The sequence below is a fragment of the Rana temporaria genome, chromosome 1, assembly GCF_905171775.1.
Source record: "Rana temporaria chromosome 1, aRanTem1.1, whole genome shotgun sequence".
Classification (NCBI taxonomy): Eukaryota; Metazoa; Chordata; class Amphibia; order Anura; family Ranidae; genus Rana; species Rana temporaria.
The window spans coordinates 216,014,794-216,086,882 of record NC_053489.1 but is presented as its reverse complement, the minus strand read 5'-3'; the positions used below and the strand labels follow the sequence as shown (position 1 = coordinate 216,086,882).

Below are 72,089 nucleotides of genomic sequence, written 5' to 3'. Positions count from 1 at the left end.
ACCAAATCTCAAAAAGAGGCTCGAGACATCACTGCCATTAAAGAGGATGAAGTGTATCCCAAAAATAGTAGCATGTCATCAGCATATAAAGCAATCTTGTTCTCGCCTAAGGGTCTTCAAAACCTAATAATATTTGATGATTGACGGACAGCAGCAGCCAAGGGTTCAAGGGTCAAAGCAAAAAGTAGAGGCGATAAAGGGCATCACTGTCTTGTTCCTTGTTAAAGTGAGAAAGTTGCCGATACATGTCCATTTACCTGTACCCGTGCCACTGGGGCAGCGTAAAGAAGTTGTATCCATCTTATAAACTGGGATCCAAAGCCAAATTTCTCTAGCCAATGCCATAGGAAATCCCATTCTATGCTATCAAAAGCTTTGCCCGTAAATACAGAGATTGAACTGTTTACCCCATCCTCCAGGTTGTTTATGAATTAATAATCAGTATTGGTCTCAGCACAGAACTCTGAGGGACCCCCGCTGACCAATCCGAGTTTTCCCCATTTATCAACACCCTCTGAACTCGCCTTGTAGCCAGTTTTGAATCCATGTACTCGCCCTATGGTCCATACCGACGGACCTTACTTTGCACAGTAAATGTTTATGGGGAACTGTGCCAAATGCGATTGCAAAATCCAGATACACCACGTCTATGGGCCTTCCTTTATCTAGATGGCAGCTGACCTCCTCATAGAAGTTTAATAGATTGGTTTGGTCCCAGTTTGGTAACATTTATTAATGTTAAGTTTCCCAAGTCTATTTCTGTCCTCTGTTAGCCATGAGGGTGCTTCCTGTGATGTGTCATGAGGTTGTCCTCATGACACATCACAGGAAGCACCCTACAGTTTTGGGTTACTGGAGCCCCCCCGATTCCCTCATGAAGACTGAGGAGAAGAATAAATTCAATACCTTCGTCCATCTCCCCATCCTTTGTAACCAGATGTCTTTTTTTCATTCTTTACGTGGCCAATATCGTCTGTCATCCCTTCTTTATTGTCAGAGGCGTCTCTAGGGGGGGGCCAGAGGGGGCCCTGACCCCCCCAACATTATGCTGTGCCCCACCATGTGCCCCCCCAAAAAAAAATTTTTTTTTTTTTTTTTTTTTGTTTTTTTTTTTTTTTTTTTTCGGGCCGCCGCTGGAGTAACAGTCTCTCCTGAGAGGGAGAGCGTCCCCAGTCAGCTCTGCGGGGAATTCCTCCCCCCTCCCTCTGCTCGCTGACACTGCATAATGCGAGCGTTCACACAACCACAGCCGCCCGATCTGCTCCTTCCCCTGCATCCTCATTGGCACGGAGAAGAGCGAGTTGCAGAAAGGACTCCATGAGCACTGTGGGGGAGGGGGGCCCAAGCCTTCATCTCAGTTACTGAAAAAACAGACTGATTTCTCCCATCCTTAGGACAGGAGAACCAGCCTGTAAATTCCGAGAGTGGTGACTGCAAGCTGAGCCAAGTGTCAGAGCAGGGAGGAATAAAGCTCCTCCTCCTTCTCCTTTCAGTCCCGCCCACACTATCTCGGTGTACTGGACCGTGGGTATGTGTGTGCACTGCAGACTGCAGTACACTGTAATCACTGAACTGCATTATCTCTATCCCTTCTCTCCCCCATCTGTCTCCCTCCCCCTCTCCTGTTCTTTCAAGACATTCACAATTTACTTTCTGTAACGGTCACCACCGTTTACGATATTCCAATCCATCGCCCCACGACAGGTTATCCGACTGTCCGACAGACATCAGACACGACCCATTTCATTTCCCAGAATAAACGAGACAAAACAAGCTCTGGTACTGGCTCCAAAATGAATGAATGAATCCTTTAATGGTAACTTAGCTTTGTTATATACAGTACAAGCATGTTACAGTTAATCACAGGGACAAAGACACACTCCACCCACACATCACACAATGGGGGGCTTCATACACATTCTTTTAGATAATAACATTCCGATGAGTTAATTACTACTTATTACCCAGACGGTCTGGCTCCGCATTTAGAGGGGTTAATTACTACAGCTTGACAAGTCACATTCCACATCTTAACAGTGTCATTAGCATACACAATGAACAGGTCTTAGGAGAAGACCTAATTAGCACAATGGACACAAAACAGTATTAGCATCACACAAAGGAAAGTCTAGGAGCAGACTCAATTAACACCTCAAAAGCATGTGTCCCCCCATTGAATGAAAACACTCTATTGACCTGTCGGAGTCAGACTTTAACAACTTGTAATATTTCAAGATATCCTGCAATACATGAATTATCAGTAATGTCCCATCTCATGTAATTTATAATTATCATTTCTCATTCACCCTATGCCCAAAAGGACATAGTGACGCTGGCACAGGAGTAAACCCCATCCTTCAAAAGTCTCTGGGTGTCACGGGCCATTCTGTTACACTTTCACTTTCAGTTAGGCAGGTAATATACAATGCAATTTTTTTTCCTACATCCACAGATTGCAGGAAAGAAACTTGCATGATTCCCCCATCAACACAAACATTGCTGACGGAAATATCCCTCCTGCCCAGCAATTGTATTCTATACAGCAACCACTGGTGATAATCATAAGAGAATCTGCTCATTAATGGTTCAAATCTCAGCCAGTTCCTGCTGAACCAGCTGAGATTTAAACTGTCTATGGCTGGTCTTAGCTCTTAGGCAGCCCATACAGTGATCACTTTTTTTCATTCAACTATTAGGTTGAATAAAAAAAAAAAAGAAATGATCCAATTCCCCCATCTACACATTATAGGTGGATGGGGGAATCGTCCCAGTGTGGACCAGTGCTGGAACAACCAGAGTTACTGTCCTGTCCCGGCTATTCACAGCGCTGGTCTCTGTCTCCATAGCAGCGGCGGCAGGACATTGGAACCCAGAGCTGGTTACTTTATGGGGCTGATGTACAGGAGGGCCAGCACAATTTGTTGTTAGAGATGGGCTGGGCATGTTCAAAATTCCACATGCCAGAGCCTGCCAGGAAGCCCACACTGCACAGCGCTAATCACTGGCAGTGAGACATTTCCCGGTCCGCAGCTGCACAGATCAGGAAAGGTCTCACTGCCTGTGATTAGCGCTGTGGAGTGTCGGCTTCCTGGCGGGATCGGGCATGTGGGATTTCAAACACACCCGAGCCCATCTCTATTGGTTGTAGACAGTTGAGCTCCCTGCAGGTTGCTTAGCAGCAGTGGCGCTTCTCTGACATGCTGATCGGGATGCAATCCAGGTGATCCTCCCAGTCAAATCCTAGTGTTAAATATCAGAGATTTTATTGATCAAAGCCCACACTTTACAGGCATAGAGCCCACACGGCTGCGGAACATACGTTTGATTATATATATATATATGTGGTTGTACTCTTGATGCTAATAAATACTGTGTTTATTAGATCTGACTGGGAGCATCACCTGGATCACATGCCGATCAGCATGTCAACAGAGAAGGTTATACAGCATTACTGCTGCTAGGTGACCAGCTGGGGGCTCAGCTCTCTATAACCAATAGTGCCAGCCTTCCCCTGCATGCACCCATAATGTCACCAGCACTAGGTCCTAATAGACTGCCGCCCCTGCCAAGGAGACAGACGCCAGACCAGCGCTGTAAATAGCAGGGACAGGACAGCTGGGGAACCCCACAGTGGCAGAACACCAGGCCCCGGTGGCAAGACAACCTTTGCAACCCTGAAAGTTCTCCCACTGCTTTGGACCCTTATATTTTCTTGGTGTGCTGGTGACATATATCTCTTGTTTTCTGCCACCCTGGGGGGCCCCAGTATAGTAGGAAGGGAGCTCACTGCAGAACATGTGAAAGGGCCCGTTGTGGGATCGTAGTAAAGGGCCCCAGGAGATTTTATATATATATATACTGTATATATATAAAATTGCATTTTATAGTTGGCCCCCCTACTTTTTTCCCTGTCCCCCCATGTGCCCCCCCTAAATATGAAAGCTGGAGACGCCACTGTTTATTGTGTATATACTTAAAGCAGGGCTCAAAATTTCAAGTCCTGCACTACTAGCCAGGCCTTAAGGGTTACTCGCCACCAGTTGACCCAACCAATCCATACACTGCACCACCCCTAATTCTGCCCCTAAACACGCCCTCAAATTATCTCATGAAATGACACTTACATTTTTTATGGCGAATTAAGTTACAAACCTTATCAGTGCAGCCACACCTGTGCCCACCATTGCAGCCTCTGTCCACTGTGCCCACCATTGCAGCCTCTGCCCACTGTGCCCACCATTGCAGCCTCTGCCCACCATTGCAGCCTCTGTCCACTGTGCCCACCATTGCAGCCTGTGCCCACTATTGCAGCCTCTGCCCACCATTGCAGCCTCTGCCCACTGTGCCCACCATTGCAGCCTCTGCCCACCATAGCAGCCTCTGCCCACCATTGCAGCCTCTGTCCACTGTGCCCACCATTGCAGCCTGTGCCCACTATTGCAGCCTCTGCCCACCATTGCAGCCTCTGCCCACTGTGCCCACCATAGCAGCCTCTGCTCACTGTGCCCACCATTGCAGCCTCTGCCCACCATTGCAGCCTTTACGCACTTTGCCCACCATTTCAGCTTTTACTCACTGTGCCCACGATTATAGCCTCTGCTCACCTGTGCAGAGGATAGCCCCAGGGGAAGAGGAGCTGGGAATGGGGGGGGGAGCGCGGGTACCGCCGGCATGCAGGGATTGATTGGGAGTCGTTCTCCCATCGATCAAGAGGGAAGAGGAAAGCCGCGGGATTACATAGCTGATAACCCGCTGTTACAGCTTACTTTACATTGCAGCTCCCTCCGCTCCGCGCGTGGTTACACAGCCCTGCCTCCTGACTCCGTGCCTGTATCAGATTGACAGAATGCCAGTCCAATGCTGGGACGTGTTCTGTCTATATGATACAGGCACAGGGTCAGGAGGTGGGGCTGTGTGTAGCCGCGAGTGGAGCGGAGGGAGCTGCAATGTAAAGTAAACTGTAACAGCGGGTTATCAGCTATGTAATCCCACGGCTTTTCTCTTCCCCGGGGTGATTGATGGGAGAACGGCTCCCGATCAATCAATGCATGCCGGCGGTACCCGCGCTCCCCCCCCCACTCCCAGCTCCTCGCCAGAAACGATTTTGCACTCGCAAAATGCGAGGGGAAATTTTGAGGCCTGCTTAAAGAATTTCTTGGGATTTTTTTTTGCTCTCTTCCACTATGTGTCTTTTGTGTTTAGCTGCCCTAATTGCACCCTTACATTTCTTGTTGCATTCTTTATAAAGTCTGAATGCTGATGATGAACCCTCAACCTTGTATTTTTTAAAGGCCTTCCCCTTTATTTATTTCCCAATGGCATGCACTGGCTAATGCCCTTATTTAATATGCTCTTAAAGGGGTTGTAAAGGTAAAAAAAAATTCCTAAATAGCTTCCTTTACCTTAGTGCAGTCCTCCTTCACTTACCTTATTCTTCCATTTTGCTTTTAACCACTTAAGGACCCCTTCACGCCGATATATGTCGGCAGAATGGCACGGCTGGGCACATCCATGTACCTGTACGTGGCCCTTTAAGTCCAGCGTGCACGCGACGCGAGCCGGTCCAAAGCTCCGCGGCCGTGGGACCAGCGGACCCGATCGTCGCTGGAGTCCCGCGATCGGTCCCCGGAGCTGAAGAACGGGGAGAGCTGTGTGAACACAACTTTCCCGTTCTTCACTGTGGCGCCGTCATTGATCGTGTGTTCCCTTTTATAGGGAAACACAATCAATGATGTCACACCTACAGCCACACCCCCCCTACAGTTAGAAACACAGATGAGGTCACACTTAACCCCTTCAGCGCCCCCTTGTGGTTAACTCCCAAACTGCAATTGTCATTTTGACAGTAAACAATGCATTTTTTGCTGTGAAAATGACAATGGTCCCAAAAATGTGTCAAAATTGTCCGCCATAATGTCGCAGTCATGAAAAAAATTGCTGATCGCCGCCATTAGTAGTAAAAAATAAAAATAAAAAAAATAATAAAAATGCAATAAAACTATCCCCTATTTTGTAAACGCTATAAATTTTGCGCAAACCAATCGATAAACGCTTATTGCGATTTTTTTTTACCAAAAATAGGTAGGAGAATACGTATCGGCCTAAACTGAGGAATTTTTTTTTTTATATATATATATTTTTGGTGGATATTTATTATAGCAAAAAGTTAAAAATATTGCATTTTGTTCAAAATTGTCGCTCTATTTTTGTTTATAGCGCAAAAAATAAAAACCGCAGAGGTGATCAAATACCACCAAAAGAAAGCTCTATTTGTGGGGAAAAAAGGATGCCAATTTTGTTTGGGAGCCACTTTGCACGACCGCTGCCTGATCCACTGAGAAATGGTGGCCGACAAGACCGCCAGGCCCTTTTGTGGACCAGATACTGACACAAAAATTGAGTCAGATCTCCGAAACTGAGCCGTAGCAGATAGGTACACCCGCAAAACACATACCACATCTAAAGTATGTAGCGCAACCTCTCTAGGATGCGCCGGCTGAGGGCTCAAGGACGGAAGGACAATGTCCTTGTTAAGGTGAAAGGCCGAAACCACCTTTGGAAGAAAGGAAGGTCCGCAACACAGCCTTATCCTAATGGAGGACCAAGTATGGCGACCTGCAAGACAAGGCCGCCAATTCAGAAACACGTCTGACAGATGTAATGGCCACTAAAAAGGCCACCTTCTGAGATAGTGTCAAGAGAGGAATCTCTCTGATGTTTTCAAAGGGAGATTCCTGAAGAACCGAGAGCACCAGATTCAAATCCCATTGAGGAAGAGGTGGTTTAATAGGGGGAAGTACATGACGAACCCCCTACACAAAAGGTACCCACCAAGGAATGGGCCGCCAAAGGCCGTTCAAAGAACACAGCCAAGGCTGAAATCTGTCCCTTAATGCTGGAAACCGAATACGTCCGTGGACGCCACCCCATCTCTTCGCACATAGAGATGTAGGCCTTCCAGGTGCGATGGTAGATCTTCCTGGAAGAAGACTTCCGGAGATGACCGAGTCGGAAAGACCTCGCTCCCTTAGTACCCGGCTTTTAACAGCCATGCTGTTAAAGCCAGTGACTGTAAAGCAGGATGAAGTATGGGACCTTGAGACAGAAGGTCCTCCCACAATGGCATCCGCCACCAGGCACACAAGATCGGCGTACCAAGGATGCCAGGGCCAATCCGAAACAATTAGAATCAAAAAACCTGGATCCTGATTGGGCGACCTTGCAACCACCTCGACCACGAGGAGAGGCATAGCCTGATCGCCCGAAGTTCCAGGACATTAATTGGCAGACGGGATTCCTCTAGCGTCCAGCAACCCTGGGCTGACTAGACCCCCCAGACGCCCCCCAACCCGTGAGGCTGGCATCCGTCGTAATCACCGTCCACTGGAAGGGAAGAAACGACTTCCCGGACCGAAGAGCCGGGGATCTCGGCCACCAATTCAGAGAGACTTTGACTAGGCGGCTTACCTGAATCTGGCGATCCAGAGATAACAGAGATTTGTTCCATTTTGACAGGATCTCCTTCTGCAATACTCGAGTGTGGAACTGGGCATACGGTACTGCCTCGAAGGAGGCTACCATCAGACCCAGGACTTGCATGCAAAAACGACGGCCCCATTTGTGGGATGCCAACAGCTTCACCGCAGACTGCAATTTTTCCAGGGGAAGAAAAACTCTCGCCTCTGCGGAGTCCAGAATCAACCCCAGGTATTCCAAACGATGAGTCGGTACCAGGACCGACTTCTGGATGTTTAACACCCACCGGAATTCTCGGAGGGTCTGGCTGGCTATAGACAAATCCACCTCTAATTCTGAGCCAGAAGCTGCTCTCAGAAGAAGATCGTCCAAGTAGCCCACAATGGCAATGCCTCGCTGTCTCAGCAAAGCTAGAATCGGTGCGAGCACCTTGGTGAAAACTCTTGGTGCTGACGCTAGGCCAAAGGGAAGAGCCACAAACTGATAGTGGTCTTCTCCGATTGCAAAGCGCAGAAACCTCTGGTGTCCTGCGCAAATTGGGACATGCAAGTATGCGTCCTTGGACAAGGACGCCAGAAAGTCCCCCAGATGGACCGAGCGAATGGATTCCATGCGGAACTTCCGTACTCTCACAAAGGCATTTAGGGCTTTGAGGTCCAAGATTGGACGGACCCGTCCTTCTTCGGGACCACAAACATATTTGAATAAAATCCCCTGAAACATCTAGTCCTGTGGAACGGGTAAAATTACCCCGCAACCTAGCAAGTCTTGCACTGCCAGCAATAGGGCAGACCGACGAGCCGGAAGGAGATTTAAGGGAAATAATCTGTTCGGTGGACAGGAAAGAAACTCTATCTTGTACCCCGAAGAGACCACCTCGCAGACCCACTGGTCGGAGAGCAGGGAGGTCCACCGAGCTGTGAACCTGCAAAGCTGTCCCCCCACCCATGAGTCGGGCGGGGGCAAAACTTCATGCGGTGGCGGGTTTGGATGTCGGTTTGTTCGGCTTACGCACCCAGGGACATTTCTGTCCCCCAGCTGAGCCTTTGTCAGCCTTGAAGGGTCTACCCGTGGGCCCTGACTGACGAAAATACCGCTTCTGCGCGGGGAAAAGAAAGACCCGGCTTACGGCATGGCTCCTTCCCCTTGGTAGACTGAGGGAGGAGAGTGCTCTTACTTCCAGTGACACCTTTAATAATGTCATTCAGCGAGGTACCAAAAAGTCTCCCACCCTTGAAGGGTAAATCTGCCAGGGCTTTTTTGGATGCTTGGTCAGCAGACCAACATTTCAGCCAAATCAGGCAGTGCAACACCACCGCCGAAACAGAGGCTCTGGATATCAAAGGGGCTGCATCCAGGGTAGCATCACAGACATATACAAGGCCCTGGACCAACTGGTCGGCCAGTCTAATAAATTCAAGAGGGAGCTGGTGCTCCTCCACAGTCTGGTGCAAACCCTTTGCCCATTCAGCGAGTGTCTGAGACACCAAGGTTGCAGCCAAAACAGGCCGCAATGCAGACCCCAGCATGGTAAACATGGAGCGGTTCAGCGCCTCGGACCTCCTATTAGTATGGTCCTTGAAAGCAGTGGTCCCTTCTATAGGGAGAGTGGTTACCTTATTTAACCGGGGGGGGGGGGGGGGCAACTACCGGAGGAGAAGCCCATTTTTTTAAAAGGCTGTCCTCAAAAGGGTAACGGACCGCCAAGCGCTGAGGAACCACAAAGGACTTCTGTGGCTTTTCCCATTCCTTATCAATGAACTTGTCAAAAAAGGACACATAAGGAAAAACTTTTACAAAGCGGTCCGACTTGTGGGACCCAAAAAACACTGAGCCCTCAGTGGATGCCTCAGCTGCACCATCCAACTTAAGGGAGTCTCTCACAGCACTGATAAGCGCACTAACAAGTTCCCTGTCCTGCACTGACCCAGGCGAGATGTCTTCCTCACAAGGAAGGTCCTGGTCCACATCCTCTGACAACCCAGAACCAGTGTCCTGCGTAGCAGCCGGACCCGGGTCTGAGTCAGAGCATTCCCCAGGAGATGGCGGGGGGAAGGGGCGCTTTGTACCCCCCTTACGCCCGAATGCCGCTTCCACCCTGCAAATGTTTCCAGGACTGCCGACAAAGTGTCCATGTGAACCGCAGGTGCAGGAGCACCAGCTACCACCTCTGGCTGGTTTGGGGAAGGAGGACCAGATACTGACTCCATACCAGACAGCTCTCGGTCCTATTCAAGACCTGAAAGTCCACACTCCTTGCTGCGCTGAGCAGAGGGTTAGCCAGGGGACTCACCAACCCAGCAAGAGACTGCTCAGCGCCGCTGCCCGCCCTCTGTACACAGCGTGTGTTGTTAGGCAAAAGCTGTGAGGAACAGATCTGTGAGGAGAATTGTGCTGCGTGCCGTTCAGAAGCCAGCACTAGAGGCCAAAACCCCACACAAAATGGCCTCCAGACGCCTCAGAGATAAAATGGCCGACCGCAATAACAAGCTGCACCATAGCGCGACCACGACAATATGGCCGCGAAATGGGAAATCCCATTGTAAATAGCAGACTGCAAAAAAATTTCACCGGCGCTGCCAAAATGGCAGCGGAACGCCACGATGTGGATGATAAGGCCAAATGGGGCTTCCCTGAGACAACCCACACCCCCACAGATAAAAACGGGCCCAGACACCCCACAGTGGGAAACAGAGCCCCCCCCACAGGTCCACCCCGGTAGCAGCGGTAGAGCAGCAGAGGGAAATGTGACAGAGAGCAGGGAAAGGGAGGATAGGAGAACCCCCTAATCCAAGGAATGCCCAGCCTTTCCGACCGCCAAGGCAGGAAGGACTGTACTTACCCGTCCATGCGAGGACCCGCTGGTGCATTCCTGACAGGCATACAACTACGTTGGAGTAGCTGTCAGCCCGGTCCACTGTGAGTGAGACAACACAACAGCCCAGTCATGTGTGGAACCTGGAGCAACAAGCCCACCGGCCACCCCAGGAGTCATGGGGTATGTCGTGGCAGGCCCAGCCCTTAGCAAAGGTGTGCTCACGCTCGCTGGCCGGACTGAGGAGACTACAAGGATCTATATATCCAGCCTGTCACCCAGTCGGCAGTTGATAGAAGAATCTCAAATAAAATAAAACAAAACATTTCTTCAGAGCGCTGGGCCCAAAGGGAGCCACGTCCTTCTGCTAGGCAGAAAAAAAAAACTGAGGCGGCATGCTGCAGGGAGGAGGGTTATGTCCGGAGGGAGCACCCCCTGGGTGGGGCTGTTCAACTCTGTTAAAGTAACATGTATTTAAATATCTAACATGTTCTGCCTAGTCCTCGCCTATGAACAGGAACATAACCCATATGTCAAGACTTGTGAAGGCTGTGTCCGTCCATGGATGAAAAGATAAAAATCTGTTTGGTAGACAAGAAAGAAACTATCTTGTACCCTGATGTGACCACTTCGCAAACCCACCGGTCGGAAAGCAGGGAGGTCCACCAAGCTACAAACTCGCAAAGACATCCCCCCACCCGAGAGTCGGGCGGTGGCAAAACTTCATGCGGAAGCAGGCTTGTTTGCAGGCTTGGTTCGCTTGCGAACCCAGGGACGCTTCTGTCCCCCAGCTGGACGCTTGTTGACATGGGAAGGTCTGCCAGCGGGACATGACCGACGAAAATACCGCTTCTGCGTGGCAAAAGAGGGCCCCAGCCTACGGCGCTGTCCCTTACCCTTGGTGGACTGAGGGAGGAGTGTGCTTTTACCTCTAGTGGTATCCTTGATAATGTCATCCAGCGAGGCACCAAAGAGCCTCCTGCCCTTAAAGGGCAAGTCCGCCAGAGCCTTTTTGGAAGCCTGGTCCGCAGACCAGCATTTTAGCCAAATAAGGCGGCGCAATACCGAGGCCCTAGAGATCAAAGGGGCCGCATCACAGACATACACAAGGCCCTGCCGTCCAAACCACTGAGGTGGACGAGAAGGCCGCAAGGCGCTGAGCGGAGGCTTCCTATTTGGCAGACCACCCCCCCCCCCCCCCAGAGAGCGGACCCGGACACCCCCACCGGGACCCGGAGTCCCCCACAGGTACACCCCCCGGTCGCACCCAGCAGGCCCCTGCATGGGGAGGAGGAAAAAAAGGGGGACAGGGGAGAAGGGGAGGCCAGGAGACCCCCTAATCGACCCCCCCGAGGAATGCCCAGCTGCTCCATCCTGCCGAGACAGGAGGAACCTTACTTAGCCGTCCATGCGAGGACTTGCTGGCACGTTCCTGACAGACCCACAGCCGAGCAGTACTGAGTGGCCGTCAGCCATGGTTCACTGTGACTTAGACAGCAGTAGCCCAGTCATATGCGAACCCTGGAGCATGTAGCTCACCGGCAACCCCTGGAGCATGTTGTGGCCGACTTAGCGTGTAGCTAAAGTCTGCTCGCGCTCAATGGCCGGGCTGTGGGACAACAAGGATCTATATTATCCAGCCTGTCACCCAGCCGGCAGTTCATAGAAGATCCTCAGGATCAGAAAAATAAAAAATTCAAAGTTCTCCAGGACCTAGGGCCCAAAGGGAGCCAGGTCTGTCTCCTACACTAGGCAGAACAAAACCGAGCTGCTGACTGCAGGGTGAGGGGTTATAGCCAGAGGGACCTCCCCCTGGGCAGGGCTGTTCAGCTTTCTTAAAGTTACATGTATTTAAATATCTAACATGTCTGCCTAGTCCACTCCTAGTAGACGGAACATAACCCACAAGTCAAGATTTAAGGAGGCTGTGTCCGTCCATGGACGAAAAGAGAAATAATGGCAGCAATACTAACCGTCACAACCCATAAATTTGAAAAAATATATGGTTCCCATGGATAGACCACTACCTTCTGGAAAACCTAGACCATGCTGCCTGCATAGCAGGGCCCTCTTATGTGACTAGTCTGGCTCTGCAGATCCCCTAGAGCAGGGATCTCCAAACTACGGCCCTCCAGCTGTTTCAGAACTACACGTCCCATGAGGCATTGTAAAACTCTGACATTCACAGGCATGATGGGAATTGTAGTTTCTGAACAACTGAAGAGCCATAGTTTGGCAACCCATGCCCTAGAGCAGAGGAGGGCAAACTACGGCCCGGCGGACCTTTTAATCCGGCCCCCGGGCGGATCGCTAGAAATCTGAATTTGAAGTCTGAATTTGCAGCCGAAAGAATTGCGGGTGTTAGCCGCACCTCTTTCCCGCCCCCCCCGCTGGTGCAGCCGAAGAAACCCGTGGGTGTTAGCCGCGCCTCCTTTTCCGCCCCCTGCTGATTCAGCCGAAGAAGCCATTGGAGCTGGCCACGCTTCCTTTCCCGCCCCCCGCTGACGGCATTCCCAGCCACCCGTCACCACGTGGAGTGAGTGTCCCCGAATTCAAAAAAGTCCCCCAATTCCCGCCAAGTAATGACCCGGTCCCGACTCCACCTCACACTGTGCACACTGCACAGGCTGCTGTAGGAGACCCGAGACGGCCGAGGACTGCAGGCAGCAAAACACTGACAGGACAGGGATTTCATCATCATCATCATCAGGTACTTGCTTGTGGGGATGCTGGCAGCAATTGATGGCACACTGGCAGCAATTGATGGCACACTGACAGCAATTGATGGCACACTGGCAGCAATTGATGGCACACTGGTTTATGTATGTCTTAGTGATTGATTAACATCACAACTTCATTGATTTGAAATTGATACCCTTATTTTTTGTATGATTTTTGCTTTTGCTCATCACTGCCACACACATGCAGCCATCCATTGCACGTGTGTGGCAGTAATGAGCAAAACTAAAAATCATACAAAAAAAAAAGCTATCAATGAAGTTGTGATGTGAATCAATCACTAAGACAATAAGACATACATAAACCATAATTTATGACACGGCATACATTGTCGTTTGGCAGGACTTTATGGGGACAATGTCTGCAGTCTCTGATCCTCTCTAGTATCATGTCTGCAGTCTCTGATCCTCTCTGGTATCATGTGCGCAGTCTCTGATCCTCTCTGCTATCATGTCCGCAGTCTCTGATCCTCTCTGGAAATTTTCACTAATATGAGTCACAAATAGTGAAAAATGTTCATTGTTTTGGGAAATTTTGTTTAATAAATTAAAAAAAATTTCTTGTAAGGCAACCTCACTTTTTCATTGTTTAACTATAACAAGTACTCGTACCAGTTGTCCAACAATATTTACTGCTTTTTATAAAGAAATACAATTGATTTTATGCAGTATTGAGTTTAGCCTTTTGGCCCGGCCCTCCAAAATATTTTTAGTTTCTCATGTGGCCCCATCGAAAAAATAATTGCCCACCCCTGCCCTAGAGAATGAATTTCCTGGCATCCCTCCTAGGTCTGCCTCATTATGTTCTTGTGACAGCACTGAAGATTTACTTAACCGTTGGAGAGGGACCCCTATAGTTGGATGTACAGATGCTATAAGCAATCCTTAAATCAGTAGAACTAGTGCTTTTGTATATTTATTGGTATCAATGCATTCCCCTAGCCAGTATTGTACAGTCAGGTCTAAAATATTGGGAAGTTGACAATTCTAATATTTTTGGCTCTATATACCAACACTCAAGATGTGCTTTAACTGCAGACTTTCAGCTTTAATTCGAGATTTTCCTAGCTTGTGACGGAAAATATTGATTATATGAAGACAGGAGGCGAGTATCTTATGCATTAATCCTTCTTTATTAATGCTCACAGCAGAAGTGTAAAACATCTAACGTATGTAATAAAAGAAAAAACTGGTAGAACCACACCTCCCAGCAGTCCCATGGCCTAAACCACTCCCATACTAGTCTCTATAAATGGACTGCTCTCATCTAGGATCTTCCTCTTTCTTTGTGAGAGTGCGAGGTGTCGTTTCTAGTCTCTGATTATCGACTCTTCGACCAGCCGGCCCACTATACGTAACCGAAGACTTCCAAAGAAGAATAGGCTGTAGGTCCCGACTGTGCTGGCCCACGGTGCCGCGTCGACTTGCTGATTGAACCGAACAGGGGAACATCACCCTAACCATAGTTTAAACGAAAATTCCAGGTAATAGATATGTCAATAGCCTGAAACAAAACACAAAACGTGAAAGGGTTGGGAAGGGAGGGAAGATACTCGCCTCCTGTCTTCATATAATCAATATTTTCCGTCACAAGCTAGGAAAATCTCGAATTATACATCAGACAGGAGGCTCATATCTTATGCAAGTTCAAAGCTAACACAGCATAATATATATATATATACCAAAAGGAAAAACAAGACAGTATATAGCAATCAAGCATCATAAAACAGACATGGCAACATGATCCTCTGGTCTGAAATAAAAAAGACGGAAGACTGATTCAGAAGACCAATCGGCCGCCATTAACAGATCAGAGAGTGAGCCTCCGGTCGCCATCACCTTGGTAGCCATGGCCCCTCTGGAGGAGTGTGCTCCAAACAAGGTGATGTCTATACCAGCCAGAGCCATGGTGGATCTAACCCAACGTGCCAGGGTGGCAGTTGTGACTGGGTGATGGGGTCTGACGTAAGAAACTAATAATTGAGAGGAACCCTGTACTACGTAGGTCCGCAGTGTGCGCTTCGTATGCCTGTAGGCATTTGACCACACAGAGTCGTGGGTGTGAAGGGAAAAAGGGATAGAAGACCGAGTGCAGACCGGTCTTCGTCCTGCGGACTATCGTGAACTTGACACCCTGAGGTGAAAATTGGCGCCTTGAGATGTCCAAGGCTCTAACGTCGGAGACGCGCTTTATAGAAACCAGGCAAAGCAGAATAGTAAGCTTGAAGGACAGCATCTTAAGAGACAGCGAATCGTTGTCCCCCCAGCCCGAGAGCATGGCAAGGACCCTAGAAACGTCCCAGGTGGACTGATACTTAGGCCGCGGGGGTCGTTTGAACCTGATACCTCGCAGAAGTTTGCAGATCAGGGGGTGTTTGCCTACAGGCATGGAGTCCACTGGGTAGTGATAGGCCGATATGGCTGACCTGTAGACATTGATGGAACTGTAAGCCTTGCCAGAGGAGAAAGAATCTGCCAAGTAGTTCGCAATGACATTTACAGGGGCACGCAAGGGATCAGCTTGCCGTTGGTCACACCAACGTACCCAGAATTGCCAGGCTGATCGGTATGCCGACCGAGTCCCGGGGGCCCAGGCCATGGCGAGGAGGTCTCTAGCCGAGCTTGAAAGGCCGTCACCCGGGTCCGGCACCCGGAGACCAGCCACGCCAGGAGTGTCAGAGTGCCTTCCTCCACCAAGGGATGAATGCCCTTGGTCGGGTGTGACAGGATACGAGGGAATCGGGGAAGGATTCTGGGATGGTCGATGATCGAGTCCAACAGCAGGGGAAACCAGGGTTGAGCTGGCCACCACGGCGTGATCAGAACCACCGTTGCTCCCTGATTGGTAATTTGTAGAAGGGCCCTGGGGATCATCGAGAATGGGGGAAACGCATAGTGCGTACCCCCTGTCCAAGAGTGGCGGAAAGCGTCCACAGCCGAGGACCCTGGGTCCGGTCTCCAGCTGAAGAAGTGGGGCAGTTGGTGGTTGAGGCGAGAGGCGAAAAGGTCTATGCCCAAGGGGCCCCAAAGTAATTCTATTTGGGCGAAAACCGAACGGTCTAAACCCCAGTAGCTGGAATCTACCAGATATCGAGAGTTCCAGTCTGCTACTGTGTTGGAGACCCCCGGAATGTACTCTGCTATAAGAGAGATGTCTCGAGACAGACAGAAGTGCCAAATCTCTGCAGAGATGTCCGCTAGAATCTTGGATCTGGTACCTCCCAGGCGGTTGATGTATTGAACCGCCGAAATATTGTCCATGCGCAATAATACGCAACAATTGGTCCGTGTTGCCAAGAAACTCTGAATGGCGAAGAGAGCCGCTGAGAGTTCCAAAGCGTTGATATGTAACAGGGATTCCTCCCTGGACCAGATCCCTCCCGTGGACCTCATCCCCAAGCGGGCGCCCCAGCCCCGTCGGCTCGCGTCCGATTCTATGACTACGTCTGGTTGTGCGTTGAAAATCGTCCGGCCGTTCCAGTCGGTGGCGTGTCGGAGCCACCAGCGTAGCTCGACCTGAGCTTCTGGGGATAGGGACACTTTGTCCGCGTAGCGAAGGCCCTGACGCAGATGTAGGATTTTTAACCTCTGGAGGGCTCGGTAATGTAAAGGAGCCGGAAAGATGGCTTGAATGGACGCAGCTAATAGGCCTACTATGCGTGCCAGGATGCGTAGGGATAGGGAACCCTTGCGCAGAACCGCCCTGATCTCTTTTCGGATCAGGGTCAGCTTCGCGCTGGGCAGTCGCAGGATAGCGAGGTGGGTGTCTATCGAGAAACCCAGAAATTCCATCTCCTGAGAAGGGACGAGAACCGATTTTTCTCGGTTGATTACGAAACCCAGGGCTTGTAACAGGTCGATGGTCCAATTCATATGGCGATACGCCATATTCTTGGAGTAAGTTATTATGAGGAGGTCGTCCAGATAGATGATCAGACGCACTCCCCTGCTCCTCAATGCTGCCACGACCGGTTTCAGCAGCTTGGTGAAACACCATGGGGCTGAGGATAGGCCGAACGGTAGGCACGTAAATTGCCAGATGCGACCCCACCATCTGAAGCGGAGGAGATGTTGGGAGTCCGGGTGCATGGGAACTGTGAGGTAGGCGTCCTTTAGGTCCACCTTCACTAACCAGTCCCCGGGGGTGAGTAGGTCTCGGAGGCAGTGAATGCCTTCCATTTTGAAATGTCGATAGGCGACATGTTGGTTTAAGTCCCGGAGATTTATGACCGGGCGATAACCCCCCCCCTTCTTCTTGACTAGGAAGAGGTTGCTGAGGAAACCCGGTGACGGGGTGGTAACTTCGGTGACCGCATGTTTGGCTATCAATTCCCGAAGTTCGGTGTCTATGAGGGTCACATTTTCTTCTGAAAAATGGATAGGGGGTGGTAGTATCCCCAAAGTCGGTGGGGAAACAAGGTCTATTTGGAAACCTGTTACTGTATTCAGAACCCAGGAGTCTGCCGTAATCGCAGACCAGGCGAGCGTAAAAAACATTAGGCGGCCTCCCACCGGTATGAGGGGAAAGGGAATGGGTGTGGTACTCACCGGAATACGGGCGTGAACGAGGGTATCCTCTTTGGCCGCGTCCCCTCCAGGGTCTCCCACGGGGGGGAAGAATGGTGCCGGTTGCGCGGTGGTGGTATAGTGGGTGGGAGCCTGAGTATAGTGTGTTTGTGCGGAAGACCTCTGGAAGGGTCTGCCCGAGTTGTATCGGCCGGCAGAACGGCCCCTGTTTCTGCCGGCCCGGGGAAAAACTCTGGTATTGTTGGCTTTTTTCAGGGACGTTTGTGCCTTATCCAGGCTGTTGAACATGCCTACAAATTTATTAATGTCCTTTATTAAGGACTCGCCAAAAAGCATGCCCCCTGCTGAGGGGCCTGGCTCGGACTCCGCTAGATGGGCTAGCTGTGGGTCGAGGCGCATGAGTATTGAGCGCCTGCGTTCAACTGAACAGGCGGTGTTGGCATTGCCCGTAAGGCATATGGCTCTTTGTGCCCAACCGCGAAGTTGTGTTAAATCAACCCCTTGGCCGGTTGACGCGGATTGTTCCGCCAAGTTCAGAATTTTTGTCAGAGGCCCGAACAGGTCCAGGATGCGGTCTTGGATATTTGTAAAGGACCGGTCTATCCCTTTCTTAGGCATTTTACCTGTCTTCAGCAGGTATTTCATTAAAATGGGGTCTACTGTAGGTGTGACAACCGCCTTCATGGGGATATGCGGGCGGGGGCACTCCGCTCTAAGTTTATTGCGATTGGATTTATCCAAAGTTTTGCGTGCCCAGAGTTCTACATATTGGGACACGTGGGGCAGGGGGGACCAGTCCCCGGAGCGGGGATGGGAAATGGTGTCTGGGTTGAATAGGGGTTCCCCCATGGCGTCTAGTACGTCTTTGCCCTGGTCGTCAGGGTTGGCATCCGGGAGGATTGCCGAAGCCCCCGCATCCACTTCCTCATAGTAATCAGACCCTGAGACATCCGATTTATCCGACTCGGCGGATGAATCGTCGTCCGACTCTATAACGTATGAGTCTGGTTTGGCTCTCTTAGCTAAACCGTGCCTTTTTGTTGACTCTCTGAGGCTCAGAGGTTGAAAAGGGTCTGTAGGATGCGTGGGGTGGCAGTCCGTGGAAGGATCTGCTCGCAGCATATTATTAGCTTCCCCTGCCGGGGAGTCATAAACCGTCACCACATTCTTCCTTTTATAAGAAGATTTTCCTTTCTTTGTGGTCGGTTCTGTGCCGAGGGGTACGGGCACAGGGGGATGATTGGATTGGGATGGTCCGGAAGCGGCAGCTATTGTTAGTGCTGCTTGGACAGATTGGTTAATGATGTCTTGAAGTTGGGCCGTACTAAGGAGGTGAGTTGGTTCTAGGACCAAGTCCTGCTCTAATGGGGAGGGGGAACCCTCTTCTGTCATGTTAGTGAGAGACAGTTGCAGATGGGGAAAAATATATATTGTGAGCGATGGCTCTGTATTACCCAGTGATTATAAGGAGGTAGTTTGGAGAGAACTGTGGGCACAGTGCATTGATGGGAATAAAATTCCCAGGACAAAATTGTGGCAGAAGAAACTATACCAGGCTCTCCCTCCGGTCACCAGCGCTGACTGGCATGCGACGGGAGGAGAGCCTGGGATCGATTGCGCTCTGGGGGCGAAGTCTCGCGAGACTACGGCTCCCAGGCGTCTATTGGCTGAAAAGATTGAGGGGACCCGCCTCCCGAGTCCAGCACACGAAGTGATAGGACGGCGGGGGCGGCTCTGCGGGGATAGAGTGAGGCGGTGGATCCGCCTCCTTGGCGACGCGCGCTCGCTCTACAGAGGAGAGAGGAGGGGGAATATGCCCAAGATGGCGCGCCGCATGGGAGAAGAAGGCAGGTAAAGAGAGAGGGTGCGTATGGCCGCTGATGACCGCTGACGATCGCGGTCCCAGCGGAAACTGAGGTAGTGTTGTACAGCACAGAAAAGAGTTAGGCAGGTGAAGAAAAACAACAATAAAAGAGGATGAAAAGAACTTTGGGGAATGAAGCCTTGGGTGTCAAGGCGAGATTATCTTTAAACCGTACTATAATAGATATGTATTATGAAAAATAACATATTATCAATATCAATATCAATTCATTTGGTGATACTTATCTTGCTCCGCCGTGAGCAGAAAGAAAGAGGAAGATCCTAGATGAGAGCAGTCCATTTATAGAGACTAGTATGGGAGTGGTTTAGGCCATGGGACTGCTGGGAGGTGTGGTTCTACCAGTTTTTTCTTTTATTACATACGTTAGATGTTTTACACTTCTGCTGTGAGCATTAATAAAGAAGGATTAATGCATAAGATATGAGCCTCCTGTCTGATGTATAATTTGAGGGTATTTACATCCAAATCAGGTGAACGGTGTAGGAATTACAACAGTTTGTATATGTGCCTCCCACTTAAGGGACCAAAAGTAATGGGACAGATTAACAATCATAAATCAAACTTTCACTTTTTAATACTTGGTTGCAAATCCTTTGCAGTCAATTACAGCCTGAAGTCTGGAACGCATAGACATCACCAGACGCTGGGTTTCATCCCTGGTGATGCTCTGCCAGGCCTCTACTACAACTGTCTTCAGTTTCTGCTTGTTCTTGGGGCACGTTCCATTCAGTTTTGTCTTCAGCAAGTGAAATGCATGCTCAATCGGATTCAGGTCAGGTGATTGACTTGGCCATTGCATAACATTCCACTTCACTTCAGAATTTATCCTGCTGCTTTTGTCAGCAGTCATGTCATCAATAAATACAAGAGAACCAGTTCCACTGGCAGCCATACATGCCCACACCATGACACTACCACCACCATACTTCACTGATGAGGTGGTATGCTTTGTATCATGAGCAGTTCCTTTCCTTCTCCATACTTTTCTCTTCCCATCACTCTGGTACAAGTTGATCTTGGTCTCATCTGTCCATAGGATGTTGTTCCAGAACTGTGAAGGCTTTTTTAGATGTTTGGCAAACTCGAATCTGGCCTTCCTGTTTTTGAGGCTCACCAATGGTTTACATCTTGTGGTGAACCCTCTGTATTCACTCTGGTGAAGTCTTCTCTTGATTGTTGACTTTGACACACACACACATACACCTACATCCTGGAGTGTTCTTGATTTGGCCAACTGTTGTGAAGGGTGTTTTCTTCACCAGGGAAAGAATTTTTCAGTCATCCCCCACATTTGTTTTCCATGGTCTTTTGGTGTTGCTGAGCTCACCGGTGCGTTCTTTCTTTTTAACGATGTTCCAAACAGTTGATTTGGCCACACCTAATGTTTTTGCTATCTCTGATGGCTTTTTTTTTTCAGCCTAGTGATGGTTTGCTTTACTGATAGTGACAGCTCTTTGGATCTCATATTAAGAGGTGACAGCAACAGTTTCCAAATGCAAATAGCACACTTGAAATTAATTCTGGACCTTTTATCTTGTAAATGGGATGAGGGAATAAACACACACCTGGCCATGGAACAGCTGAGCAGCTAATTGTCCAGTTACTTTAGGTCCCTTAAAAAGTGGGAGGCACATATACAAACTGTTGTAATTCCTACACCATTCACCTGATTTGGATATAAATACCCTCAAATTAAAGCTGAAAGTCTTCAGGTAAAGTTTATCTTGTGCGTTTCATTTTAAATCCATTGTGGTGGATAGAGCCAAAAAGATTAGAATTGTGTCTATGTCCCAATATTTATGGGCCTGAATGTAAATCTTATACAGTTCATGCCTTTTTCTGCAGCATAATGCATTTGTATAATTGTGAAACCTTGGTTTCTGGACACCTTTTTGTGACACCGATAGTTTACTATTTGTACTTCAAATGCTTTTCTAATAAAAGTTTAATGGAAAAGAAAGAGTCCTGGACTTGAACATGTTTGGCCAATAATTTGACATGACATACATGTCAAAATTGTTGGGAGGGTTAATGATGCATGTATGTCCTTAGGTTGACTTAAAAGCCTCTAGCCAGAGGTGGGGAAAAAAAAAAAAAATCACCACAGTGCTCTAGTAACCAACTGAACGAATGAATCAAACCCCCCAAAATTCAAAAACATGTTGGACTTTGCATATACATCTTCTCGCATGCCCAAGGCTATAGGGCCACTGTGAGCAAGGATACCAACATAGAAATGGATGGTGCAAGCACAGTAGGGGCTAGACACAGCATTAACTTTTTGTGCCGCACCATGTAGGGGGTAACACCATTAGGATGAAGGATTTGGCTATGAATTTGGCTAAAAATTAAGTTGCACATGCACTGGAGGAAACCACTGGCTACTATTGCTAACCACCTGAATATACTTGTCTGGAGTTAGTGCTTCAAAGTCACTTATTCAGGAAGAAGCATGCAGCAGTTTAAAGTAGAGTTCCACCCAAAAATGGAACTTCCGCTTTTCGGAACCCTCCCCCCCAGTGTCACATTTGGCACCTTTCAGGGGGGAGGGTGCAGATACCTATATAATACAGGTATTTGCACCCACTTCCAGGAATGACTCCCACTGGAGTCACTTCACTTCCTGCCCCCCTGCTGCCTTCTGGCAAACACTAGTCCCAGGAGACAGCGGGACAGCGCTGTGCTACTCGCGCAGTAGGGAATTGGGTAGCGAAGCCGCAAGGTTTCACTTGCCAATTCCCTCACAGAGGATGGCAGCAGAGACGAGCAATTGCTCGTCTCCTGCTGCCAACATCGCAGGCGTGCTGGACAGGTAAGTGTCCATTTATTAAAAGTCAGTAGCTGCAGGCTTTTAATATTTCCCCCCCCCCCCCGCAGGACCTTTGCTTTAAGCCAGAGAATAAATAATAAAAAAATAATAATAATTAGTACTGCCAGCATATTAGGATTCAGTAAGCACTGAAGCAATTTGAACCGCATATTATCTAGGCAGGCAACATTTAAAGTTGTTGTAAATAAAAAAAAAATGTATGCTGAAATTACAGTTTACAGGGTATAGAGACATAATAGTTAACTGATTCCTTTTAAAAACGATTAAAAATAGATAAAAATCAATCATAATGTACCTGTAGTTTATAGTATCGTTTTTGCATGTTGTTTCCTGCCTCTCTGCTGTACAGAGCCAATACAGGTCAGTGATGGTGTGGAAAACTAAACTGATTGGTGCTGAGGGGTTTTAGACACACAGTAATCACACCTCCTTGAAGTTAGTGACCACAGAGAGAAAGCTCCCAGCACTGTGGTTATCAGGAAACAGACAACCAGGAAGTGTGGAGATCAGAGAAGAATTATAGCAACTTGAGAGCAAAAAACAAACAATGAGGACATGAAAACAGCACTGCATTAAGGTAAAGGAAGTTAAGATAAAAAAAAAAAAATGTTTCCTTTACAAACCCTTTAAAGTCAAGGTCAGCAATTCCAACCTATATCTTTCCTCAATACAAGTTAAAAAAAAAATAAAGTGCTCACATTTGCCCCTTGTGAAAAATAGTTCAGATCATCTGTCATATGTTCAGCCCCAAATGACACCAGATGAAAATGCTCAATGTAAAACAATCTCTTCATTGGCATGCTGTACAACTGCGTCAAAGTCACACTGTCAAAAAAACACAACGCCACACTTTTAGAACAAGCCATAAGCTTTATTTAAGTGACCTCTACTGTTAATATAGGTCAGGTTTAAATTTAAATAAGCAGCCTGATCCCTTCATATTATGTGGGCCCATTCAACATATTGGTCTAGAAAACATTTAAAAAGGCTAATGGTCGTGTCCATGCTCTTCATAGCCGTCTGGAAGAGCATTTACGTGAGCGTTGTGGAAAAGACTCTTTGTTCCATCTCCCCAGGGAAATTTCTGTAGAAAGACAATTGCGTTAGTAAAATTAAAATTTTACATTTGTGTAATCCTACAGCATTTAAATGAAGCAAAATATTTCAAATTTTAACATTTGACATTTCAATGCTAGTGTCACTATTTAGTACAGGCACTTATAAAGCGCCAGCAATTTACACGGCTCTTTTACATATATACACAGTCCCTGCCCTCGAGCTTACAATCCAAGGTCCTAAACTCGCATACATACTAGGGCCAATGTAGACAAGAGCCAACTAAAGCGATTGTTAGTTTAAGGCCTCATTTCCACTGGCGTTTTTACAGCCACGTTTCTGAGCGTTTTTTACAGCTTAAAAACGCCTGTCCATGTTATTCTATGGCTTCATTCCCACATAGGCATTTTTGAGCTGCAAGTGGCATTGACGTTTTTGAGCTGTAAAAAAAACGCGGGACCAGGGCGTTCTGAAGCTCCAGAGTAGAGCTGTAAAAACGCCAGACGTTAAAAAACGCTCAAAAACGCTCAAAAACGCGACCGCGGCATTTTAAAAGCTGCAGCTCACAAAAAAAAAATTTTTTTTTTTTTACAAAATAAACATGGACAGGCGTTTTTAAGCTGTAAAAAAGCCTAACAGTGGCTGTAAAAACGCCAGTGGAAATGAGGCCTAACAGAAAAAAATAAAAAACTTTACAAACATGTTACATTTACCAGCCCTGTGTAGTTTTGCACAGAGCAGCCCAGATCCTCCTCTTCTCAGGTCCCTGGCTGGAGGTCCTGGCCCCTCCCACCTGTTGAGTGCTTGCTATGTGGGCACCCAAGCTGATTGACAGCAGCCATTTGAAATTGCAAACCTGTCTGTATGCAAACGGTTAATATTTAGTTTTGGATGACACTGTTCAAACCCTACATGGACAATCTTAGTGGTGTTCAGCTCCTCCCCTCTCACCGATCGGTACAGTGTGAGGAGAGGTAGATGGTGCAGCAGCGCTGTGGGCTGGATCTGAAGTGCTTACAGCACTGATCTCTGCCCAGCCATGCTTCATTCATACTAATCCATGCCACATTAGTGTCCATCAGTGTCTCACAAAAAGTGTAAAAGGTAGTCAAATTAGATGTGTAATTTATACTCAGTAGCAGAATGTATTTTGGGGTGTAATTTTTGCAAATTTACAACTAGAAATATCTTATAAATGGACAACTGTTTTAAAAATAAACATTTTCTTCCCACATTTTCAAAAAACTTGGAAAAATTTACACGTTCAAAGGACTCATTATGCCTCAAATTATACGTTGGGGGTGTTTGCTTTACAAAATGGGGTCGTTTTTTGGGCATTTCCATTGTCCTGGTGCTTCAGGGCCTTTAAAAGTGTAAGGAGGTAGTCAAAAAAATTTGCAATTTATGTCCCTAGAATGCCTGATGCGCCTCTGTAAAAGTCTCACATGTGGTATCGCCATACTCAGGAGTAGTAGAATGTATTTTGGGGTGTAATTGAAAGTATGCACATACTGTGTGAGAAAGAGAATTTTGTTTAAAAAAAAACACACACACACACACACACACACACACACACACACTTTGCAAAGAATTCTGGGGGAAAAAAAAAAAAAAATACAAAAACACCTCACTATGCCTCTTACTAAATACCTTGGAAGGTCTACCCTCCAAAAAGGGGTAATTGGGGGGGGGGGGGGGGGGGGTTTATTCACTGTCCTGGCTTGTTAGAATCTCAAGAAGGCTAACATTCAAAAAGCCCTGGTTTGTCAAATTGCGTGCCAAATTGGCAGCAAATTTCAGCAATGGCACTGCACCACTTTGAGGTGCGATTTCCATTGACATCTGTGTAGAAACCCGCACAGATGTCTCTGAAATCACCCCCGAAGTCAGGACTGAAATGCAGGAATGAATTGTGCGAGTTCAGCTGAAATCACACAATTCCCGCTGTCAGTGTGAACCAGGACAAAGACCAAATATACACTTATTTTGGTTATTTTTACCAGATATGTAGCAGTATACATTTTGGCCAAAATTTATGAAGAACAATTACAAATTTGCAAAATTTTATACCAAAAAAAAAAAAAAATGCATTTTTTGTTTCGAACATTTTTCATTAATTGCGCAAAAAAGTTAAAACCCAGTGATCAAATATCACCAAAAATGTTCACATGGGTAGTGTTGCATGACTGAGTAATTGTCATTCAAAGTGTTAGGGCTCGTACAGACGACCGGACAGTCCGCTCAAAGCGGTCCGCCGGACCGTTTTCAGCGGACATGTCTGGCCGGAGATTTCTGTATGATGGTTGTACACACCATCATACAGAAATCCGCGCGTACACGATACGCGGTGACGAGGCCGCGACGATGACGCGGCGACGTGCGCGGCCCTGGAAGTTCAATGCTTCCACGCATGCGTCGAAGTGATTCGACGCATGCGAGGGATGGCGGCCGCTCGGACATGTATGGTGAGTCTGTACAGACGACCGAACATGTCCGACGGACAGGATTCAAGCGAACATGTTTCTTAGCATGCTAAGAAACATTTGTCCGCTGCAAAACGGTCGGCTGGACAAATGTCCTCTGGAAACCTGTCCACTCGGCCGTACACACGACCGAACATGTCTGCTGAAACTGGTTCACAGACCAGTTTCAGCAGACATGTTCGGTCATGTGTACAAGGCCTTAGAGCACTGAAAATTGGTTTGGTTAGAAAGGCGTTCAAGTGCCCAGTGGGCAAGTGGTTAATGATGCTTTCATTTCACAAGATCAAGCATTGTGTTTACAAACTAAAAGTTTATTTTGTAGAATTTTGACAGCTGCTATCAAGAGGGTTGCCACAGATAAGGCCTCATGTACACTGCTGCTGGTTTCTAGGCAGTTGAGTTTAGAGGCATTTCAAGCGCCAAACATTTTTAAGGCCCCATGTACACAGGAGGCTGCTAAACGGAAGTTCAAAGGCAGTTGAACGCTTTTTTCAACTGCCCCTGATCTCATTCAATGTTAACCCATGTGACCATGTACAGTCTAATTTATTGCCGTTTAGGCAGTTGCGTTTAACAGCGTTTCTTTGAAAGCAAAAAATAAATAAAGAATGGGTTCAGGCGCAGATTTCCATGTTTCAGATGCCAAACGCAATTAAACCCACGTTTAGTTTATAGGCGTTTTTCGCCATTAAAAAAAAATAGTTTAGGAGCAGTTGTTAAAATGTCCCGTGTACATGTAGCCTAAAAGTGGCAACTCATGTTTAGCTGCTTTTCATTTACAGGCGTTTTACATTTTTGCCTATTTTTTTAAAAACGCTTCTAAGCGCAAACACGGCTAAACGCGCGGAATGTAAATGCAACAAAACAGCTGTCTCGGCTCCTCACTGCAAGAGCTAACCCCCTTCATGGGAAGCGCCCTCCGAAGGGAGTTAGCTTGCGATCGCGCTCCCGTGATACAGCCGCCGACTATCACTCAACCCCACCCCCCGGCGGGCCACATCATTGATTTAATTGACAGCAGCGGGAGCCAATGGCTGCGCTGCCATCTCTAATGACAAGCCACCTCAAGCTGGGGGAAACCATCACGGGAACGAGCAGACAGTTTTGTGGCTTAAGTAAAACAGGGGGCAGGGCCCCCCCCCCCCCCCCTCCGAGATTGCAAGGCGTTTTTCACCTTAATGCATAGGATGCATTAAGGTGAAAAAAAGATGAAGCTTTACAACCCCTTGAAGCCTTACATTAGGACAGTGGTTCTCAACCTTTTAGTGCCGTGACCCCTTGATAAAATTTCCCAAGTTGTGGGGACCCCTAACAGTAAAATTATTTTCGTAGCCTGGGTTGTCAGCGCCAAGACAAGCAATTTGCGTCCCTAACACATGGAAATTTAGCGGTCCTGAGCCCCCCCACTCGTACAGTATTAAAACCTCATATGGTACATTTTAGGATGTACCACTTTATCTCTTTGTTCTTTCTTTCCCCTTTTATCTCCCGCTATCCAAATTTCTTGTCTCCCCTCCATTTCTCTCTAGCCATCTTTTCCTCTCCCTTCCATGTATTCTCTATTTGTATTCCTTTTCTTACTCCTTGGTTGGGGGGGGGGGGGGGGGGGGGGGCAATGCTTGGGGGTTGTTCTGATCACCCTTAGGTGCTTTTGATCATGGTCATCTGGTGATCCGAGAACTGTAGTGGGGCCTTTTAATGGCAACTAGGATCACAGGTAGTTTTACCCACTGTCTCCGACTTTGTGGCTTCTCGTAGCAGTGACACCTATGCAGAAATTAGGAGATGGGGTCTCCTCCAGCCCCTCCCACCTCACAATCCTCACCAGTCAGTGGACCTCTAGTCTCTGCCCCCCAGCCATGCCATGAACGGGCGGCTGCAAAGAGGCTGAGTGGGCTCCAGGAACAGCCCAGCTGGGCAGCCGCAAAAAGGCTGGGAGAGGGGTGCGGGCTTCAGGAACAGCCCAGGATTTGGTGACCCATGGCAAATCATCATTTGACCCCCGAGAGGGTCCCAACCCCCAGGTTGAGAAACACTGCATTAGGAGGAGTAATAGAGAGCTTACAACTGGCGAGGAGCACTTGGACTCCAGGCAAAACTGTTAAATACATTGTTGCAATACATGCATAAAAGTTATTTTGCCCAATTTGTATCAAGATTTATTTAGCCCCAACCAGTGGGAAATGCTAGGTTGGTTAAGCTGGATACACTTATTTTCTGTAGATTTTTTTCCTTCAGAGTTACCAAAACCATACGAGGTCAAACCTTCAGAGTTTAAATTTGTATGCAATCAGGCAGGCCCTTGCACGTCCTGGTTTTAATAAATCTAAAAGGAAACCAGACAACAAAAGTGTTTATGGGGCATAACTTACCTTCTCTGTTGTAACCAAAGTTAGGTGTCCTTTCTGCTAGAATGTAATGAGCTCATCTCTCTACCATCAAATGTCCCTTGTTAGTACATGTGGATGTAGCACATATACTAATAAAGCCATTTCTGACCCTTCTCTCCCAGTTTAAATTTTCAAAGCACAATTACAAGAGACTTATACCAAATCTAAATCAAGTCTTTAATTGAATTACCAGTGCTTTTTATTTATTTTTTTAATACATCTGTTGACCTAAAAACATTAATTGTTGAGTTGTTGGTTTCAATACTTTGAGTTAACCTGCAACATCACAAAATCCTAAAGCCACTGTTGCAGGATGACAACCATGTAACAGGACCTTGGTAATAACAGCTAACAATTCCTTACCTAAAGCAGTTACCAGATCATCATCATCTGGTAACTGCTTTAGAAAATAGAAAACGCTTACAGCTTCTCTTTAAACTGCACCAGGGATGCTACTTACCAGCAAGAAAGTGCGTACTGTGTTGGTGGCTGATGGTTTCCAGTACAAATTCTCATTCTTCTGCCCTGGGATACCTTACAGCAGTGATGTCATACTCTGGGGGTTAATAGCTGCTGTGCCTTTTAAAAGGCACTCATCAGAAGTGCCAACTATACCCACTCTCTGCCCTCATGCTAAATTCATGGCACCTGTACTACAAGATCCCACAATGTAAAGCATCATGTGAATAGAGGACAGGCAGATGAATGCTTTGCACTGTTGCAATTTATTGTATGGGTGCTATGAATATACTATGAGAACAGAAAGTACTGGTATTCAGAACCTCAGAGGACTGCCCATCACAGGTGCAAAAGTTCACTTCTAAAGGTGATATTAAGAGGAGGAGGACTGACGATTTCTACTCTTAACAGCACCCAACAGAATATGGGACTGATGTTTGAATAAAAAAAAATAAGGAACTGTCACAGGCTGAGTGCCAGACTACGGTTTAAGGTTAAAAGTGGCAGTTTACCATCCAGCCCCCCTAACCCTTTTGCTTACCTGTGCCCAATCCAATCCAGCAATGAGCCCAGTGCAGCAGCTACTCATTGGGCATACTGAACACAGCGGGAGCCATTGGCTGTCAGATGATGCGACATGGGAGCAGGGGCTCCAGAGTGAGCACACAAGGGTGTCCCTATGGCAGTGGTCATCAACCCTGTCCTCAGGGCCTACTAACAGGCCAGGTTTTATGTATTACCTTGGGGAGATGCAGACTAGAATACTGCAATCACTGAGCAGCAAATGATATCAGCTGTGATGTATTTCAGTTATCCTGCAAACCTGGCCTGTTAGTGGGACCTGAGGACAGGGTTGATGACCACTGCCCTATGGAAAGCAGTTTTCTGTGGGGGGGTACCGCTGAAAATGAGGGGTCTGGAGCACTAGCAGTGGACCCCAGAAAGAGAATCTGGCCTGCTCTGTGCAAAAGCATTGCACAGAGCAGGTAAATATAACATGTTTGGTAGTTTAAGAAAAAGATAAATAAGGTTTAATAGCGCTTTAACGAGGAGATGGGGGGGAATGCATTGTTCCATAGACAGCACATTATAAACGAAGTAAATGGTCTGGCTGCCATTGTTCTCTGTGACCTTGGGGGAGAAAGTCTCCTGTCCTGAGTCTGATTACCTTGGTCCGGAACCGGAGGTGATCGTAGGGCACAAATTCTTGTCTCTCATCCTCGTGATGTTGCTGATGTTTCAGAAACACGTTCAGCATGCAGACGGCCACGCCGGGCAGGGCTACCACGTAGGTGAGGATCTTCCATGTCCGGGCTGTGAGGAGACAGAACACATGAGCGCCTCACACACAACACACCTAGTAGACGGGGTGACCTTCACCCACCACACAGCGCCCTAGGCCGGTGAAGGTGACCCGGGACACCACTACACCCCGGGAACCTACCTGCATCTCCGTGCTCTGCGTCTGCAGCTGCAGAATACAAGCGGCCCCGGCTAACCAAGGAGCGACCAAGAACACCGGACAACCTGCCAAACGCCGCCATCATGTCCTCTCTATGGGCTGCTGCTGCGGACGTGAGCAAACCAAGACACCGCTTTCCCGGAAGAGGAGTGGCCAATTGACCTCTGCGCACGCGTGAACAATCTGGGCTCGGACCGCCCATACATTCGCGCGCATGCACCGAACACTCAGCTTTCTCTGCACGCTTGTCTTTCGTTATCGTTGTGGAAAGAGTGAGCTCGATAATTATGACAGGATTGTTTTGTGTTTAGAGTGCTGCTATTATCCATCCGTGTCCTTGAGAACATGTGTGCTTTTATGCTAAAAAACGATTACTGCATTGTACAGAAAAACAATGTCATTAACCACTTCATCTCTGAAAGATTTACCCCCCCTTTATGACCAGGCCTTTTTTTGTGGCACTGTTCCACTTTTTGGACTCCTCCTTCCCTCCGGTGTCACATTTGGCACCTTTCAGGGGGGAGGAGATGTCTGTTTAACCACTTAAGACCGGACCTTTAGGCAGCTAAAGGACCTGGCCAGTTTTTGCGAATCGGCACTGCGTTGCTTTAACAGACAATTGCGCGGTCGTGCGACGTGGCTCCCAAACAAAATTGGCGTCCTTTTTTCCCACAAATGGAGGTTTCTTTTGGTTGTATTTGATCACCTCTGCGGTTTTTATTTATTGCGCTATAAACAAAAATAGAGCCACAATTTTGAAAAAAAAAAATCAATATTTTTTACTTTTTGCTGTAATAAATATCCCCCAAAAATATATATATAAAAAAAAAATTTCCTCAGTTTAGGCCGATACGTATTCTTCTACATATTTTTGGTAAAAAAAATCGCAATAAGCGTTTATCGATTGGTTTGCGCAAAATTTATAGCGTTTACAAAATAGGGGATAGTTTTATTGCATTTTTATAAAAAAAATTTGTTACTACTATTGGCGGTGATCAGCGATTTTTTCCGTGACTGCGACATTATGGCGGACACTTCGGACAATTTTGACACATTTTTGGGACCATTGTCATTTCCACAGCAAAACATGCATTAAAAATGCATTGTTTACTATGAAAATGACAATTGCAGTTTGGGAGTTAACCACAAGGGGGCGCTGAAGGGGTTAAGTGTGACCTCATTTGTGTTTCTAACTGTAGGGGGGTGTGGCTGTAGGTGTCACGTCATTGATTGTGTTTCCCTATAAAAGGGAACAGACGATCAATGACGGCGCCACAGTGAAGAACGGGGAAGCTCTGTTTACATACGGCTCTCCCCGTTCTTCAGCTCCGGGGACCGATCGCGGGACTCCAGCGGCGATCGGGTCCTGCGGTCACGGAGCTTCGGACCGGGTCGTGCGCGCGCCGCGACCCATGACTGGGCACTTAAAGAGGACGTACCTGTACGTGCTTGTGCCCAGCCGTGCCATTCTGCCGACGAATATGTGCAGGAGGCGGTCCTTAAGTGGTTAATACAGATATTTGCTCCCACTTCCGGCATAGATCACGAGATGACCTACGCCACTTTCTGCGCCTATTCTGTCTTCCCCCGCTGTCTTCTGTGAGACACACAGGTCCCAGAAGACAGCAGGGACAAGCGAGGACCCGCAGCGCGACTCGCGCATGCGCAGTAGGGAACCAGGAAGTGAAGCCGCAATGCTTCACTTCCTGATTCCCTTAACAAGGATGGCGGTGGCAGCAGCCGATCCTCGAGTGACAGATGGGCTACGGCTGCTGACATGGCGGGCGCCCTGGACAGGTAAGTGTCCATATATTAAAAGTCGGCAGCTGCTGTATTTGTAGCTGCTGGCTTTTTTTTTTCCATTTAAAAATGCTGGCTTTTAATATTTTTTTTTTTTTTTCGTGGGACCTCCGCTTTAACCACTTCTAACTGTTTTTCCTTCCAGTTGAAGGCCAATCATAACTGTGATGATCGATTTTTTAGATAAGACCATTTGAAAGCCAGATTATGCAGGTGTTCTAATTAAACACTAAATATCAAATAACATATGACCAGATAATGACATTACAAGAACATAAAGTGAAGGTCATTTACTCTATTATCTCAACAAAACATATGTCCATGAAAAGATTAAATGAGGACATGGCAGTCTTTCGTTTAGAAAAGAAAGGCTTTAGCAAAACGACTATGATAGTTTAAAGTGGGGCTCCGCCGAAAAAATTTAAAGTCAGCAGCTACAAATACTGCAGCTGCTGACTTTTAATATTAGGACACTTACCTGTCCAGGGTGCCCGCGATCTCGTCACCCAAAGCCAATCTGTCCCTAAGCTCCCGGGTACAGGCACCAACATCTTCAGTAAGGGAATCAGGAAGTGAAGCCTGGTTCCCTACTGCGCATGCGTGAGTTGCGCTGCATGTTCTCATTGGTCCCTGCTGTCTTCTGGGACCTGTGTGTCTCCCAGAAGACAGCGAGGGGGGGGGGGCATGCCGTGGATCGCCAAAGAATCTGCAGTGATCTATCACCAGAAGTGGGAGCACTGTATTAGACAGGTATCTGCTCCCCCCTGAAAGGTGCCAAATGTGACACCGGAGGGGGGGAGGAACAGAAGAGCGGAAGTAAAATTTTTGGGTGGAACTTTAAAGCAGGGGTTCACCCTAAAATTAACTTTTTGGCTAACCTATCTGTAGCCTTAATAAAGGCTTGTAGCGTTGTCATTTTCTTTTTCTTTTTTTGTACACTTACCTGTCTTCAGCCGCACTTCCGGGACTTCTTCCTTGCGGGGAGTGGGCGTGTCGCTCCTTTTCCCCGACGGGGAGCTCTGCAGAAATGATTGACGTGCGCGTCATCGCCTTCCGAAAATATCCGATGGGGACTCGTCTCTTTACGGCGCTATACGGCGCCTGCCGTGTAGAGCTGACTGCGCAGGCGCCGTAAAGTGCCGAGTCCCACTCGGATATTTTCGGAAGGCGATGACGCGCACGTCAATCATCTATGCAGAGCTTAGGAACGCCTACTCCCCGGGGGAGCGAGAACCCGGAAGCCAGGTGAAAACGACGGAAAAAGATAAGTACAGACCGAAAAAAAAAAAAAAACAGTATACTGTTGATGTCAGCAGTATGCTGGATATAACAGTCTACAGTTTTTTTTAGGGTGAACCCCCGCTTTAAGAAGAGAGGGCAATGCCTTGCAAATGTCCATAAGTGTCCAGCTTGTACGTCAAAGTAGAGGTTTTTGACTGCTGGTGTGCCTACATGTGGAAAGCAGAACATATTTTTTTACTGCCCACTGTGAATATACGTTGGTACTTTAATGTTAAATACCGTTATGGCAGAGGATAGCTCTCAAAAAAACATAAAAAGGGGGGAGAGAGACGGGGAGAGCACTCACATTTGCCACATCCGTAAATTTAGAAGAAAAAAGAAAGGGCAATTACTCAAAAAAATAGCAATTGATGGTCGGATTTTGGAGGAAAGACGGGAATATATAAAAATATAAATTTTATTACATAAATAGAAATTTAACAAAAAACAATAATAAAGATAGTGGGCCATATTCTTGTACATTTTCGGCGGGCGGCGCGTAAGCCATTTACACTACGCCGCCCCAACCTACAGGAGCAAGTGCTGTATTCCCCAAACACTTGCTCCGTAGTTTGGGGCGGCGTAGTGTAATTGGCCCGGCGTATCCCCGCGTAAATCCAAGGGGGCGGCTTGTATTTAAATTAAGCGCGCCCCCGATTCGAACGAACTGCGCATGCGCCGGGCTTAAAATAGCCCAGTGCGCATGCTCCAGTTCTCGGCGTAAAACGTCAATGACGCCGACGTGTGCGTTATTGACGTAAAGTCGTATTCAAGAACGACTTAGGGAAACGGCGTATTCGACGGGAAAAGACGACGCGGACCCGACGCCATACTTATAGCAGGGGTAACCTTACGCTTACGCTAGCGACGGTTACGCAACGCAAATTCGTTCGAGAATCGGCGTATCAGGCTCATTTGCATAAACAAATGAGACCTGAACGTAAACGCCACCTAGCGGCCGGCTGGGTAATTACATTTAAGATCCGACAGTGTAAGTGACTTACACATGTCGGATCTTAAGTGTATCTATGCGAAAATGATTCTAAGAATCACTCGCATAGATACGCGGGCCAAAAAAGAGAGATACGACGGAGTATCCTGAGATACTCCGTCGTAACTATACTCAGAATATGGCCCAGTAAAACCATATAAATTGTATAGTATATATGGACAGTATCCTCTGTACATCGTCCACGCTTTTCGCCATTTGGCTTCCTTAGGACGAGCAGAAGGGACTTAACAATGTAAGGATATATTTCATTGTCTATAGCATCATAATGGATTTAGCCATCCAGAACACCTCAGAGCATTCCAAAAAGGTATATAGATATATCAAAAGGTGGTGTAGGGAGGTCCAAGTATAATCGGAAAATCTCCAAAATCCAAAAAAGGGGATTCACTAAGCCTATGATGTAAACCATAGGGGGACACCGCAGGTACACAGAAAGAAGTGGAAACCAAATCTGAAAAAATCCAGGCAAAGGTTTCAATTCCAGGGCAAACCAATAAATGATATCATAAGCAGCCAGGTGTATGAAGCATGCATCCAAGTACTAAAAAAAAAAATTAATAAATAAACCTGTGATTTATCTGAAAATATGAATATATAAAAAAAGACTTTGATTCTTTTTCTTTCATAGGAGTTATATGGTCTTTAACATTATAGACATATCACTGGTCTCTTTTTTTTTATACATCAGAAGCAGTACTGCCAGCAACCATTGGGTGGCGCATGGATACACACAGTTGTACAGAACTGTGAGAAGGTTTAATACATCAGAAGCAGTACCGCAGGCAACCACTGGGTGGCGCATGGATACAAACTACTGTTGTGAGAGAAGCTCAGGCATCTATCCAGCGGCGCAGGCTGCTGACGTCGATTTCGATATCGGCGGCATTTGCGTTCCACGCTGGTTACGTGGAACCAGCGGTGAACACAGAAGAATCGCGGGTCATCCCACGGGGAGATCGCGGGCGGGGAGAATCGAGATCGCGATTCTCTCCGCGATTAATCGTGCAGCTCTACCTGTTAGCTAAGTTTAGTAGTAGTAGAATTAACTAAATATACAGGTGAAACTTGAAAAATTTGAATATCGTGCAAAAGTTCATTTATTTCACTAATGCATCTTAAAAGGTGAAACAACTGCGCCTCCTATATGGGGAATAACTTTACGCCGGACGTAGGACTTACGCAAAGCGCGTATATTATGCGCCGGGCGCAAGTACGTTCGTGAATCGGCGTATCTCCCTCATTTGCATAGGTGCATAGGAAATCAATGGGAGTACCACTTGCGCCCAGCGTAAATATGCGCCAACGATACGCCGGCGTAGGAAAGTTACGTAGATCGGATGAAGCCTATTTTCAGGCGTATCTAGTTTTGTGGGCACGGCGCATAGATACGACGGCGCATATTTACACTTACGCTGCGTATATCGAGATACGTCGGCGTAAGTGTTTTGTGAATCCGGGCCAATGTAGTCATCACATACCCTCTGTTCTCATCTGCACAAGGAGCTCAGAGAGCTAGGGAAGGAGAAACAGTAGCACACTGGTCTTCCCAGTGGATGGCTATGAGAGAGAGGGGAGTGTCAGAACAAGTCTGACCATTGGAGGAGAGAAGGCTGAGTTCCCAGCCCAGCCAGAAAACTGACCACACTCTGCTCTCCTGCATAGTGTAGTCAGTTCCTAATAGGAAAGCAGAACAACTGTTGCCAATTGGCAGAGACACCGGGTATTTCACACAAAGTAAACAATGCAAAGAGAACAGGAGACTTTTTCATACAAGTACAGCAGGCACATATCAGGTATATGAAATGTTGGGTTAACATCTTCTTTAAACTTGGTATCCATGATATTTATTTTTATTTTTGCACAGAACAGTATAATTTTCAGGGTGTTCCCTTTTGCTATTTCCAGGCAGTACTCCCTGAAAGCATATCCCAAAAATGAAACTTTTTCATAGTACATCTAAAAAATTATCATGGGCAGTACTTCACTTTGTTGTTTCAGGTGCACTATACATATCACATGGTGGAGTCTTGAGTGTGTGGCTTTCAGAAATACACAAAATATGTATGATTGGCTTCATGCATTTGTTCTGATGGGTGAACATGTTAGAATACATTCTAAACATTGTTTGACCCTATACATTGTGATACCAAGTTGTGCCCCAATGCCTGCACAGGGCAACAACTTGGAGCTTGATATTACAAGCAAAAAAGTATTTACTGTATATACTCGCGTATAAGCCAAGTTTTTCAGCCCTTTTTTGAAGGCTAAAAATACCCCCCTCGGCTTATACTCGAGTCAGTGTACCTGAAATTATTGACAGGCTGCGGGCGTCCATTGTTTAAAAGTCGCGGTCTCCTCCTGGTCCCTTCTGTGATAGGCGTTTCTCAGCAGACACAGTTCCGCCTATCACGAACGTTCTCTCATCCTCTGTGTTCAGTGTTCTGCCAATCACGGACGTCTTTTCATCCTTGGACGTCCGTGATTGACCGAACTGTGTCTGCTGAGAAACGCATATCGCAGAGGGGCCCAGGAGGAGACCGTGACTTTTAAACAATGAATGGACGCCCGCAGCCTGTCAATTTCAGGTACACTGACTCGGGCACAGTGAGACTACAATGGGCACAGTGAGGTTGGCAGAGTGAGGTTGCAATGGGCACAGTGAGGTTGCAATGGGCACAGTGAGGTTGGCACAAAGAGGTTGTAATGGGCACAGTGAGCTTGGGCACAGTGAGCTTGGGCACAGTGAGGTTGAAATGGGCACAGTGAGGCGTGCAAATGGGCATTGTTGACCCTCTTTTCCACTTACAGTAGCTGCTGCATTCTCACCCTAGGCTTATACTCGAGTCAATACGTTTTCCCGGTAAAATTAGGTGCCTCTACTTATACTCGGGTCGGCTTATACTCGAGTATATACGGTAATTTTTTCTTGCAATGTTTCTGTACCATGATAATATGCCTGATCAATAAAATGTATGAAACAAAAAAAAAGTATATCAAAAACAGAAAAAAAAGAGAGCATTATCCATGCTTTGATAACAAATATTTATTATAGGAAGAATACATGAATTGCAAGTAATACACAGTAAAGAAGCAATGTTTATGTACTTTTTTTTAATGAAGAGCATTAATCTTCTATGGTATTTGACCAGCTGGAAGCAAATTGATCGCGGATGGCAGCACCACTCATACTTTACTACCAGCCCATTGTTCACTCACCAAATTGTGGTATTTATTTTAATGCAAGGTGTTTTCTGATTGGATGCAGTGGGGAGGAAGGACAGTGACATGAGGACCTGCATCTCATCCAATTAGAGAACACCTTCTACAACATTGTAATATTTAAAAAAAATACAAGGCATTCTGGGGCAGCTGCTTGGCACAGGGGCAAGATTATCACAGTGGTCACTGTAGTAGCACTGACTACCACAGCAATTGACGGCTTTTCCAGCCATCCCTCAGGTAGTGGATATGCATACTTAAATTTTTACAAAGTAGAGGGGTGGTGTGGTGCTACTTATGCCGCGTACACGCGGTCATTTTTTGTGATGAAAAAAAACGACATTTTTAAAAACGTCATTTAAAATGACCGTGTGTGGGCAAAATGTCCTTTTATGTCTTCAAAATAACGCCAAAAAAAAAAATTCGAACATGCTTGAATTTTTTATGTCGTTTTTCAAAACTTCGTTTTTTGTGTCATAAAAAATGACCGTGTGTGGGCAAAACGACGTTTAAAACAACGTTTTTAAACCCGCGCATGCTCAGAAGCAAGTTAGGACGCGATTTTTTCATCACAAAAAACGACCGTCTGTGCGCGGCATAAGGCATAAGGCAGTTAAAGGCATGCTGCTTATTCCTATTTTAGGGCATAGGCCTCCACTGGTCCAAAATGGCTTCCCCCAGGTGCAGGGGGCAACATCCTGTTAAGAGGATTAAAAAAATCATCCTCCTCACATTCCAGAAATTCTCAAAATGACCCAGGGGTGACTCCTTCTACCCCTTAAATAGACAGGGGTTGGAGCCTTAACAAGGAAAATTATGAAACAGGGAGGTGGCCAAAAATAAAGGGGTGTAAATTTAATAACAGTCACTCTTGTAATGGGCCAAGGTTCACCCTGGGCTGAAGTGCTTATGGATCGATCAACTTAAAAAAACATTAAAATCAGCTGAGCAGAAGACGATGACTGTGGCAGACTCACCAGGGACATCACCGGACCCTTTTATGTCTAATATCATCCTATGTCCACTAGGGGCATAGGATGACTGGGGAATGATATCTTGGACTACCTGAGTTGGGATTATTATGTAATTATTCTCCACAATATATTCCAGGATATCTGTAAAGAACTATTTACTGTTTGTTGTTTCTGACCCTGCTATTGTGTGAAGATGTCCTGTGTTTATACTTATGATACTGTGTATTGTATAGCACGTGAGCAGAGACGTGACGTCTACCCTGAAAGGTCATATCTGAGTCGCCTAGTCTGGGTAAATGATTAGTTTATTAGCTCATGTTAATTTATGTTCTGGTTACCTCCTCTTTAAACTGTATACAAGGTTGCATTATTGGTTCTAATAAACACTCCATGTTCAGCACACAAACAAGTCTCGTCTCGTTGTGTGTGGAGAGCAGCTGGAATATCTGATATCTATATCCAGACTGACCGGAAGCCGTATATGACGGAAGCACTCAAGCGGAGTGTGGGACGTTCCGTTACAATGACTATTTGGTGTTCATGCTGATATGCATTAGTCTGCAGAACCTGCAAATTTACATTTGTTTACTGGCATTTCAGACAAATCCAGTAGATTTAGAACCAAAGTCAATCTTTACTGGTCAACAGCTGTATTTTAAGTATAACTAAAGGCAAAACTTTTTTTTTTTCTAACAGAAAGGCAAAACTTTTTTTAAGCAGCGACCCTAGAGAATAAAATGGTGATTGTTGCAATATTTTATGTCACCCTGTATTTGCGCAGTGGTCTTGCAAATGCAATTTTTCTGGAAAAAAAGGCACTTTATTGAATTTAAAATAGATACCCAACTGCTCATGCTTTAAAATTGTGCAACGGTAGTTAAAAATCTCCATAGGTGACATTTTAAAAATGTTTAAAGGTTACCTGTTTAGAGTTACAAAGGAGGTCTTAAACTAGAATTATTGCTCTTGTGGTTTGAACACTGTTTACATATGCAGGCGTGACTTACGTATGGGGTCGCTTCTGTACGCGAGCATGGTGGAATGGGGTGCTTTACATTTTTTTATTTTTTTTAGCTTTTATTTTTACACTTGGTTGTGAATGTCACCGGCGCAAAAGAAAATAAATAAATAAATAAATGTGAACCGTGATCTGCTGCAGTACTGTGTGCCCTTAGTGGGGGTCAATAGTGCATGAGGAAGAAAAGTGTTACTGCGCTGATCTAATTATCCAGAGGTATTAAATCTCTGGGAGTATGGACATAAGTGAAATATCAGGGCCACAATGTACCCAATCTTAAATGTGAATAACCTGGATACAAACAATATATAAAAAAATATAAGAAATATATGAGTCATACAAATGTGACACAGTGATTTCAAACTTGAATCGTATATCCAGATCAGTGTGTCAGCATACAATCCATATGCCACAGTGTTTCTATGAGAAAAATGGCTGTTGCTGCTACTGACCAACCAAATCGTGAAAACAATACGAAAGATAATACAAAAAATATTGTGTATATAGGTGTATAAAACTACAATATGCAGTATGCCAACTGCACCGTGAGTTGTCCAATAACCGATATTGGAACAAAATAAATATCAAAAAAATGAAATAATTATCAAACAACCATACAAATGTGCAATGTGCTGGCTGCACTTAAAAATAGTCCAAATGGCAGGCAATCTTGCTCTTATACAATAGGTTCCAGCAAACACAAGGTTCAATGTTGGTAGTACTGTGTAGAGGAAAGTGCCGCTATCTCTTCCACCCGACAAAGATGTGCCACCATCACCAATGGTTAAAATCAACACTCACCAGACCCCAGATATTATTAGGCTCCAAAGTGGTGTCTTTTCTTTGTCCGTCAGTGGGTGTTGCCTCCTTTTCCCTTTTACAAGGTGTCATCAATTCCTCAAAAACAAGGGGCTCATCATGGTGTAGTATATTAAAATATGTATTTATTTAAAAAAGGTAAAAAAATATCACTTACAATATAAAGTGCCTCTGACCGGCACCGAGTGTCTTTGGCAGTGTCAACCGTTAAAAGCCGCTGACCAGCATTTAAGTGGCGTCCTAAGAGGTGTGCTTGCCCCGCTGTGCTCCGCATGTATTGCTACAAGGGGTCCGGGCGCGCTGGTGTGCTGCACCCTCTATGTGCGTGTCCAAACAGCCTCTACGCGTTTCGCTAACTGCGTCGTCAGGAGAGCTGTGGACACTACTGTTTAAGCTGTATTTATACCCCTGTGGATTCCCTGAAATGCTGCAAGGTAGTCACAGGAAACAGGAAGTCTTCCGGCCACCATCTTGGCTGATGGCACAGGAAGTTCCTGTTCCACCATTTTGGTTACTGGATACCTTGCTATTAGCCAGTTCTGGCTGTTGTTACTGGGTGTCAGCAATAAAAATATGGATATACCCCTGTGGATTCCCTGAAATGCTGCAAGGTGGTCACAGGAAACAGGAAGTCTTCCGGCCACCATCTTGGCTGATGGCACAGGAAGTTCCTGTTCCACCATTTTGGTTACTGGATACCTGGCTATTTGCCAGTCCTGGCTGTTGTTGCTGGGTGTCAGCAATAAAAATATGCCCAGCAGCCAGGGTGGCTGTATGTGTGGGGCGCTATGTGCGCTGCTACCTCCGTTCGTTTGTGCACCTCCCCCCCCCTCCGTGTGCGGGCGCTTATCGCCCTGTGCGTTATTCCCTGTATTATCGCCGCAACCGGAAGTGCTTGTGCGGCCATCTTGCCTCCGTCACCGGAAGTGTCCGTTCCGCCATTTTGGTTACTAGCATCCTATGTCAGTCTATGCCTGTTTTGGGTAATGGCTAATTCTCCACACAGGATGTAATGTTAGTCATTTTAGCTACTGGCAATGGTCCCTGTGTAGCAGTCACCGTCTCTGGTTGACGCTGCCAGGGACACTTTACAAAAAACAAAATTTTATCACCCATATTACTTTAAGTGGTCAAAAGCTGTGTTTATTAAAAAAATGTATTTACTAAAAATTAATCAAACACCATGAGGCCATAAACAGCAGGAAACAAATACAGTTTTCATTTTTCTGCTGCTATATTTTGACTTTTCTGTATAAACACTTCTCAGTGTGTGTTATTACTGATATTTTAACCCTGTATTGTTTAATACACATACTCATTGGTTTCTAATACTTGATGGTAGGTGATCTATCATCAAGTGATCTAGTGCTGTTTAATTTTTTTTTTTTGGTTTAATTTTCTTATAATTTTTTTGCAAATCTATAAAAGTTTCAAAACTGTTAAAGGCCCTGTTTGGCGCAAACTTAATGCCCTTGTCTAATACCAGTAGTTCCTCCTGGGAGAATTCAATGTTAGTTAGGTTGAAGATCCCTTCACCTAACCCACCCTTTTTCTTTTTGCTTCCCCTTCTGTACCCTCTCCTTCTTGGGGGTTGTGATTCCACCCCCCTCTGCCGGTCTGAAAAACCGGCATAGGTGGTCTGAAAGACTCCCCCCAGTCCCTCCATTCCCCCTGCCATTGGGGTGGCCCATAGTTTTGGCCATAGTATCCTCTCCCTCTACCCCTTTGGCCTCCCCTCCAGGGTCTGGAGTATTGGCCATAATAAGGGGGGTAGGAGTATTGTTGGGGTGGTGGTGGTGGAGGTGGTCCCCCTTGTTGGTTTTTATTTGGGGTGGATTTATGTGCAATATTTTTAACAGCCGGGGTGGCTGCTTTCTTTTTCACACTAGTAGTCTCAATTTTCCCCTGGGAGGTGCTTGCACCCTGCGTTTCGTTCGTTTCCATTTCGTCATTGAGGGATGTATTATTCGAATTGGGTATTATATCATTCTCTTGCCAGCTATAAATTTTTCCTGCTGCATAATCTTTCTTATCTCGTTGGTATTTTTTAACCTTTTTGTTTTTGATTTCATTATCTAGTTTAGTCAGGAAATCTTGCAATTTTTTAGCTCTGGTGGTGTAATCATCAGTGCTGCTATGTGGGGTCATGTTCTCTTTAAGGCCGTTAATGGTTGTTTCAATTTTCTTTAGCTTTATCTTTCTTCTATCAATAATAATGTCCAATAGTTTATTTTCACATCCATTAAAAAAGTTATACCAAGCTTGTGTTAGGCCCTCCTCTGTTAGCCCATCATTGGGTCCTAAATCCCACCTTAACCTACGTGGTGTTATGTGGGCTTGTTTGTATTTTTCCAAGGTTGTAATGTCCCACCACACCCTTATTTGTTTGTCCATTAAGTTTTTTAACTGTTTGAACCTTTGTTCCAGATTGACTGTGGTGATATCATCTGTATTTTCAAATGGGTCTCCCATTTCTAACCTTCTACTGGCCAGGAATGAGAAGACCTCCATTTATGCTGCCCGTGCGGTAATTTAGGAGAAAACAATTGGTTGTGAATGTCACCGGCGCAAAAGAAATTAAATAAATAAATAAATGTGAACCGTGATCTGCTGCAGTACTGTGTGCCCTTAGTGGGGGTCAATAGTGCATGAGGAAGAAAAGTGTTACTGCGCTGATCTAATTATCCAGAGGTATTAAATCTCTGGGAGTATGGACATAAGTGAAATATCAGGGCCACAATGTACCCAATCTTAAATGTGAATAACCTGGATACAAACAATATATAAAAAAATATAAGAAATATATGAGTCATACAAATGTGACACAGTGATTTCAAACTTGAATCGTATATCCAGATCAGTGTGTCAGCATACAATCCATATGCCACAGTGTTTCTATGAGAAAAATGGCTGTTGCTGCTACTGACCAACCAAATAGTGAAAACAATACGAAAGATAATACAAAAAATATTGTGTATATATGTGTATAAAACTACAATATGCAGTATGCCAACTGCACCGTGAGTTGTCCAATAACCGATATTGGAACAAAATAAATATCAAAAAAATGAAATAATTATCAAACAACCATACAAATGTGCAATGTGCTGACTGCACTTAAAAATAGTCCAAATGGCAGGGGAAAATTGAGACTACTAGTGTGAAAAAGAAAGCAGCCACCCCGGCTGTTAAAAATATTGCACATAAATCCACCCCAAATAAAAACCAACAAGGGGGACCACCTCCACCACCACCACCCCAACAATACTCCTACCCCCCTTATTATGGCCAATACTCCAGACCCTGGAGGGGAGGCCAAAGGGGTAGAGGGAGAGGATACTATGGCCAAAACTATGGGCCACCCCAATGGCAGGGGGAATGGAGGGACTGGGGGGAGTCTTTCAGACCACCTATGCCGGTTTTTCAGACCGGCAGAGGGGGGTGGAATCACAACCCCCAAGAAGGAGAGGGTACAGAAGGGGAAGCAAAAAGAAAAAGGGTGGGTTAGGTGAAGGGATCTTCAACCTAACTAACATTGAATTCTCCCAGGAGGAACTACTGGTATTAGACAAGGGCATTAAGTTTGCGCCAAACAGGGCCTTTAACAGTTTTGAAACTTTTATAGATTTGCAAAAAAATTATAAGAAAATTAAACCAAAAAAAAAAAAATTAAACAGCACTAGATCACTTGATGATAGATCACCTACCATCAAGTATTAGAAACCAATGAGTATGTGTATTAAACAATACAGGGTTAAAATATCAGTAATAACACACACTGAGAAGTGTTTATACAGAAAAGTCAAAATATAGCAGCAGAAAAATGAAAACTGTATTTGTTTCCTGCTGTTTATGGCCTCATGGTGTTTGATTAATTTTTAGTAAATACATTTTTTTAATAAACACAGCTTTTGACCACTTAAAGTAATATGGGTGATAAAATGTTGTTTTTTGTAAAGTGTCCCTGGCAGCGTCAACCAGAGACGGTGACTGCTACACAGGGACCATTGCCAGTAGCTAAAATGACTAACATTACATCCTTTGTGGAGAATTAGCCATTACCCAAAACAGGCATAGACTGACATAGGATGCTAGTAACCAAAATGGCGGAACGGACACTTCCGGTGACGGAGGCAAGATGGCCGCACAAGCACTTCCGGTTGCGGCGATAATACAGGGAATAACGCACAGGGCGATAAGCGCCCGCACACGGAGGGGGGGGAGGTGCACAAACGAACGGAGGTAGCAGCGCACATAGCGCCCCACACATACAGCCACCCTGGCTGCTGGGCATATTTTTATTGCTGACACCCAGCAACAACAGCCAGGACTGGCAAATAGCCAGGTATCCAGTAACCAAAATGGTGGAACAGGAACTTCCTGTGCAATCAGCCAAGATGGTGGCCGGAAGACTTCCTGTTTCCTGTGACCACCTTGCAGCATTTCAGGGAATCCACAGGGGTATATCCATATTTTTATTGCTGACACCCAGTAACAACAGCCATAACTGGCTAATAGCAAGGTATCCAGTAACCAAAATGGTGGAACAGGAACTTCCTGTGCCATCAGCCAAGATGGTGGCCGGAAGACTTCCTGTTTCCTGTGACTACCTTGCAGCATTTCAGGGAATCCACAGGGGTATAAATACAGCTTAAACAGTAGTGTCCACAGCTCTCCTGACGACGCAATTAGCGAAACGCGTAGAGGCTGTTTGGACACGCACATAGAGGGTGCAGCACACCAGCGCGCCCGGACCCCTTGTAGCAATACATGCGGAGCACAGCGGGGCAAGCACACCTCTTAGGACGCCACTTAAATGCTGGTCAGCGGCTTTTAACGGTTGACACTGCCAAAGACACTCGGTGACGGTCAGAGGCACTTTATATTGTAAGTGATATTTTTTTACCTTTTTTAAATAAATACATATTTTAATATACTACACCATGATGAGCCCCTTGTTTTTGAGGAATTGATGACACCTTGTAAAAGGGAAAAGGAGGCAACACCCACTGACCGACAAAGAAAAGACACCACTTTGGAGCCTAATAATATCTGGGGTCTGGTGAGTGTTGATTTTAACCATTGGTGATGGTGGCACATCTTTGTCGGGTGGAAGAGATAGCGGCACTTTCCTCTACACAGTACTACCAACATTGAACCTTGTGTTTGCTGGAACCTATTGTATAAGAGCAAGATTGCCTGCCATTTGGACTATTTTTAAGTGCAGCCAGCACATTGCACATTTGTATGGTTGTTTGATAATTATTTCATTTTTTTGATATTTATTTTGTTCCAATATCGGTTATTGGACAACTCACGGTGCAGTTGGCATACTGCATATTGTAGTTTTATACACATATATACACAATATTTTTTGTATTATCTTTCGTATTGTTTTCACTATTTGGTTGGTCAGTAGCAGCAACAGCCATTTTTCTCATAGAAACACTGTGGCATATGGATTGTATGCTGACACACTGATCTGGATATACGATTCAAGTTTGAAATCACTGTGTCACATTTGTATGACTCATATATTTCTTATATTTTTTTATATATTGTTTGTATCCAGGTTATTCACATTTAAGATTGGGTACATTGTGGCCCTGATATTTCACTTATGTCCATACTCCCAGAGATTTAATACCTCTGGATAATTAGATCAGCGCAGTAACACTTTTATTTTTACACTGTTCCTTTTTATAAAAAAAATTTAAGCACTTTCATTCCTATTACAAGGAATGTAAACATCCCTTGCAATATAAATAAGCATGACAGATCCTCTTTATTGAGAGATCTGGGGTCAAAAAGGCCCCAAATATCTCATTTACTTTTAAAAGCAAAAGAAGAAAAACATTTTTTTTTACATTTTGACTTAAAAAAAAAACACAACAATTTATTTTGACCCGAGAACCAGAAGTGAGGTCTGAGGTCACTTCAGAACTCCAAGGGCATAGAGAAGAGTAGGGGCCATCTTGCCCTCACTTGACTTCCTGCCCAACAAGCGACCACATCAGATCACTTCTGGGCTTTTCTGATGGATCCGGTAAGTCCGGAAACAACCGAGGAGTGGCAGGAGGGGGCACCTCTCCCGCCGCCTCTAAAAGTAATCCCGTTGCGAATGCACAAGCGCGGCCAATTTTATCTGACGCAGAAGCTACTACCCCATAACACCAGTATTTAACATCAAAGCAATGACGTTTTTTTACTATGGGCCGGTCGGCAAGTGGTTTGGTTATAGGACAGGAAGTGAAGGTAAATTTCTGCAATCGGACACAGATGGCAAAAAATCTGAGGCTTTAACCCTCCCTTACTCTATCCAAAATCCGAAGTGGTTCCCGCTGCACAGAAAAATTAACTGGATGCGCGCAGGTGCCATTCATCTTAATGGCACGCCACTGCACTGGGAACTGCAATGCACTTGCAGGTCTGTGATTTCTAAAATGCTGCAGGGACCTTATCCCTGCATTTCTGGAGGAACAGCAGCCCGCTCAAATGAACAAGTCTGTGCAAACCGTGACTCGCAGACCCGCACAGATGTGAACCTAGATAGTCTCTATCCCAATTTTTCACAAAAAAATTAACAGCCCTTAAAGGGGTTGTAAAGGTTCATTTTTTCTTCTTCTAAATAGGTTCCTTTAAGCTAGTGCATTGTTGGTTCACTTACCCTTTCCTTCGATTTTCCTTCTAAATGTTTTTTTTCCTTGTCCGAATTTCTCACTTCCTGTTTCTCTTCAGTAAGCTTTCCACCATCATCCGAAACTCATTTAGAACAGTTTACTGAATACCTTACTGAGGAGGAACAGGAAGTGAGAAATTCAGACCAAGAAAACAAAGAAAAAAAAACATTTAGAAGGGAAATTGAAGGAAAAGGTAAGTGAACCAACATTGCACTAGCTTAAAGGAACCTATTTAGAAAATAAAAAACAAACCTTTACAACCCCTTTAACATACAGTAAATATCCACTTGAATCGGTGAACAGCAGGTGGAGCTAGCAGCCTTCTTAACAAAAAGCACCGTGTACATGAAGAAGACCTAACTTTGGAAATGGAAGCTGCCTAAAATAGAAAATCAAGCAGTTTATGAAATGTGTTTCTTAGCTGAAATTGTCTCACACCAAAAAAAGTCTGAAGAGCTACAAACCGCAGCAGCACTAGAATGTTACAGTACATACAGTAGCTGATCAATGTGAGTTCAAAGCAAAAATAATGACAAAAGTTAATACCAGGCCTTATTGAAAGAAAAACCGTAACCACTTGCTTACAGGACACATATACCCCCTTCCTGCCCAGGCAAATTTTCAGCTTTCAGCGCTGTCCCACTTTAAATGACAATTGCATGGTCATGCTACACAGTACCCATATTAAATTTGTATCATTTTAATCATACAAATATAGCTTTATTTTGGTGGTATTTAATAACTGCTGAGTTTTTTTTTTTTTTGCTGAACAAACAAAAAAAGACCGAAAATTTTGAAAAAACAAAACTGTTTTCATAGTTTGTTTTCCAAACAGGTAATTTTTCTCCTTCATTGATGTGCGCTGATGAGGCTACACTGGTCGATACTGATAGGTTGCACTTATGGGCACTTATAGGCACTAAGGCAGCATTGATAGGTGGCACTGATAGGTACTGATGAGGCGGCACTTTTCCGTGGCAGTATCGCCTCCTGAGTGTCACTTGCCATTACATTTTTGCCATTGTGATAGGAGGTCCGCCTCCACCTCCTCCCTCTGGTTAGGGAGCCTATAGTATACTCCCAGTATTACTTTCCCCTTAGTTTCCTCCCTTTGTAGCTCTACCCATAAGGATTCCACCTCCTCCATTGCTCCCTTAGTGATGTTGTCTCTCACTGTCACTTGTACATCATTTTTGATATATAGGCATACCCCTCCCCCTTTTTTACCCTCTCTATCCCTGCAATATCTGGAATAACCTTGAATGGTTGCCAGCCAATCATGAGAGCTGTTGACCTCCATAATTGGTAAGGACAGCACCAAGTCTTCTACCATGTTTCCCCAAAAATAAGGCCTACCCCGATAATAAGACCTAGCATGATTCTTGGGGCGGGCTGCAATATAAGCCCTACCCTGAAAATAACCCCTCTTAAAATCAGTTTAACTTTTTTTTACTCCACTTTGCAGAATGATTGCAGCGGCTCCTCCTCTCCTCTCTCCTCCCGCCCGATTCCCACAGCCCATCCCTCCTCAGCACATGGAGCGGGCAGACGCCAGTGGGACACTGGCTCCCCCCTCCTCCGCTTTCCTTCCGCCCGCAGCCCCTACCTCTTCAGCGCACAGAGCGGGCAGACGCCAGCAGGACACCGGCTCCCCCCTCCTCTGCTCTCCTCCCGCCCGACGCCCGCGGCCCCCTCCCCAGTGCATGGAGCAGGCCGACGCCAGCAGGACACCGGCTCCCCCCTCCGCTGCTCTCCTCCCGCCCGACGCCCCCGGCCCCCTCCCCAGTGCATGGAGCAGGTACAGAGCAGGCCGACGCCAGCGGGGATCCTAGAGCAGAGAAGAGCCCAGGCAGACCATGCGACAGCCAGGGAAGCTGCAAGAAAGGTACCGTATTTTAAGGTGCTTTTTACATCAAAATACTGACCTGACAGGGAGGGGGAGGGGAGAAGACAGGGGACACAGGAGATCTATCATGCTTTAAAGGAAAAGGATTTATTTATTTATTTTCTTTAGGATAACAACCACTTTAGGATCATTGTACATACCATAGTTAAATAAGACACCCCCTGAAAATAAGCCCTAGTGTGTTTTAGGTTGCCAAAATTAATATAAGACCCAGGCTTATTTTCGGGGAAACACGGTAGGCATGGAATGAACAAGTTGGCGACATATTGCAACATTTATCTTTTTCCATTCTTCAAGAACAACCTCTTTTAGAGCCTGGATGCTGGATGGAGAGTGATGCTCAACTTGTCTCTTCAGAATTCCCCATAAGTGTTTGTTTGGGTTCAGGAGACATACAGTACTTGGACACTGAATCACTTTTACCCTGTTCTTCAGAAATAAAACGTTGGCCTTAGATGTGTGTTTTGGGTCATTGTCATGTTGTAAAAGTGGACAACACATAATCTCTTTCAATATAGTGCAGTACATCTGTGAATTCATGATACATCAATGAAATGCAGCTCGCCGACAACAGCAGCACTCATGCAGCCCCACAGACGGACACTTCCACCAACATGTTTCACTGTAGGCACCATGCATTTATCTTTGTACTCTTCACCTTTGCAACGCCATCAGTTCCAAAAACATTTATCTTTGTTTCATTACTCCAGAGTATAGTGTCCCAGTAGTCTTCTTCTTTTTCAGTATGGGCCCTGGAAAATTCTAGGTGGGCTTTTTTGTGCATTAGCTTTAGGAGAGGCTTCCTTCGTGGATTACACCCATGCATGTCATTCTTCTGCAGTGTACGCCGTATTGTGTTATGGGAAACAATCACTCCAGTTTGGCGTTCTACTTCTTTAGCTAACTGCAAGGGAACTTGCATGGCGATTTTCTTCAACCCTTCTCATCAGAATACGCTCCTGTCAAGGTGTTGACTTCTGTGGATGTCTCTGTGAGATGGTTACAGTTCCATCTTTGTTAAATGTTTGTATCAATTTTGCTACAGGATTCAGCTTTCTTGTGAAAAGAAATTATATTTTTTCTCAGGCCTTGTGACATTTCTCTTCCATGTCGTGCCATTGCTAACAGCATAAAATGGGAAGGGGTTTTATTTCTTAAAGAGGGGGTTCACCCTAATAAAACATTTTTTTTTCTAGCATTAAATTAGGCATAGTAGTGCGAGCTACAGTATGCCTGTATTTATTTTTTTAGCCCCGTACTCACTGTGCAATCGTATAGATAAGATTCCGACTCCCCGCGGGGAATGGGCGTTCCTATCCAGAGGGAGCATGATTGACGGCCGGCTATGGCGCGTCACGCTTCTCCGGAAATAGCCGAAATAGGACTTGGCGCTTCATGGCGCCTGCGCATAGTCTGTGCGCAGGCGCCGTGAAGAGCCGAGACCTACTCCAGCTATCTTCGGGGAGCGTGACGTGCCATAGCCGGCCGTCAATCATCCTCCCTCTGGATAGGAACGCCCATTCTCCGCGGGGAGTCGGAATCTTATCTATACGATTGCACAGTGAGTACGGGGCTAAAAAAATAAATACAGGCATACTGTAGCTTGCACTACTATGCCTAATTTAATGCTAAAATGTTGGTAATGAGGGTGAACCACCGCTTTAAGTAATGCCCTTTTATAATCAACTGTCTGCTGGACACCTGTTTAATGAATAATTAGACTTACCTGCAGTTGAATTTTTGTTAATTAGGATTTTGTTGTCTAAAATTAAGCATTGCTCCTTAAGGCGGGTACACATGATGAGGAAATCAGAAGTTACATTTAGTCCGACTAACGATCTGACGATTTTCGTTCGGATTCATCAAGAAGCTGGACAGGTTTGTTGCAAGGTCCAGCTATCATCTAGAACAGTAGTTCTCAACCCTCTAGTGCCGTGACCCCTTGATAAAATTTCCCATGTTGTGGGGACCCCTAACAGTAAAATTATTTTCATAGCATGGGTTGTCAGCACCCAAGGCAAGTAATTTGCGCCCCTAACCATGGACATTTAGCACTACCTGAGTCCCTTTTACTCATACAGTATTAAAAACCCCTTTTCTTGATCATACTTTACAGGACACAGAGCCTTTAATTACTTGATGGGTTATGTAGTCACCACAGGTGACTGGACACTGGCAAACCCAATAAAAATTGAGTTCCTCCCCTATATAACCCCTCCCAAATGGAGAGTACCTCCTTTTTTTCGCCAGTGTTAAGGTGGTTGGTCACGTTCAACATGTGCTAAGAAGAAGAATGCTCTTTTGATGGTCTGGTTGCAGAGACCTAGGCGCTATAAACGGATCCATTCCTCAGGCTGATATCAAAGGCCTAAGATGGTTGGTGCTCAGGCCTTGTGTAAGAAGAAACAAGGTTTGCCTGTAATGTCTCTCTGAGGAGGTCTGGGCTCTGGGATCCAGACTTTGGTGTACTAATACATCCGTGGCACAAAAAGTTTCTGGCAGAGTCTTCTACAGGTCCAGGTATGAGGTTTTCTCTTATAAACCCTTTGTAAACCTGAAGGTTGGCACAACTTGCCCACCGTGAGGGGTGAAAGCTGGAACTACTTTTGGTAGCTTTCCTGCGGTGTGGATTAGGTAAGAAGGAGATAATTTTTATTTATGTATTATCTTCTTGGAGTAGGATGTCTTTTCTGGTTTTCACCACTGGAGGGAGTAAGTGCAACCTGTTGTTTTCTTACATAGCCTCCCAGGATAAACATGCTCAGTGAAGTCGGTCATAATAACACCACTCACCTCCTTCCACTGCAGGCTCTGCCGGATACGCATACAGGGGTCCACAGATGCCCCCCAGTAACTCTCCCCTGCTTCCTCCTTCCTCCTGGGCGCCGCCATGACAGCGCACGCACGTTGTGAACGTTCTTGTGCCAGAAACAATTGTTTCTGACAGTATGGAGACATGGATAGGGGGAGGGCCCAAAGTGGTTGCTAGTGCCCGTGCACAATGCAGGACACCTGTGTGCAGGCGCCAAGAGGCTGGTCCAAAAGCCCAGCATGCCAGAGCCTTCTGTAAAGCGGCATGGACACAGAACTGTGGGCTGTAAGCATCGCTGTGGATTACACCAGGCAAACCTAAGACTCCTACTCGGCATCAGGTTGTGCAGTGAGCTGATATGTTTTGTGTATTGTAAGACTATAGCACAACAGTGATTGCATTTATATATTGTGGATAATACCTTTGCTTTGCAGTAAGGACTATGTTTCCTAGAAGAGGGTCTAGGGCGAATAAAAAAGGTACCAGAAAATCCCAGCGTACGGCTAAGGATTCTGAGCTTGCCTGCAGTTTACCATCCCCCTCTGTCAGCCTGTTAGCAGCCTCACAGGATGAGCCCCTGTCTGGCTTTGCAGCTTCTCCTATGGCAGCCCCTGCATATGTCACGGCGGACGCTTTGAAAGTTTCTATGGATGGCCTGGAAGGAAGGATTGCTAATATTGTTGCATCCTCCTTGGAAAATAGCAGAACACGGGGTAGATCCCCTTCATCTGCTCTGGCTCTCTTTTCAGATGAGCCTTCTGAGGGTGAAAAATCCCTCTCAAGAGATGAGGATCATGTGCAGTCTGAGGACTCAGAGGATGAGAGGTTTCCTGTGACTTCTCAGTCGCTAAAGATGCAGGTGCAATATTATGCAGAGTTGGTGCGTGCCACTTACAAATGACCTCCTGTGGAAGCGTCTAGGCCCTCTGTTTCCTCGTTGGGAAACTCGGAAATACCTGCAGGCTACATGCGCCTTTCCAGTTCATCCCTTGCTGGATAAACTGATGTATGATGACTGGGTTCACCCAGATAAACTGTTTTCTCCTCCTAGACAGTTCTCCATCCTTTACCCTATGGAGAAAGGTTTCACTAAGAAATAAGGGGTACCTGCTATTGATGCAGCTATTTCTTGTGCAAACAAAAACCTGACCTGTCCTGTGGACAACATGCAGGGTTTAAGGATCCAACTGATAAGAAGCTGGAGTCCCTATTAAAAGCCTCCTCTGCCATGGCTAGGGCTGTAGTTCAACCTGTAGTTGCAGCCATTGGTGTATGTCAGTTCCTCAAGGAACAGATGAAGCAGATGATTAACCTTCTCCCTACAGAGGAAATTGAGGTTTATGAGGACCTTCCTAAGGCCTTGTGCTTTGCGATTGATGTGATTATAGACTGTTCAATAAGCATCTCGCTTAAATCTCCTACAGGTACACATGTGCAGGTCCCTTTGGTTAAAACATTGGGAGGCCGAGCATTCCTGCAAGAAATACTTGGCAGCGTTTCACTTTGGGGGACAATACATCCAAAAGATTACCGGAGGCAAATCTACTCTATTGCCGGTTAAGAAAAGGAATAAGCGTCCCTCTTTTAAACTTACTCTTTCTCCAGCCCCTGGAAACTCAGTTTCCAGGCAGTGGCGACGGCCGCCCCAGTCTAACACTAGGGGAAAAGCCCAGAGCCAAGCCCAAGAGCAGAAAAGAACCAACATTTCCCTATGAAGGGATGCCCCCGCTCGGCCAAGTGGGGGGAAGGCTGCTGCTTTTTGCAAACGCCTGGCGGAACGAGGTTCAGGACAAGTGGGTCATTGCCACAGTCTACAAGCTAGAGTTCAGAGAACCTCCGCCACCCTGTTTTCTGAGATCAAGAGTTGCCAGAGATCCAGAGAAAAGAAGGCCTTTACTATTGGTCTTGGACCACCTGTTGTCTCAAGGGGTAATCCTGGAGCTAGCCCCAGAGGATCAGTGGTCAGGATTTTATTAAAACCTGTTTACGGTTCCAAAAAAGTCTGAATCCGTTTCTGAACATTCGCTCCCTGCGGTCTGTCCATTCATTTGTTTCCACCCTTCAGGGAGGAGAAATTCTGGCATCAATAGACATCAGAGATGCATATCTACATGTGCCAATATTCCCCGCTCACCAAAGATTTCTAAGGTTTGCGGTGGGTCAGCGCCACTTTCAGTTTGTGGCCCTTCCTTTCGGGCTGGCTAAGGCACCTCGAGTATTCATGAAAATACTGGCCCCGGCCCTGGCAAGGCTAAGGGCAAGAGGCATAGCAATAACGGCCTACCTGGACAATTTATTGATCATAGATCAGTCCGCCGCACGCTTGGACCACAATGTGCGCAGCACAGTGGAATATTTAGAGTACCTAGGCTTCAATCTAAAGAAATCTTCCTTGCAGCCTCTAAAAAGGCTAGAGTACTTGGGCATGATTATAGACACGTCCCTAAGCAAGGTATTCCTTCCCAAGCCAAAGGCAAAAGCCATAGGAGACGTGGTCCGAGTGGTAAAGGCGAAAAGAAGGCCTTCCATCCGTCTATGCATGAGACTGTTGTGTGAGATGGTAGCCTCATTCTAGGCTGTGCCCTATGCCCAGTTTCACTTAAGACCATTACAGGGTGGAATTCTGTCAGCTTGGAACAGAGATGTTCAGGCCCTGGATCTTCCTATAATCTTGTCCCCAGGGGTTCGCCAGAGCCTCAATTGGTGGTTGCTCCTACAAAATCTGTCAGAAGGAAAATCCTTCACTCCAGTTACCTGGAAAGTGGTGACCACAATTGCCAGCCTTATAGGCTGGGGAGCAGTGCTAGAAGAAGCATCTGCCCAGGGGAAGTGGTCCGGAAGCAGTGCTAGAAGAAGCATCTGCCCAGGGGAAGTGGTCCGGGGCCGAAAAGCTCCTACTCAACATTCTGGAGATTCGGGCAATTCATTTGGCCCTCAAAGTTTGGTCTTTCAGACTGCAAGGCTGGCCTGTTCGGGTTCAGTCCGACAATGCTACGGCTGTAGCCTATATCAATCCCCAAGGAGGCACCAGAAGTCTGGATGCCCAAAAAGAGGTGAATCACATCTTGGTCTGGGCAGAAAGGCATATTCCTCGCCTGTCTGTCGCCTATCTTCATTCCAGGGGTAGAAAATTGGCAGGCAGATTTTTTAAGCCGCCAGCAACTCAGTCCAGGAGAATAGTCTCTATACCCAGACATATTTCAAATCATATGTCAGAAATGGGGAACCCCAGATGTTGACCTGTTGGCTTCCAGGTTCAACGCAAAACTGGACAGTTTTGTGTCAAGAACAAGAGATTCCTATGCTCAAGGCTCAGATGCCCTGACAATCTTATGGGATCAGTATTCCTTGATTTATTGATTTATTCCCTCCAGTACCGCTCCTCCCACGACTCCTTCAGAGGGTCAAGAAGGAAGGAAAAGCTGTAATCTTGGTCGCCCTGGCTTGGCCCAGGAGACCCTGGTAAGCAGAAGTCGTAAGAATGGCAGTAGGAAGACCTTGGGTTCATCCATTACGCCCAGACCTACTGTCGCAGGGTTCAATATTCCATTCTGCCTTACGAAGTCTAAATTTGACGGTTTGGCTGTTGAGACCCACATTCTGAGGAAACGTGGGCTCTCCGGTCCAGTCCTATCCACCCTGGTTAATGCTAGGAAGCCGGCCTCCAGGCTCATTTACTACAGAATCTGGAAGGCATATGTTTCCTGGTGTGAACCCAGAAAGTGGCATCCTAGGAAGTTTGTCATTAATAGGATTCTTGCCTTTCTTCAGTTGGGCTTAAATATGAAGTTGGCCTTGCGCACTATCAAGGGCCAAATCTCAACTTTGTTGTTTTTTTTTCAAAAAACGCTTGCCTCTCATTCCCTAGTCAGGGCCTTTGTTCAGGGTGCACTGTGGTTGAATCCGCTGATTAAGTCTCCCGTGTGCCCATGGGATTTGAATTTGGTGTTGTCTGTTTTACAGAAGCTACCCTTTGAACCTTTACACCAGGTTTCTCTAAGTCTGTTGACACAGAAACTGGTCTTTCTTGTAGCCATATCCTCGGCTAGAAGGGTATCGGAATTGGCAGCTCTTTCGTGTAAAGAACCGTACATGATTTTTCATGAAGACAGGGTGGTGCTACAGCCTCACCCAAATTTCTTACCTAAGGTGGTTTCAGGTTTTCATCTGAACCTAGATATAGTCCTGCTGTCTTTTTCCACATCCGCAGTCTGCGGAGGAAGAGAGTCTACACTCTCTAGATGTTGTTAGAGCGGTAAGGATTTATCTAAGGAAGACTGATTGTCTATTCATTCTGCCACAAGGCCCAAGGAGCCCAAGGCCCAAGGCAGCGTCATAATCCACTATTGCAAGATGGATTCGACAAGTCATTATTCAGGCCTATGGTTTAGAAAAGAAGATCCTTCCTTTTCAGGTGAAGGTGCACTCGACAAGAGCAGTTGGTGCTTCATGGGCAGTGCATCAGCAGGCCTCCATGGCTCAGATATGTAGGACTGCTACTTGGTCCATACATTTACTAAATTATACCAGGTAGATGTGAGAGGTTACGAGGATGCAGCTTTCGGGCGTAGTGTGCTGCAGGCAGCAGTATAGATCCTCTGGCTCGATGGCTGCCTTATTCTGATCTGTGTCCCCCTCTCCTCAAATTTTAGCATTGCTATGGGACATCCCATCAAGTAGTTAAAGGCTCTGTGTCCCGTGATGTATGATCAAGAAAATAGGATTTTTTAATACAGCTTACCCGTAAAATCCTTTTCTTGGGAATACATCACGGGACACAGAGCTCCCACCCCTCTTCGGAGTTAAACGTGGAACACGTATTGCTTTGCTACAAAACTGAGGTACTCTCCATTTGGGAGGGGTTATATAGGGGAGGAACTCAATTTTAATTGGGTTTGCCAGTGTCCAATCACCTGTGGTGACTACATAACCCATCAAGTAATTAAAGGCGCTGTGTCCCGTGATGTATTCCCAAGAAACTGATTTTACAGGTAAGCTGTATTAAAATTCCTATTATGGCACATTTTAGGATGCACCACTCTTTCTCCTTTCTTTCCCTTTTATCTCTCTCTATCCTAACCCCCCCCCCCCCCCCCCATTCCTCTCTCTAGCCATCTTCCTTGCTCTTTTTCTTATTCTTTCTCTTCCCTTTTCTTTGTTCCTCCCCTTCTTTTCCTCTCCCTTTCTTATATTCTCTATTTGTATTCCTTCTCTTAGTCCTTGGTGGGGAGGTTGAGTGGCAATGCTGGGGGGAGTTCTGATCAGCCAACTTGGGTGCTCTTGATTAAGGTCATCTGCTGATATGTAGTGGGGACTTTTAATGGCAACTCTAATCACAGGTAGTGCTAGTCACTGTGTTTCTGACTTTGTGGTGTCTTGTAGCAGTGATACCTATGCCGAAATCAGGAGATAGGGTCTCCTCCAGCCCCTTTCCATTTCACATTACTTGCCAGTCAGCTGTCCTCTAGTCTCTGCCCCCCAGCCATGCCGTGAACTGAGTGGACGGCCACGGGCTCCAGGGACAGCCCTGCTGGGTGGCCATAAAAAGGCCGTGAGAGCGGTGTGGGCTTCAGGAACAGCCCAGAATTCGGTGACCCCTGGCAAATCGTCATTTGACCCTCGAGGGGGTCCCGATCCCCAGGTTGAGAACCACTGATCTAGAAGGTGCAACAAACACTGTATTAGCTCTGTTGGATCATCTCAATCTTACCTATGTGTTTTCCCCTCTGAAGGCATTACCATTGTTCTCATGGCACTGGATTGGCCCAGGACCTGGACTGTCTTCTTGCAGATGCTACCAGGTAATGTAAAAAATATAAGAGTATCTTTGCTAAAAAAAAAATGGAAATAGGGTAAAGCTATATAGGATAGAACTGTTGCATGGTTCATATCCTCATATGAAGACCCAGAGTTCAGATTTAACTCAGCCTCGCTCTATTAAAATTGTTTAAATGCTTTGACTGGAGTTGTGCTTTTATTTTACAGTGATTAAAGAGGAAGTAAACCCTCTGTTTTTTTAAACTCCCTGCAAGATAAAGGCATAAGTACTTACCTGAGATCGAAGCCCCTGCAGCGGTGCTCATTGCCCTCCTCCATCAGCGCCATCTCTCCACGAGTCACTTCCGCATATCGTGGCTCCGGTGCTGTGACCGGCCGGAGCCATGATGATGTCACTCCCGTGCATGCGCATGGGTGCCGCCACTAATGGCATGATCGCCGTTAAAAGCGGCACACTCAGTGCGCCTGCGCGCCGTTGCCTTTCTTTTTGCAAATATCTCCAAAACCGTGTAGATTTAGAAGATATTTGTTGCACCTACAGGTAAGCCTTATTCTAGGCTTACCTGTAGGTTAAAATGGTCTGTAAGGGTTTACAACCACTTTAAAGATGGCCTACCATGGACTTTCTGGAGAATTCAAGTATTCTGGCTCTCAGAAGAAGCTCCATTCATTTAATATGCACATCCACTATTTAGTGTCAGGTAATCCTCCACTTCTGCCTACTATCTCTAGTTGTCCTTTTATCAGCTGAAATGAATAGAACACCAGAGGTAAGGTTCCAGCTGTCCGATCCCTTGTGAAACAGGTCTTCTGCGATCTGCCAATATTATAATTCATTTCTCCTAATTATACAAGTGGAGACTGCTACATGAGCCCTGAAACAGTCTTATCCTACATATCTTCACCCTAATCATTTTAGTTTGTTTTGTAGCAAAGATGCCCTTATTTTTTTACATTACCTCATTCAACAATGAGGCAAATAGAGCATATGCCAGCCCAGTGCTGGGACAAGGTCATTTGGTGCCCAGGGCGAAGGAGGCAAACTGCGCCCCCCCCCCCCCCCAATTATCGTCGCCGTTGTGACTATCTGTGCCTCTCTCAGCACATATTCCCCCACACCGTTACAGTGCACTCCTCTCTGCACAACCTCAGGCTTTGGCAATCCTTCACCTCTTCTGACGGTCACCAGTCTCTATGGAGCAGAATTGTGCTCAAGGGCTCGAGGGCAGCAGCAGTGGTGCACACACATCCCCCCAGATCTCCTCCATGTACAAATCCCTCCAGATCCCCCCTCTGCACAAATCCCCCCAGATCTCCTCCATGTACAAATCCCTCCAGATCCCCTCTCTGCATACATTCCCCAGCTCTCCTTTCTGTACAAATCACCCCAGATCCCCCTCTGCACACATCCCCCCCAGATCTCCTCCATGTAAAAATCCCTCCAGATCCCCCCTCTGCACAAATCCCCTCAGATCTCCATGTACAAACCCCTCCAGATCCCCCCTCTGCACAAATCCCCCCAGATCTCCATGTACAAACCCCTCCAGATCCCCCCTCTGCACAAATCCCCCCAGATCTCCTCCATGTACAAACCCCTCCAGATCCTCCCTCTGCACACATCCCCCAGCTCTCCTTTCTGTACAAATCCCTCCAGATCCACTTTTTGCACACATCCCCCCAGCTCTCCTCCATGTACAAATCCCTCCAGATCCCCTCTCTGCATACATTCCCCAGCTCTCCTTTCTGTACAAATCGCCCCAGATCCCCCTCTGCACACATCCCCCCAGATCTCCTCCATGTACAAACCCCTCCAGATCCCCCCTCTGCACAAATCCCCCCAGATCCCCCCTCTGCACACATCCCCCCAGCTCTCCTCCATGTACAAACCCCTCCAGATCCCCCCTCTGCACAAATCCCCCCAGATCCCCCCTCTGCACACATCCCCCCAGCTCTCCTCCATGTACAAATCCCTCCAGATCCCCCCCTCTGCACACATCCCCCCAGCTCTCCTCCATGTACAAATCCCTCCAGATCCCCCCCTCTGCACACACATCCCCCCAGCTCTCCTCCATGTACAAATCCCTCCAGATCCCCCCCTCTGCACACATCCCCCCAGCTCTCCTCCATGTACAAATCCCTCCAGATCCCCCCCTCTGCACACATCCCCCCAGCTCTCCTCCATGTACAAATCCCTCCAGATCCCCCCCTCTGCACACACATCCCCCCAGCTCTCCTCCATGTACAAATCCCCCCAGATCCCCCCTCTGCACACATCCCCCCAGCTCTCCTCCATGTACAAACCCCTCCAGATCCCCCCTCTGCACAAATCCCCCCAGATCCCCCCTCTGCACACATCCCCCCAGCTCTCCTCCATGTACAAACCCCTCCAGATCCCCCCTCTGCACAAATCCCCCCAGATCCCCCCTCTGCACACATCCCCCCAGCTCTCCTCCATGTACAAATCCCTCCAGACCCCCCCCCTCTGCACACATCCCCCCAGCTCTCCTCCATGTACAAATCCCTCCAGATCCCCCCCTCTGCACACACATCCCCCCAGCTCTCCTCCATGTACAAATCCCTCCAGATCCCCCCCTCTGCACACATCCCCCTAGCTCTCCTCCATGTACAAATCCCTCCAGATCCCCCCCTCTGCACACATCCCCCCAGCTCTCCTCCATGTACAAATCCCTCCAGATCCCCCCCTCTGCACACACATCCCCCCAGCTCTCCTCCATGTACAAATCCCCCCAGATCCCCCCTCTGCACACATCCCCCCAGCTCTCCTCCATGTACAAATCCCTCCAGATCCCCCCTCTGCACACATCCCCCCAGCTCTTCTCTCTGCTAACCCCCCCCCCCTTTTCACTGTTCTCTCTCTCAGCACATATTCCCCCTCCCCCACACCTTTCCAGTGCACTCCTCTCTGCACCTCAGGCTTTGGCAACCCCTCACCTCTTCTGACGACCACCACTCTCTATGGTATGCACAGAGTTTTTTTCTTACTTCAGCTGAGTACAGAGAGCTCTGCCTGCTGCCTGTAGCACAGAGCTGAGGAGGAGTTTCAGAGCTCCTCGGCTTCATGCTGCAATGTATCAGTAGTGGCAGCAAGCAGGGACAAGCTGCCTCTGGAATCACTAGCTTACAGTGCTGGGAGCATAATTGTGCTCGAGGGCAGCAGCAGTGAGTGCCCAGAGCTAACAGAGAAAAGCCAGGAGAGGAGAGGGCTGCCAGAGGGGGAAAAGTCCTAGTGATACACACACACTGAACTTACTGAACTTCTGCTGGTTCCTCCTCAGCGGCTCCTCCAGCAGTTTCGGCAGCAGCTCTATTCTCTCCTCCTATCCCACCTCCGGCTGTGAGTGATGTCACGCTGCTGGGACGGGACTACAAATTCCCTTCATAGGGGGAGAGAAGGAGCAGCGCTGGCGCTGACAGGTATGGCTGGTGTGGACTGTGTAGGCTTGTGCTGGGTGCAGGAGTGCACTCAGCACATAACAGTAGTAAGTTACAGATGACTACTAGTGGCGCCGGCTAGTGTGTACAGTAAAGCACACTGGCGGCACTTCACCTGCGCCCCCCTCCTGCCCGCAAATGGTAGCGCTCAGGGCATCCGACCCTTCCGCCCCTGCCTTGTACCGGCCCTGTGCCAGCCTGTCTGGCACAGTTCAGGTTGTCTCTACCAGGAATATAGACCTAAACCGTTAACACCATTCTGGTTTTCCCAGTTATTCCCTCATTATAAATTATATAATATAAATATTGTCACCAGTTTAAAAACATTTAAGCTTAAAGTGATAAAAAAAAGAAGAAAATGAATAGAAGTTTATACTTACAGTGTTTTCCCGAATATAAGCCTGGGTCTTATATTAATTTTGGCAACCAAAAACACGGTAGGGCTAATTTCCAGGGTAGGGATTGCTATTTAATGTCCTGTCTTCTCTACATCTCTCCCTGCCTGCCTGACAGGAATCCCCAGTGTGAAGTAAAGTAACAGTGGCTGTGGACTGCTAGATCCCTCCCTATTACAGTAGTATATGGTGAGAAAGGCATGTGTTTCTGTAATCTATTGTGTTAGGTACCTTATTATAGCGCCGCTCTGGGCTTCCATAGCCTGCCTGAGCTCTCTTCCACGAGCCAAACATTGCAGAGGCAGTGGGGTCGAAGAGGACAAGAGAAGAGGAGGATCGACCACTTCAAACTAGGTCTTATTTTTGGGGTAGGGCTTATATTGCAGCCCTCCTGGAAAACCAAGGTAGGTCTTATTTTCAGGGCAGGTCTTACTTTCGGGGAAACACGGTACCTGCTTTGTGCAATAGTACTGCACAGAGTGGCCCCTTCCCTCCTCCCCTGGAGTCCCCTGTCAGCGATGTATGCTCCTCTCCTGTCTGTGCCCCCATAGCAAGCCGTGTGCTATGAGGGCACATGTGCCGACGTGCTCGCTTGCTTTACTGTGTGCATCCATAGACACACACACAGCACAGCTTGGCCCAGCACCACAGCTTCCTCCTCAAAGGATTTGACTGACAGGAAGACGGAGCAGTGGTGCTGCAAACAGGCAAATCCCTTGATCAGCAGAGGCTCAAGTAAGCTCAGGTAAGTGTTTAGGGAGAGGGGTGGGGGGGACAGGCAGTGGAAGTTAGTACTTATAACCATTCAAAGCCCAAGTAAAGCCTCAGTTTAAATCAGTTAAATACGTTCCAGGTGCATCAAAACAGAAAGTGTTCAATGTTTATTTCTAAAGCATACAAAGATCAGAAAAGCCTGTCCTCTTCTAGCAAATGCTGAGGGAAACACTTGCCCTGTGTGGGGAAGCAGTGATCTCATTGCAGAAGTCTCATGCGCTTCCTACTGAGTTAGGCTATCTTCACACTAGTCCATTCTCTGAAAAGTGATCTGTGGTGGATTTTTTTTTTTTGCGAAACAGCCATTTAAAAAAGGACTAATATGCCATAATCATAAACCAAGCATTTGGCTTGTGGTTGCATCGCATCCCTATTGACCTAAATGCGCAAGTTTGACAGGCAGTGCCACCTGGTCAACTTATCATGCCAATAAACTTATAATGCCAAATAAATTTGCCACAGTCATGGCGCAAGACATTTCGGCTGCAGTATGTGGCTGTATTGTACAATTCAGGTGGGTAGTTGGGGGGTGGTAATATCATGTGTCAAAATGTAAATGATAGGCCTCAGACCCACAGCTTTCCAATCAGAAGGAAGCATGAGCTTTGCTGATTGCAGCAATATAGGTCTGACTTAATAAAGGGCCCATCAGACCTCTGCAATGAGCAGTGGTAGCCCGTCCATTAGGGGATATAGCATAGCATGAATCTATTCATGGCTGCCACCCCCTATTCAGGTGTCTTTTTGGACACTGGACATCTGAATTACAGCAGGGTTGTATTTTTGAAGCAGCTGATTAGAGACATAGGCCCGGATTCAGAAAAACTTACTCCAACGTATTTTCTGATACGCCGCGTAAGTTCACGGATGCGCCGTCGTATCTCTGCGCCTGATTCTTGAAATGAGATACACCTGAATTTTGCCTCCATCCGACCGACATAAGTCTCCTACGCCGTCGTATCTTGGGCGCATATTTACGCTGGCCGCAAGGGGGGCTTCCATTGATTTATGCATTGAATATGTAAATGACCTAGATCAGCCGATTCACGAACGTACTTTCGCAGTAATCTACGCCGTTTACGTAAGGCGTACGTCCGGCGTAAAGTTAAACCACCAAATAGCAGGTGTAAGTCATGTTAGGGTATGGACATCGGAACAGCCGTCGTATTTTACGTCGTTTACGTAAGTCGTACGTGAATGGGGCTGGGCGTAGGTTACGTTCACGTCAAAGGCATTGAGCCGTCGTATCTTAAGGTGTATATGCAACGTGATTCTGAGTATGCGCCGTTAGTTCGGCCATTCATTTGCATGGGGTCACGGTTCATTTACATGTATCACGCCCTCCTTCAACCTACTTTGAATTAGGCGGGCTTACAGTGGCCAATTTACGCTACGCCGACGTAACTTACGGAGCAAGTGCTTTGTGAATAGTGTTCTTGCCTCTCTATGTTACATCGGCGTAGCGCATATGAGATGTGCTGCGCCCGCTCAAATATACGCCACTCTACCTGAATCCGGCTAATAGGCTCTAAAAGGCTTCAAAATATGTGGGCTTGTGGTGCAGAGCATTGCGCTACGAGCCCACCCAGGTGTTACAACAGTGAATGAATATTCTCTGTTGTAAGACTGATGCTCAATCCGGCCAATAAGAAGCAGGTCTGAGACTCGTTTTCTGTTTGGTCGAAAAGAGAAGACTCCCCAAACTGACCCCCACTAGACAACTCGGTGCGGAACTCGACTTGGTCCGATCCCAGGTGACAGATGTCCTACACTTTAGAGCTAAAACCGCCCTTCAAATCTGTAGGCCAAAAACTTATGAATCGGGCAATAAATGCGGGAGACTCTTAGCAAACACACTTCGCACACAACGTCTTGCTACCTACATCCCCTACATCATGTCCAACACCGGACAGAAACAATCCCTTCCCCAACAGATCACAAGGGAATTTAGGAACTTCTACGACTCCCTGTACAATTTAGAGAAAACCCCAACCACCCAAGAGGCGGCTCGGGAATACATCGCCTCATCCCTCATGCCCTCCCTGACACCAGAAGTGAGGGAGAGCCTGGAGGAACCGATTACCATGTCCGAGCTTCAACTCGCCCTTAAGACCGCGAAGACAGGGAAGGCCCCAGGACCCGACGGCCTGACCATTGCCTATTATAGGACCCTCCTGCCTTCCCTTGGCCACCACATGATTAAGCTGTATAATGACCTGGGCACAGGGGAATCTCTTCACGCTGCTACGTTACAGGCCCAGGTTTCGGTGATACCCAAGGAGAGCAAAGACCCGGCCCTCTGCGGGAGTTACCGCCCGATATCCCTCCTGAATATGGACCTTAAACTATTCACAAAAATCCTAGCGACCAGGCTACAAAAACACCTCCTGCAATAGATTCACTTGGACCAGGTGGGTTTCGTCCCATCTAGAGAGGCGAGGGATAACACCACCAAAGTCCTCAACCTCCTACATGTGGTGACAGACAGTAAGACGCCATGCTTGTTCCTGGGGACGGACGCCGAAAAGGCGTTTGACCGAGTGGACTGGCAATTCCTCCAGGCGACACTACAATATGTTGGCTTAGGTGACAGGATGTGAAACTGGGTCAGAGCAGCATATAAGAACCCGACGGCCAAGGTCAGGGCCAACGGGGTACTCTCTGAACTATTTCCCATTACTAACGGGACGAGGCAGGGCTGCCCCCTGTCTCCCCTTTTGTTTGCTATATCCCTAGAACCCTTCCTGTGCCGAGTACGGCTCAACCCTGACATAATGGGCGTACAACTTAAAGGGGAGCAGCACAAAGTTTCCGCCTACGCGGACGATTTAATGTTTACCCTGACGAGACCGGAGATTTCCCTACCAACCCTTCTACGGGAGTTTGACAGCTACGGACAATTATCAAACCTGAAAATGAACCTGACTAAATCAGAGGCCATGGGAGTGGGGATACCGCATCAGCAGCTCACCCGACTTAAAAACAATTTCCACCTGAACTGGACGGAGGAAGCATTGAAGTATTTAGGGACACGTATCCCACCTTCCTTCACGCAACTGTTTAAGTTGAATTTTCCCCCCTTGAGAGAAGTCCAGAAACTACTTGATCTATGGTCCAGCGGCCTACATTCATGGGTGGGCCGCTGTAACATACTCAAAATGTCCATGTTGCCCAAGTTCCTCTACCTTATGCAAGCCATCCCGATCCACATCCCGAGTAGTTATTTCAAACACATACATTCAGCCTTCTCACGCTTCCTTTGGGCCAGGAAGAAAGCACGAATTCATAGGTCAGTGCTCTCCTTGCCTAAACTTCAGGGTGGGCTGGCGCTCCCGGAGGTTCGAATTTATTACCAGGCGATACATCTGGGGAGATTGCTGGACTGGTGCCGTCACAGTGCCACCAAACTCTGGACACAAATAGAACAGGGACAGGGAGAAATACCACTACACAGAGCCCCTTGGTGCATCGCGACACTGCCAGCCAAGATCACACAACACCCAGTGGTAGGGAACACGATCAAGATATGCGCACGACTGTTCTCACAATACTCACTATCAGACCAGTCCTCACCTCTCAGACCAATTATTGGACACCCTAATTTTGCACCGGGGCTGCGAGACAAAGTATTGCTTGACATCCGACGCACAGGACTTTTTCAGGCTTCCCACTTTAGTGCTGCGGGAAGGTGGAGGTCAGTGACGGAGCTAGCAGACCCCAACGGGATCTATAGACTTGACTTTATGAGAGCGAACCAACTAGGGCATTTCCTTTGCAGCTTCTCCCCTCCCCGGAGACTACAGACCCCCCTGACAACGCTGGAGGAATTATGTGAGGAGCCTGGGGTATTACCTCATACATTGTCATTGATGTACTCCATGTTGATCACTCCCCGTGAGGAATGCCAGATTCCAGCTCTCGCAAAGTGGGAGCGGGATCTGGGTATTCAGTTCTCGCCTGTTGAGAGACAACATATAGTCAGATTCGTCCACAAGTCCTCCTTGTGTGCCAAAATTCAGGAGACAAATTACAAGATACTCATGCGGTGGTATAGAGCCCCAGACCTTCTGAGTAGGATGTTCCCGGACTCCACAGACACCTGTTGGAGATGTGGAGAGGAGAGGGGCACGCTTCTGCACGTGTTTTGGTCATGCTCGCGGATCAGGGGATTCTGGGGAGAGGTGCGCCGCATTACCCAGAAATTTACTGAACGTACGGTGCCGGATGACCCGGCATACTTCCTCCTACATGTAACTGGAGTGCCTGCAAGGTCGTACAAAAAATTAATTGTGCGCCATCTTCTAGACGCAGCCAAGGCCTGTGTACCTCTTCACTGGAAATCCCCCCACCCGCCGACCATAGCTTCATGGCTCAGAAAGGTTGACGAAATAAGCCTGATGGAGGATCTGATCCTCTCGAGCCAGCAGAGGCAAGAAGCCTACACCAAAACATGGCAAATCTGGCATATGTTCAAATTCTCTGATGAAGGACAGAGTCTTAGGAGCTCTGAGTGACCATGGCCTGAAGACCACTTACGCCCCCATGGGGCGCCTTGGGAAGTCCATGCCTGTGCAAAATCCCCCCCCCTTTTTACCCCCCCTCCCTTTCTCTGCTACCCCTTCTATACCCAACTCCCCAACTTTCACCCTTTCTGCTTCTATCTGCTATACCTCACTATCCGGAAACAGGAAAATGGGTGGAGGGACTGAGCCGCTCGGACCCAGCTACACAGGCATTATCATAAATAGAGTCAGTAAAGCATTGGATGCGAATTGTTGGTAAAGGCCCCATTGGGCTGAGTTATGGGGAGTTAGAGAGCTCCAGACGGCTCACCCGTTTGAGTCCACATACCCCCCTATTGGGGGGGACGGGTGCGACGGGGGGTCAGCTGGGATGCTCAACATGTTCCTAAACATATGGGTATTGTAATTGTTTTTTTACCCCATGCTAATGTTGACGTGTTGACTGAAATGTAAAGGTCCGTCGGACCGGTTTCTCTGTCATAAATAAAAAATTGAGAAAAGAGAAGACTCCCAATTGGCCCCTGAGAAGGAGGAAATCAGAGCCGTCGCTTGTGGAGACTGGAGAGCAGGGCAAGGGAGAGCCGCGTCGCCGCCGAGAGCCCAGGAGAAGTGCTGATGGGGTAAGTGCACCAGACTCGCCGACCAACCAACTGGGGGGTTGTACTGTTTGGCCCCCCCATCCCCTAAGGAAAATACCACTGCCACCACTGGCAATGAGATCACTTCTTCCCCACAGAGAGCAAGATGTGAGTAATCATTGGGAGCAGCCATTTACAGCTAATCTCCTTGCCCTGCCTTGGTCATTAGCAGGAACCACCATCCTGAATGGAGCAGATGAAACACTCTGCATGGAAAACGAGACTGGTCAATGTCTGTGATGTCAGTTCTGCCCCTTTCTTGAGTTCAGCAGATCACGGGAACCCATTCCAGGGGAAATTGAATTTTTCAGTATCCACGCTTCGTCTTTGTTTGTGAATGCATTATATTTTCTATCATTAAATTATTTTTCTGCCTACTATACTATGGAGTTTTTGTGCTGTTCTCTGTTATGTTCCCGACTCCTGACATTCTTCCTAAAACAATGCAAATTCAATTGATTTACTGTATTTAGCCTGTCAAAAACTTAAAATGTCATTTTGTTAAAGAAAGTGGAGAGAGAAAGTCGTGTAACTACATTGCAATCTTTTTATACCTATCCCCACACTGTAATTTTCCTCCTGCTTGACAGTGACACGTTTTGGTATTCTAATAAACTGAAGCTCAGAGGGAGTAAACTGGTTCTGTCTCAGGAATACCAGAGTGCCCTGAGTTTCCTGACCTCACGTTGTCCTCTCATTACAGTTATATGAAAATTTAATAGATGGGATCGCCTTGCAAAGCTATGAGGTTTTTCTGCCAGCTCTCTTCACACCTCACCATACAATCCCCTCTTTCCACTTTCATTTTTAATGAGAACAGAAGAAGCTTTTTCTGGTGATAAAAGCAATCAAGCAAGGCTTTGAGAAAGTTACTAATATAGGCGGCATTCGAGGAATCCGAGTCCTGGGCGTTTTCCCAAGGCTCACTCTTGGATGTTTTGCAAAATTATTCCTGCCTCAAACTGGGCATCCCAAAGCCCGCCATCTCCAGACATTTAATTTAAAAAGTGTCCAGTCAGGATACAACAAACAAGCTTCATATGTGAAAAAGAAGAACTCAACAGTCTGATAAAAGAAAATACCTCTCCCCCCTTCAAAAAAAAGAAAGAAAAAGGCAAAAAATCTAAGAAGTTATAGAGTTCAGGGTTTGTACAATAATTTTAAGTTGGCCACCACTCTCCTACCCTCCTACTCTCCTAGGGGGGTCCCTTTGCCCATCCTCTCTTCCCCACTTCCCTCACCCGACCCCCCCAGTATCTACCCCCTCCCCTTCTCTTGCTCCTTTCTGCTCCCCATCCATGTTTGCCCTTGTCCTCCTCACTTCTTTCTCGTTTCTACCCTTCCTCTTCTACCCCCGCAGTCTCCCTGTCCTGACTTGAGCTCCTCTTAGTATACCCTGCTGCCCTCCCCAGCCTACAGTCTCCCAGCACTCTTGCGCTCTTTGGTATTGTCCCTCATTGGGGTACCAAACAGCCGCTTCTGTTCCAAAAAAGTTTTTTTGTTCTCCCTGACTGTTAACATGTTGCCTACACCTAGAATCTCAACCTACCTCTGGGTAGCGTTGTGGAGGATTATCCTCCCCTTGATGTTTGCTATGTACCCTCTCTTAACCCAGTATGTTTTTTTCCCATGCTTTAGCGCTGTTACATTGCACTTCTTATTCATATGTACCTCATCCCTACTCATGCCTTTGTATTGAAACTTTTGTTTCTTCAATAAAATACTTGAACAAGAAAAATTTCAAGTTGGCAGCTATAAATACTGTGTTAAGGAAATTTGTAAGTTCTGTATATAATTGTATTCTATTTTGTATCTATTGAACACTGCCCTCACTGTGCACACGGCACTAATAATGTTTTCATTACATGTTTTCATTCTTTCGAGTCCCGATTAGAATTATGCCGGGTACAGACGAGAGGATTGATCCGCGGATACGGTCCGCCGGACCGTATCCGCGGATAAATCCTCTCGAGGATTTCCGCGGATTTGGATCCGATGGAGTGTACTCACCATCGGATCGAAATCCGCGCCGAAATCCCATCGCGATGACGTGTCGCGCCGTCGCCGCGATGATGACGCGGCGACGTGCGCGACGCTGTCATATAAGGATACCCACGCATGTGTTGAATCATTACGACGCATGCGAGGGAGGGAATCGGACGGATCGATCCGGTGAGTCTGTACAGACCACCGGATCGATCCGCTGAAGCCGATTCCAGCGGATAGATTTCTTAGCATGCTAAGAAATTTTTATCTGCTGGAAATCGGTCGGCCCGAAAAAAATCCGCGGAAAAAGATCCGCTGGGTTGTACACACCAGCGGATCTATCCGCTGGAACTGATCCAGCGGATAGATCCTCTCGTGTGTACGGGGCCTTAGTCTGCCTATGTTACGTCCCTTGTTACCATAAACGTACAATTGTAATATTAATGTGATACCTACGTATTTATGTGTATAAAAACCTTCAATTACGTCATAATAAAGCAGAACAGTTATTTGGAAAGATGTGGAGTGTATCTGTGTGTCTTTTCCCTACTGCAGTGGATATTATTAATTTGGAATCACTAATCAATATGAGGATAGGAGTTGCCTATCAGTAAAATGACCAGGTCAACTGTAACTGCTGACTTTTAATAAACACACACTTACCAATCTAGGGATCCAGCTGTCGTCGGTTCTTTGCCAGTCTTTGTGTGCCCGCCAATATAAACACTGTTTTGTCAAAAGTATTGTGACACCTGCCTTTACACGCACATTAAAGGGGTTGTAAAGGTAAATGTTTTTTCACCTTAATGCATCCTATGCATTAAGGTGAAAAAACATCTGACGGTACCGCCCCCCCCCCCCCCCGAACCCCCGTTTTACTTACCTGACCCCTAGAAAGTCCCGCACGCGTCCACGTGATCCTCTTCGGCGATCCATGAAAGTACGCTTGTCCAGCACAGGCTACGCGCTATGCGCGTAAGCTGTACGTCCGGTCTAAAGTTACCCCTCATAAAAGCAGCTTTAACTTTGCACCAGACGTGTGCAGGTCAGCTTCAGCAGCGCCGTTAGGGACGAGCTGAGCGGCCACACTTGCAGGACAACAATCTTTATGCCAACATGCCAGGGGCATCCATGGTCATAGCTGTACTACTGGCTTTAGATGCGTGTAGAAGGAGGAGGGCACAGAGGAGGAGGAGGGCACGGGAGAGGATATACCGACCGCGCATAAACGTCTTTGGCATGGGTGATTCGGAGGTGTATTGCATCTTCAGATTCAGCCCTGCTGCCATCCTGGAGTTAACCACAACCCTGAAAGATGACATCACCAGCCAGACACAACGCTCGCATGCAGTGCAGCCACTGGTCAAGGTACTGGCAACACTCCATTTCCTTGCCAGTGGCTCGTTCCAGCGTAGATGGGCGTGGCTGGGATGGCACAATCCTCCATTATCAGATGTGTGCACCAGGTTGTCCCCGCAATCCTCAGACGCATGGTCAACCAAATCATCAGACCCACCCAGGAGGACCTGCGGGTGAAGGCAATGCGGGATTTCTACAGAATTGCAGAATTCCCACGCACCGTGGGGGCCATTGATTGCACATATGTGGCACTACGGCCCCCCATGACACAGAGAACCTATACCGTAGTCTGAAGCATTGGCATTCCATCAACGTACAGGTGATAGTCGATGCCCAATGCCTCATATGGCATGCCCGTGCCAAACACCCTGGGTCCAGCCATGACAGCTACATATACCGATAGAGCCCCATCCCAACAGAATTTGAACAGAACGTGTACGGGACAGCTGGCTGGTTGGTGAGTGACATGGGAGTCAAGCATGACTGTCCCCCCCCCATGATGCAGACATCACGAGGGGCACATGCACGACTAACATCCTCCTGTCTTTTCCCTTCCAGGTGCATATGCACTTGGACCCCATCTCATGACTCCATTCCGGAACCCCCAAACCCCAGGAGAGCAAAGATACAATGATGCACACGCACGTACCCGTGGAGTGGTGGAACGCACCTTTGGCCTCCTGAAGTCCCGTTTCCGATGCCTGCATAAGTCTGGGGGTACCCTGTTGTATTCCCCAAACTTTGTGTGCCAGATCATCGGTGCATGTTGCATGCTGCACAACTTCGCCATGAGAAAGGGCCTGGAGATTGACATACGTGATGACCTGACCCCCGAACCAGACAATCCCCCCTAACCAAGGCTACCCCGTCTTCTGAGGGAGCAGCAGTCACGAGATGCCTCGCAGTAGGCATCTTTGCACGTTAAACACACACATTAATCATGGCACAATGAGAATGCACGCATGCACACCACTGTGGTCCCTAGCACACACACCCCACATCCTCATCAAATTGGATTAGCCCAAGCCCATTCTGGACTTGTGAGCAGCAACGCCACGCCAAGGCTCCAATTATGTTGCTATTCATTCATACACCAATCACACGGACCTGGGGATCACTTCTCCCTGGTCCTGGGGATCACTTCTCCCTGGTCCTGGGGATCCCTTCTCCCCAACAACCGAGGGTGACACCCCTTTTCCGGCAGGAATGTCACCCCCACATTCAAACATCATTCACACTGTAGCCTGCCTGGGCTACACAAAAAAAAAAACTCATAACATGAGGAAAATAACAAAGAAACATAAAACACTCATCACCTGAGTAAAAAAAAAAAACTACCGGCGCTGCCGTGCTGTACGTCCGGTCTAAAGTTACCCCTCATAAAAGCAGCTTTAACTTTGCACCAGACGTGTGCAGGTCAGCTTCAGCAGCGCCGTTAGGGACGAGCTGAGCGGCCACACTTGCAGGACAACAATCTTTATGCCAACATGCCAGGGGCATCCATGGTCATAGCTGTACTACTGGCTTTAGATGCGTGTAGA

The 72,089-nt window shown here is 46.9% G+C and overlaps 1 protein-coding gene across 1 annotated transcript; it reads right to left on the bottom strand.

The window, feature by feature from the left end:
- Nucleotides 1–23,121: 23,121 nt before the first annotated feature.
- Nucleotides 23,122–30,272, bottom strand: LOC120937138 (cytochrome c oxidase subunit 6A, mitochondrial). The gene is made up of 3 exons (XM_040350141.1): nucleotides 30,104–30,272; nucleotides 29,828–29,973; nucleotides 23,122–23,355 (listed from the first exon to the last, which is right to left on the bottom strand). The coding sequence occupies exons 1-3, from the start codon at nucleotides 30,204–30,206 to the stop codon at nucleotides 23,260–23,262; spliced, it is 345 nt and encodes a 114-aa protein (XP_040206075.1). The 5' UTR covers nucleotides 30,207–30,272; the 3' UTR covers nucleotides 23,122–23,259.
- Nucleotides 30,273–72,089: the final 41,817 nt, after the last annotated feature.

Coding starts and splice junctions, on each gene's coding strand:
- LOC120937138 (XM_040350141.1), bottom strand. CDS start 30,206: ATGATGGCGGCGTTTGGCAGGTTGTCCGGTGTTCTTGGTCGCTCCTTG. Junction 29,974..30,103: donor CGCAGAGCACGGAGATGCAG/GTAGGTTCCCGG, acceptor GTCTCCTCACAG/CCCGGACATGGAAGATCCTC. Junction 23,356..29,827: donor ACCTCCGGTTCCGGACCAAG/GTAATCAGACTC, acceptor GTCTTTCTACAG/AAATTTCCCTGGGGAGATGG.